General features: G+C 39.0%; 9 protein-coding genes across 19 annotated transcripts in view; 5 read left to right on the top strand and 4 right to left on the bottom strand.

The window, feature by feature from the left end:
* Window positions 1-1,228: 1,228 nt before the first annotated feature.
* cdr2a (cerebellar degeneration-related protein 2a) lies at window positions 1,229-10,516 on the bottom strand. 2 transcript variants are annotated; one of them, XM_077533295.1, is made up of 7 exons: window positions 10,283-10,516; window positions 8,148-8,260; window positions 6,421-6,569; window positions 4,941-5,108; window positions 4,582-4,869; window positions 3,164-3,422; window positions 1,229-2,263 (listed from the first exon to the last, which is right to left on the bottom strand). In XM_077533295.1, exons 1-7 carry the CDS (start codon window positions 10,359-10,361, stop codon window positions 2,006-2,008), a joined length of 1,314 nt encoding a protein of 437 aa, XP_077389421.1. In that variant the 5' UTR covers window positions 10,362-10,516; the 3' UTR covers window positions 1,229-2,005. The 2 variants fall into 2 exon arrangements, with proteins under 2 accessions (XP_077389421.1, XP_077389412.1); XM_077533286.1 differs by having other exon boundaries at window positions 3,164-3,425; window positions 10,283-10,515.
* Window positions 10,517-11,739: 1,223 nt separating this feature from the next.
* mfsd13al (major facilitator superfamily domain containing 13a-like) lies at window positions 11,740-21,177 on the top strand. 2 transcript variants are annotated; one of them, XM_077533331.1, is made up of 7 exons: window positions 11,740-12,177; window positions 12,442-12,756; window positions 13,014-13,430; window positions 13,526-13,680; window positions 13,768-13,851; window positions 16,042-16,185; window positions 17,693-21,177. In XM_077533331.1, exons 1-7 carry the CDS (start codon window positions 11,977-11,979, stop codon window positions 17,832-17,834), a joined length of 1,458 nt encoding a protein of 485 aa, XP_077389457.1. In that variant the 5' UTR covers window positions 11,740-11,976; the 3' UTR covers window positions 17,835-21,177. The 2 variants fall into 2 exon arrangements, with proteins under 2 accessions (XP_077389457.1, XP_077389466.1); XM_077533340.1 differs by having other exon boundaries at window positions 20,751-21,177.
* LOC144026588 (immunoglobulin superfamily member 6-like) lies at window positions 20,012-27,891 on the bottom strand. Of its 8 annotated transcripts, none has more exons than XM_077533391.1 (9): window positions 27,840-27,891; window positions 24,010-24,146; window positions 23,883-23,939; window positions 23,667-23,819; window positions 23,493-23,590; window positions 21,966-22,066; window positions 21,834-21,881; window positions 20,587-20,697; window positions 20,012-20,508 (listed from the first exon to the last, which is right to left on the bottom strand). In XM_077533391.1, exons 2-9 carry the CDS (start codon window positions 24,048-24,050, stop codon window positions 20,458-20,460), a joined length of 660 nt encoding a protein of 219 aa, XP_077389517.1. In that variant the 5' UTR covers window positions 24,051-24,146; window positions 27,840-27,891; the 3' UTR covers window positions 20,012-20,457. The 8 variants fall into 8 exon arrangements, 7 of the variants coding, with proteins under 7 accessions (XP_077389517.1, XP_077389500.1, XP_077389527.1 ...); XM_077533374.1 differs by lacking the exon at window positions 27,840-27,891 and adding an exon at window positions 27,551-27,808 and having other exon boundaries at window positions 23,883-23,946; XM_077533401.1 differs by lacking the exon at window positions 27,840-27,891 and adding an exon at window positions 27,551-27,800.
* An 86-nt stretch (window positions 27,892-27,977) lies between these two features.
* Window positions 27,978-32,901, top strand: LOC144026610 (ER lumen protein-retaining receptor 2). The gene is made up of 5 exons (XM_077533425.1): window positions 27,978-28,246; window positions 29,511-29,611; window positions 29,823-29,981; window positions 30,162-30,414; window positions 32,059-32,901. The coding sequence occupies exons 1-5, from the start codon at window positions 28,156-28,158 to the stop codon at window positions 32,091-32,093; spliced, it is 639 nt and encodes a 212-aa protein (XP_077389551.1). The 5' UTR covers window positions 27,978-28,155; the 3' UTR covers window positions 32,094-32,901.
* A 7,541-nt stretch (window positions 32,902-40,442) lies between these two features.
* Window positions 40,443-44,078, top strand: LOC144026652 (uncharacterized). The gene is made up of 2 exons (XM_077533524.1): window positions 40,443-40,945; window positions 41,642-44,078. The coding sequence occupies exons 1-2, from the start codon at window positions 40,822-40,824 to the stop codon at window positions 43,054-43,056; spliced, it is 1,539 nt and encodes a 512-aa protein (XP_077389650.1). The 5' UTR covers window positions 40,443-40,821; the 3' UTR covers window positions 43,057-44,078.
* A 7,617-nt stretch (window positions 44,079-51,695) lies between these two features.
* On the bottom strand, window positions 51,696-55,795 carry LOC144026661 (uncharacterized). The gene is made up of 2 exons (XM_077533533.1): window positions 55,441-55,795; window positions 51,696-54,049 (listed from the first exon to the last, which is right to left on the bottom strand). The coding sequence occupies exons 1-2, from the start codon at window positions 55,469-55,471 to the stop codon at window positions 52,644-52,646; spliced, it is 1,437 nt and encodes a 478-aa protein (XP_077389659.1). The 5' UTR covers window positions 55,472-55,795; the 3' UTR covers window positions 51,696-52,643.
* A 1,003-nt stretch (window positions 55,796-56,798) lies between these two features.
* Window positions 56,799-59,977, top strand: LOC144026669 (uncharacterized). Of its 2 annotated transcripts, XM_077533570.1 has the most exons (3): window positions 56,799-57,306; window positions 58,387-59,526; window positions 59,613-59,977. In XM_077533570.1, exons 1-3 carry the CDS (start codon window positions 57,183-57,185, stop codon window positions 59,618-59,620), a joined length of 1,272 nt encoding a protein of 423 aa, XP_077389696.1. In that variant the 5' UTR covers window positions 56,799-57,182; the 3' UTR covers window positions 59,621-59,977. The 2 variants fall into 2 exon arrangements, with proteins under 2 accessions (XP_077389696.1, XP_077389686.1); XM_077533560.1 differs by having other exon boundaries at window positions 56,800-57,306; window positions 58,387-59,977.
* Window positions 59,978-63,568: 3,591 nt separating this feature from the next.
* LOC144026689 (metalloproteinase inhibitor 2-like) lies at window positions 63,569-65,216 on the bottom strand. Its single transcript, XM_077533595.1, has 5 exons — window positions 65,006-65,216; window positions 64,313-64,395; window positions 64,142-64,244; window positions 63,926-64,047; window positions 63,569-63,793 (listed from the first exon to the last, which is right to left on the bottom strand). Exons 1-5 carry the CDS (start codon window positions 65,208-65,210, stop codon window positions 63,605-63,607), a joined length of 702 nt encoding a protein of 233 aa, XP_077389721.1. The 5' UTR covers window positions 65,211-65,216; the 3' UTR covers window positions 63,569-63,604.
* Window positions 65,217-65,706: 490 nt separating this feature from the next.
* Window positions 65,707-68,536, top strand: part of LOC144026705 (metalloproteinase inhibitor 2-like) — a 3,432-nt gene continuing 602 nt past the window's right edge. The window contains exons 1-3 of the mRNA XM_077533624.1: window positions 65,707-65,940; window positions 66,658-66,737; window positions 66,838-66,940. Of these exons, the coding sequence (XP_077389750.1) occupies window positions 65,811-65,940; window positions 66,658-66,737; window positions 66,838-66,940 (313 nt within the window). The 5' untranslated portion in view covers window positions 65,707-65,810. The remainder of the gene's footprint in view (window positions 65,941-66,657; window positions 66,738-66,837; window positions 66,941-68,536) is intronic.

Below are 68,536 nucleotides of genomic sequence, written 5' to 3' on the forward strand. Positions count from 1 at the left end.
CTATTGTACTGCCAAAAAAAAAATACAAAATGTTTTGCGTCAGGACGTCAGGCGGTTGGTTCTTTAGACGCCCAACTCCTTGCTGTTCTGTTTTTGTGTCAACTTTCATCATTTAAATGGAGTATTGAGGCACAAAATTAATTAGTTTGTTCAATTGAGATAAACAGGCATTTTTTTTCCATAAGGTTATGTTACCATCCATTTCAAGTTGTGGTACTTCGTCGTGTGGTCTTTCCTGAATACTCGACGTGACACAAAGTTAATTATTAAGCATATAATTTATTAGGCAGCTAGAAGTCATATCTAAATAAATTACAAATGACTGGCGCAACTTTCCTACAAATGCAGCTCATTCAGAACACCGCAGCTCAAGCTCTGACCAAAACAAAGAGATCAGAACATATTACTCCAGTACTTAAGGATTTACACTGGCTCCCAGTCAGCTGAAGAATAGATTTCAAAATTCTGCTACTGGTCTATAAATCACTGAATGGTTTGGGTGCTGAAAATATTTAAGAAATACTTGTGTACAAACCCGGAAGGGCTCTGAGATCTACAGACTTGGGCCAACTAGTGGAACCCAGAGTTCGAAGCAAACATGGTGAAGCTGCATTTAGCTGTTATGCTGCACACAAATGGAATAGGCTACCAACAGAAGCAAAGTCAACCCCGAGTGTAAATGCTTTTAAATCCAAGTTGAAAACTTTGTTTTTTTTCCCCTCATACCTTTAAAGACTTTTAAAGAACTTTAAAAGGACTTTAAAAACAGTTTTAATTGTTTTTCCCTTTTAATTATTATTTTAAACGTTTGCGCTAAATGTTTTTAAAGTTTGCTGTTTATTTTAACATTGTCAATGTATGTTCTTTTAGTAAATTTTGTAACCTACTTTTGTTTTCTCTTCTTTGCTCTGAATGTTAACTATGTGTTTGTTGATACTTACGTGTTCTCTTTCCTTGTGTACATTGAGTTGCCTTGTGTATGAAATGTGCTATACAAATAAACTTGCCTTGCCTATACATTGACTATTGCAAACGGCGCTCCGACTTTCATCATTTACACCCCATCAGCTTTGTGTATTTTTCCTCTCGCCAACATTTTTTAGGTTATTATTTCTGGTAAAAATAAAAAAATAAAAAATAAATGCTAACAAATGTACAAACATGTTTAACACTGCCAGTGCAGTGGTTATGTTAACAAGCTAGACAAAAGTAGTAGTAGTAGGCAATCAATTATTTTTCCATTTATTTATTTACATCCATGATGTTTGCATGTGTTAGCACTTCCGTTCAGTCACTTCTATTAACTGTAGCAACAAAAATATAAATTAAAAAAAATCAGTCCAAATAAATAAATAACGTAAAAGTGCAAAGCGTTCATGGGTCCTTGTTCCAAAGTGTGTCACTCTGTTTAAGAAAAAAAAAAAAAAAAAAAAAGTACATTAAGCTAATCGGCACAATCAGCCTATACAGTTTTTGATCCTATTATAACATTCCAACATTTCTTTGCACGTAAGTCACACATTACAGCTTGAAACTGTCATGGGTCAGCATAATGCTTGCAGATTAGCAGCACTTTTAAAGTTGAAATCAGGTCTGGAGACTTAAAAACAAAATCAAACCCAGGTAGAACTATTATTAAAAAAAACAAAAAAAACAAAAAACAATAACACACACTATAACTTAAACTCTCAGAAATTATATAATACATTTTGGACCACACTTTTTCTCAAATGTATGCTATGTATGGCCTTTGGAGGACTTGATTGCCCCCTGATAGGTTCCCCATCCCTGGTCTAAACAAAAAAAGTTTGTTTTTGTAAAATACTGTCAATATTTCAAGTAATTGAGGGGAACAAGACTTAACAAAAGGATCAGTGCTGACTGACTAAAGCATCGTATAGAAACTTGGTACCACGTTAAATCCGCATGATGCACCGTGCAGGATAGTTTGAAAGCAAAGCGCACAACGTGCACGAACAACATTCCAGGATGAGGACTGATACAATCACATGGCGGACGTGTCCCTGACAAGTCTGTTCTCGTGCAGGTCTTCTTTGGTTTTCTGGATGCAGGTGAAGATCTCCTTGAAGAGGACTTTGTACTCGGGCTCCTCCGACATAGTCGAGGGGTCTTTGGCCGAACCGGAGAGGCGGCGGGGTCTGGGACGAACGCTCACGGACGGACTGCGGGACGTCTGGACGGACTTGTGGGTGAGCCCCTCGGTTGTCTGCCGACACCTCTGGAGCAGCTCGTCATATTTCACCTGAAAAACATGCACATATTCTACTGGCCAATTCTTTAGGCACACCTGCTCAATCTCATCATGTCCAGATGAAGCTACTCAGCTCACTCCAACGTAGTTCGTTGGCACCAAGATGGCAGCAAAGCAGCTTGCTTTAGCCTCAGCAAAAAATAAATAACAGAATATAGATGGTAAACTATATTAAATGTTGTTGGAATTATTTGGATGATTAACTCATTCGCTCCCAGCCATTTTCACAGAAGCAATCCGTTCGCTCCCGGCTGTTTTACTTGATTTTGACTGATTTTGCAAGGCCCACAGAATATTGTGTTCAATTGCTATAAAAGCATGGGATCTATCAAAAGAAAGATTAAAGTCGCTTCTTTCATCAGGAAAAAAAAGTATGTTTCTATCTATTACCGTTTTGCAGCAATTAGCATTAGAAGAGAGCTAAGTTTCATCAGTTTTCACAAATCTATTTAAAATTGTAAGTAATTGAGCTTTTTTTCTACATGGCCCTGGTTGATCTCCTTTGCTCTGCTGCCACCTGCTGGCCGTTTGTGTAATAACTACCATTTCTGCAACCGTTCTTTGCAGTTGAGAGGCTGCATCAAAGCCTTCTGTATGCTCGAGTCTCGCATAAAAAAACAAACAAACGTATAAATACGTCTTTGGGACACTTAGAACATTATAAAAAACCGTATTTACACGTTATTGGGAGCAAATGAGTTAAGATCATTCTCAAGAAGAATTTGAAGGACTTTATCTAGCGCAGGAAATATGACAAATGTCTCACATTCACACTTTTTAGTTGACGATCAAATTTCATATTGAAAATCTTTGCAGTATACAGATGTAAAGGGCCCCATGATTGGGTTTACCTTGGGCCCTCAAATGACCAAACATGACCCGGGCACAAACCTGCAGTACGTTGTACTGCGCGTCCACCTCGTTGAGCAGCAAGATGCCCCTCTGCTTCACCACTTCCGCTCGCCTCACGCACATCTTGTCATGATCATCTGATGCGTTCACAGTGCCGTTGAATGTCTGCCGCTGAAGTTCCCTCTTCTGGTCCTCGGTCGTCTCCTCAGCCGCCTCCTCTGACTCAACTTGGCCCTCTTGGGGTTTATCGTCTGAGGTGAAGAACACCACGTCAGGAAGAAGTAGCTGGTCTGGCTTCCTGCTTTATGTAGGATCAGAAAGGAACATAAAATCAGCATTTCAAGTTCTAACTAGGGCTCCATAAATCGTTTTTTTTTTTTTTTTTGTGGCGGATTCTAATATTTGGCAGAATAAAATTTGAATAATCAATTAATCGACCATTTTATAAAAAAAAAAAAAAAGATATAATAAATAAAATTACTTATTTTTTAGTCTCTTAAACCTGCTGAAAACAGAAAATTCGATTTGGAATCGCTACTGCCACCTGTTGACGAGTAGATGTCATAAATGGTCAAACGAAAAGGCTATTGTAAAGATATTTTTGGACAAATTGTTACGGAGAGCAGCTTTAACACTTAAAATAATAAAGATATTAATTACCAACATGACATTTGAGTGTTTTACATAACATGGTCTTTAAGTAACTATAACAGAGAGAAAAATCGGCCAAAAAAAAAATTCAGAGGGTTGATGTTCGAATGTCATTTATGGAGGACTGAATCCGCCAAAATAAAAATATGAACGGATGAATAAATGAATGAATAAAACTGAAAAATATCATTCAAAAATTAAAAACAAAAAAAAACTAATATAAATGACGATAAAACAACTATGTATAAATACATACAATTAAGAAAAAATAATATATATAAGAAAAACAAGATTTTTAAAGAGGGGGAACAGTCGCAGCAGCATGAAATAAATAAATGTGAGGCAGTGTTTTATTTATTGATCGATATTTAATCCTATGCATATGTATATACATAGTTATTTTTTCCATTTCAACATTTGACATTTTTTTAATCTTTTTTATTTATTACTCAAGTTTTTTAAGTACAAAATTATTGGATTATATATTTTTATAATTTTATATTAATTTTTAATTTCCACTTTTATGAATTTTTTTTCCCACTTTGGTCCTACGTAGTCATTATCTTAGTCTTATGTTGTAATGTGTTAATGTGTCCAAAATAATAAGAACATTAAGAACCAATTTTTAATAGTTTACTTCTGTGCTGTGTGCCTGTTGTTGACACTTGTGCAGTTTGGGCGTCTGTGCATGTTTGTTGTTTCACGTGTTCCGTCACTCTAAACACAGCAGCTGTTCCTTGACGTGTACATGGAAATACACAATCTGAAACAAATGAACTGTTGTTGGTGAAATGGGCATTAAGCACCTGGACATGCAGTCGGCGCGCCACATGAGCCTCAACTGCTCCACTTGGGCCTGCAGCTCCGTCTGCCTGGCCCGGCAGCCGGTTAGCACATCGAGCCGCCGCTGCAGGCCTCGCTTGTCATTGGCCGTCAGCTCGCTCTCGCGCTCCGCCGCCTCCCGACGGCTCTTCTCTGCCGCCAACTGACCCTGAAGAGTGTGGACGGAGCGAAGAAGGATCTCGTGCTCCTCTTCTGAGTCTTGGCGTCTGTCTCGATCGTCCTCTTTTTGTGGCGACTTGTCGAGTACACACCTGTGCCGTGACGAAGGAGAGGTGGGTGGGTGTGGAACGCATCCAATGCCATAAATTAAAGTTCACTGCACCTGTCCTGGTGCAAGTCATAGAGCTCTTTAAGACAGGAAACGCTCTGTGCGCCAAGGCTGTGTCGCTGCGCTTGTTTGTTCCGCTCTGATTGGGCAAACATGAGTGCCTCCAGCTGCTTCTGCAAACCCTCCACGTGTGTTTGAAGCCCATCTATGGACTCGGTCAGACTGCAAAATGACAAGAGAGAATATATTTTTCATTTGACTGTGAATAGAAATCAGCATATTGTGCAGAGGAAAAAGACACTTTGCCTCGCCTTCACCTCCTCGTCTCATTATTAACAGCAGGTGTGTCAAACATACGGCCCATGGGCCAGAACTGGCCCGTCAGGGCATCCAATCTGGTCCGTGAGGACAGAGTACAAGCTGCAGTGTTTCACTAAAATTGACTGTTGTTGCTGATTTTATCAACTGGAGGGTGCACTGTTAACCACTTAGATGACATTCTGAAATGTGGCTCTTCTGCTGCATTCCAGGAAAATGGGAAGTCAGACTTTTCCCGACTTCAAACCAGGAAGTGTGTACGGGAACGCCCCCTTGAACTCGGATACAATAAAAAACAAAGTAAAAATGCGAGAAGGCAGTTTTAGCACCATAATAATAATAATAATAATAATAATATTTTTTTTTAAAAGATCACTAACCGCCATTTTGGTTGTTTACTTTTGCCTTGAATGCTTTCCGGTCGGAACTGGGAAAAATCAACTGGGATAAATCCGACTTCCAACCATCCTCGAATGCAACATTACTCTGGATTTGATGCAAAAAATTGTGCACTCATTTTTGGTGAATTTGAGATTACTCTGCAAAATCAAAATGAGTTTGACACCCCTGATTTACAGCCTCTCCACAATTGGTGACCCCGACGTGATATTGTCAGAACACGACAATTTGGGAAGGCATGACAATATAGTAATTAGTGTTGTTCCTTTTTTTTTTTTTCTTTTTTTTTTTTTTTTCTTTTTTTTTTTATTTAGTAATTAGTGTTGTTCCAATACCGATACTGGCATCGGCAGAGGTGCCGATACTGCATTGAAACAGTGGTATCGGTATCGGTGACTACTCACAAGTAACATGCCGATAACATTAATTCCAACACTAATATAGGATTTTGGAATCTTGTGTCTTGCTTGTGCACGACATTCACTGGTATGTGACATGTTCACTGCATGCCGATCTAAGATATCCTATTGGCCCTTGAATGCTTTGAACCAATAGCAGGACAGGTTTTTCATGTTGGGAAAAAAAAAAACCTTAAGTATCGGTATCGGCCGATACTGCAAAGCTGGGTATCGGTATCGGGGGCCAAAAAACGGTATCGGAACAACACTAATAGTAATTATGAAATGATTGAATGATTCACTCCCTAATCACTTCGTAGGGATTTTTTTTTTTTTTTTACATTGGGATCGAGTGAGCTTTTTAGTCACTTATGATATATAGGCCACTATCTAACTTTATCAGATTGTGTTAGCCTGACCTGTTGATCTTGTTCTGGGCCAGCCGGTCGTCCTGCACCAGTTTCTTGTTGCCCCGCTCCAGATCCCGGGTGGACAGGTCGAGCTGCTCATAAACTCTGGCATGTTGCTCATTCATGTGACGCAACAGCTCCACCTGCTTAGCAAGATACTGATGAACAACACAGGCAAGACCATAATAGTTAGATTCTGTTGAGGTGCCACCTCACGCTCAGAAATTGTCCACAATGCATCTCGTTTCTGATTCTGGCTCTACTCAACAATTTAGCACAGGCTCGGGAAACAGTCTGGCTTCTCACATCACCGTGCTCCGGCGCACCCGTGTTAGTTAAGGATGAGTGTTTGAGAGGTACATAAGCATCATTTACAATATGCTCTTATTCTTTGAGCCGCCACATCCGACAACTTGTATTCATGTCATTTTCTTTAGACTTTGTGGATATGTCACGTTAAAATGTTTGTCTGAATACAGTGGAACCTCCAAACTTGACCACAAGTTGTACAATTTGAAACAGACCAAAATATTGGGGAAAATATTCCTTCAATGTGCCATGACATCAGCATTTTTTGTGAGGGTTGAACCCAGTGGTGGCCAGTCGATAGAAGATGATGACGGTGGCCACATTACTTTGACTGAAGATGGAAAAAATTGTAAAATATGAGCGTACGTCTATTTTCCAATGAGTATGATAAATGCATATAGTTAATGATGAGTGGAGTTGTTTTGTTTATCTATATTTTGTGTCTCTAGTTTTGTGAGATACTTGCAGATCAGAACTTGATGATGATGTTTACATGTTCCAATACATATAATAATTAGGGATGGGCGACTACCGATACCAGGTATCGGTATCGGGCTGATACCAGCCTTTTTTCAAGTACTCGAGTACTCGTGACGCAGACGAGTACAAGCGACCGATGGCAGAGGGGGAAGACGTTAAGCGAGTCCTCCTTGCCTGTAAGTGGCGCTAGCTTGCAGCAGTTTTTCCCCAAAACTTCACCGGTTTGGAAATACTTCAAATTGTGAATCTTAAACTAAAAAAGCATTTAAGTATTTCCATTTCTCTTTCTATTTGGTTATTTTACACGGATTCTGTTACAAGCTTCATAGTAAATAGGAGTACAAAAATGCAATTAACTGTGATTAGTTATGGAAAATTGTTGAAATAGTATATAGAAACTATGTTTTGATAAAAATATAATTTTACCCCTTTCATACACTTTCAGCAATTCAGACTTATTAAAACACTAAACAGATTTGAACACACAAAATAAGGCTAACATACAGAAACAACTGTACATTGGGTGTAGTCGTGCCTGTGTGCATGCATGTGTCTTTAAGTGGCGGGTCCTGGTTTGTTTAAGTGTGACATCACGTCTGTGAGTCAGCGTGCGAGTGTTTGGGTGGGTTTTGTTTCTGGACTTTTAAGAGTCAGTGGGCCTAAAACAGAGAAATTAATGATTAGTTAGCCAAAAGTGTGAGTCAGGAATGTGTTAAATAGGCTGGTAAGCGTCTTCCAGTGCGTAATTAGCCAAACAACTCAGACTACCAGATTAGCTTTTACTCTGCCCTATTACAAAAACAGACACCTCGCTTACAAAGAATATTGCTTGTGCAGCCTCATTCCTAAAATCACATGCAGTTAAACGGAACAAAAACAGCAGTGACGAAAACACGTCAACACCACTGCTGACTTGCTCACCCACTGTGTATGTGCGCATATGTCACCTCGATTTCCAGCAGCTGTTCTTTGTTGGTGGAGTACATCTGCTGCAGCGCCTGCTCCAACTCGCGGTTGCGGTCCAGGAGGGTTTTGCCGAGCTTGGCGGCCAAATGGAGATCTGTCCCAAACACGGGAAAACACACTTGAACAACAACTACAGACAGAAGACGTCTTCACGCATCCTGTTGCCGCACACGGATGAATCAGAGGAATGTGAGGCATGTGAGGCCACTTCCTTTGCAGCTGAGGATGCTTTTCTACATCATCATCTTTGTCTTATCTTTTAGGTCAGGATTGGGCAAACTCAGGGGCCAATTACTTATTTAAACAAATAAAAGAAAAATACGCAAATCGTGCAAGTGAAGTAAGTGAAAACACACTACATCAAGAAGAAATAGCACTTAGTGTGTGCTTACATAGTGGCATGTGGCGGCCATTTTGGGCTAGCAGTATCATGGTGAATGCAAGCAAGGCTGTGTAGTCACGCAAATTAAAGACAGTATGTTAAAAGGTAAGAAAGGGAAAGTGATTTATAGGGAAAAGACTAACACGATCAGCAGCGAGCAGTGGCCGAAGGCGGAAACCAGCAGGATGACTTTTCACTTCTCTCGGTGCGGTTAGCACTCGCTGACTGAGACTCTTTCTTAAGTCTGCTAGCGAGCGACAGCTCCACAAGTTTCTTTGTTGGTGTGTGCCTATTTCAGGTGTTTTTGGGTGTTGAGAAAAGTGCGATAGAAATGTGATTTATAAATACTGTTGTTGTTATGACAATACTACAGATCATAGATTTTGACAAAGCATTCCCACTAGTTATCAATTTTCACTTCTTTTAGAGCCATACTGAGGGCTAATTTAGAGCAATAAAATAAAATCAAAGATGCCAACAGTACAAGTATGTTAGGCAGTGGTATCCAATGATGTTTACATAGAGCAAGAAAAAGCACAACTATGCTTTCTGCCACCATGGCAATACTGTTCATGAACTGAAAATAGTGTGTGTGAACCAAGGTAATTTTTATTTGAAATTTTTGACCAAATTGTTTGCCAATTTGTCATTTATAAACAGAGGTTTTATTATTTATGTGAAATTGTTTATATTGTTAATTTCAGAAAATGTAAATAGGCCTATGTAATTTAATTTGACAATTCATCAAGTATACATAATCAAATTAACACATGATTCTATTATTTACAATAAATCAATTATTTAATATGATAAAAGAATTTTAAAAAATACAGTTCATTCAAAATGGCTAAATCAATGCAACAAGAACCACATGACTCATAATAATGTTAACACTCGGTGGGTTGGATTAAAGGACAGAGTAGCCCATATAACCCTGAGTCACACTTGCCCTGAACCCTGCTCTAGATACAAATGTGCCTGCTTAGTACCTTCAATCTGTACACTGGCCAGGTCACCTAGATATAACTAATGCAATATAATAAATCCTCCATGAGGATTAGAATGTTCAGAATATAGTGTGTGATACAATAAAAATAAGCACCTCTGAAAAGTGCAACATGATATCACAATGAGGATCTACATTATACTACAGTACTTTGTTGCGTCAATCGTTTTAGTTAAATAAGGTAATAAAAATATTCAAAAATAAATAAATAAAAAACCTTCTCACTATGATGCAGGACTAACTATAATCACAATATAAAAAATATATTGTTAAACATAATTACGGAAACCATTTGTTTGTATCCCATATAGAACAATACAGAATGCATGCAAATTAAGTTTTTCAGTTCTTGCAGGTGCACTTGGTAAACAGCTAACAAAAAGCTAACTCTGCGAATGCACCAAAAGTGTCCATAAAAAAATAGTACATAGCCTAACTGTACGAATCCCAAGGAAATCCTGCAGTTTCGTTTTGACCATGGCTGTTACTAAAGGCACTGACAGTGACAAGAGTCAAATTTGGAGGAATTAACTGAAAAGAACCGTCAGCAAAATGGCAAGCTGAATAATTATATTCTCTACTAGATGACATTTCGGTACCGAATTACTTCTGAACTGTACCCGCTTTTTATGACATTTCGTGGTAGTGTGTCGTCATTATTTACCCCCAAAGTGTATAAGTAAATAAATTTAGGTAAACAGCAAGTTCTAGCGTACAGCCGCTCTTACCGTGCTCCAGGTCCCGTTGAGCGCACCACGCGTCTCCATTTTTGTCAAAATCGTCCTCCAGAATCCCTTCAGTTAGCATTTTCGCGAGCGAACGCCGCAGCACCTGACCAGAAACAGAGCCCCCTCAGGTGTTGTTCGTCTCCCACTGTTCCGAAGTTGCCAGCTGCTCTCTCGCTCTCTAGTCGCTCCCCGCCCTGTTGCCACACTACATCCGAACCACATCCGCCTCTTGTGTTGACTACAGCCACGTGGCAAGTCGTGAATACATACCAACAACCGCCAGGTGGCACCCGATAGACAATAATATTTTAACAACATCGCTCTGAGACGGAAACGTTCATTTCCCCTGAGCAAATGCTAAGTTATAATATAAATCTGATAGGTATAAGTTGAGTGTGTGTGTGTGCTTATATTTTAAAAAGTCGTTTTTAATTTGAGTGTTTCAGGCTGAATCAGGGGGTACAACTTACAAGACGGAAATAATAATAAATAATAATAATAATAATAATAATAATAATAATAATAATAATAATAATAATAATAATAATAATAATAATAATAATAACAACAACAACAACAACAACAATGGGCGGACAAGACGCGTTTCAGACAATCAACATGATGCTCAGATCCAGAGTACGTATTTTAATGAAAAACACACTCTTAAACGTTAACACGTTAACTATAAGTTATAAATTTATAAGAGTAGTGTAATTTATATACATTTATATTTTAAAATCAAAGAACTCGTCTGTCACCTCAGGGCCTCTGATAGGCCTACGACGCGTTTTGGCCAATCAACATGGTGCTCAGCTATAAACCTGACCCCTACTGCAAAGATTGCCAGCTGTCATAAAATAAATGTAAAAATTTTATTGAGAACGACGCTCTTTTTTTATTTTCCCAATTCTGAGAGACACGGACCGCTAAGTTATAGAAGTTGTGGTTTTTTTTGTTTTTTTTTCAATTAAAATGTATTTGGTAGTTTCGGTATTCATGATACGACCCACTCGTGACTTGAAGCCAAAGGGCAGCCATCTTGCGTTGCCACTGTGACTGTTCGGTCTTTCGTGAATCATGACTAAGGTGAGGCTTAAATTTCGCAGGGGGGGTTGATTTCATTTCAATTGTTCATGTTTCTGAAAACATGATGCAGGCATAGTTGAGCAGCACTCAGAAAGCACTTTCCCGCAATCTTATTGGTACAACCATATGACACACACACTGTGGCATTTTCGCCGATGAGGCCGTAAATAACGTAAAAAGACGCGAAGAAATAATGATTTAAAAAAAAAAAAAAAAAAAAAAAAAAAAAAGGTTTACAATATCCGAGTTAGGTGCTCTTGTGGCAACGCAAAATGGCCGCCGATGGCTTCACTCCAGCACGGGCATTGTGAGTCCACGTCAGAAATTCACGAGGACCATTCAGGAAGTAACAAACAACGCGTTTCGACCAATCAACACACTAGCCAAGTAAGTACCGCCTTCTTAACGAAACACCGTGTTGTCCAGAAGGCAATGTTGCTTGTTAATAAACTTTACAAGGGCGCTGGCACCATCTGACAACCATTCACGAACGCAAGACACCGTTTCAGTTACTTTTCATCTCTTTGTATCGCTAACAACTGAAACATGCTGAACAAAAGGTGAGACTGGCCGATATTTGACAGTTTGGAGCGCGTTACCTGGCTGTCATGGCCGCGGATGCGAAAGGTGTGCGAGGCATTATGAAGCTACCGCGACATTTGGTCAACCTGGGAGTCAACCCGGCGGCTCTGGCCTATGCCATGACCACGTTGGGTGCTGCCATGATCAACAACATATTCACCTTCTACTACGTGAAGCTTTTCATCAGCAAGTACAAGATATCCGAGGGAGCTTTCCACAAATCACAAGTGAGTGTCACAAGTTATGTTATGCCAATATACACGCCCTGTGTCAATATGTTTATCTTTGTGGCTGTGTGTATTTATGATAACTGCTTTTTAATAAATACACTGTTGTTGATATTTGTCATGGTAGAATAGAATGTTTGTGGAGTTAAGCCAAAGTCACTGAAGTTTTTTTTGTGATTTCCAAGTTGTACACCTTTTAAGTTAAGTATTTTTAACAATCCAATCATCTTGGAGGTGTTCTAAATGGGTTGTGACTTTTCATAGGTAGTTTACATGCTGTGGAACGCTATCAACGATCCTCTCTTTGGTTACCTGCAAGACAACTCTAAGATGGCGTGCTGCTCCCAGCGGCGTCTCTCCATCCTGTATGGCGCCCCGCTCTACTCGTTGGCGTTCCTCATCGCCTGGTTCCCGTGGAGGTCCTACGCCCCCGGCGACTGGCTATGCGGCGTCCACTTGATTGTGGCCTTGTGCGCCTTTGACGGCTTGCTCACGTTTGTGCTGCTGGCTCAGTGCGCCCTATTCGCTGAGATTTCCAGCCACCATCAGAACCGACTCAGACTCATCAAGTACAACCAGGTAAAGTTAGTGGATGGATTATGATATTTTCAAAATATTTTGCTAGTGACAGTATCATGATAGCGATTTTGAGACAATCAATGATGTGGAAGAAGGAAGAACTTGTGGAAACACATTGTAAAAAAAAATATACACTTACAAATGCACATTTCTACGTTTTATTTCTGTATCACTTTTCCTGTACTAATAACCTAAAAAAAATACAGCTCATGGAAAGTTCCAGCTGCTTTGAAACAGTCACGTTTCTGATTTCCCAGGTGGCGTCGCTGCTGGGCTCGTCAAGTGTGCTCTTCTGCGGCATGCTGTCCAAAAACATGGAGGACTTCACAGCCTTCCAGGCGTTCGCCGTGATCGTCGCCATCCTGAGCTGCGGTTGCATGCTCTACACGGGCCTCCGCAGCCAGACGCAGTTCGACGCCGAAGCGTCCAACGATTTCGCTGACCCCGCCTCCTACAGCTTGAAGTCCTCCGCTTCCACGGTGAAAACTCTGACGTGGCAAATCCTCACCAACAGGGACTTCCGGCTCTTTGTGCTCATGAACTTTTTCCAGGTCTTCATGCTGGCTTTCTTTAGTAATTTTACTCTGATATTTACCGAGCACCTGATTCCTCCTCATGTGCTTTCATCACTGGCCAGAAGCGTCATGTACGGCGCCGGATTCATTTGTCCTCAGGTATGGGCTTCAATTTAAGCGCATGGCAAGCACAACACTTTATTTTTTTTCAATCCAAATATTTTAAGTGTAATATTATGTTATTTCAACTGCAGCTGTTGGTGTTGAGCTGTGACAGACTTCTTCACAGCCTTGGCTACTACAGAATTATCCTGTACACCTTTTACTTGGAGGTCTTAATGGGGGCTTTTATGCTTGCGCTTGGTGCCCAGAACTATCGTATCTTGGCATTATTTGTCACCCTGAGCATGTAAGAGATTTAATACATTTTCTAACCATTTTGTTTTTAACCATGAAAATGGATTGCCTGCTTGCTAACTGTTCTCATCCTCTGCAGGGTGATGGTGCAAGCTGCCTTCAGTCTGTTCGGCTTGCCTCTAGCAGATATCATTGACACTGACATGCAGAAGTACAAGCGCAGGTGAGCAAGAGGCTACTATATGCACACCAGCTTTCACTTCTTTTTTCATTTTCTTTATTAAATTTTAATTAATTCTAGTATATTTTTTTTAATGCTTTAAAGCAGTGTTTCCCAACCTGCCTGTGGGACAGAAAGCTTATATGACCCAAATATGGTCAATTTCTTATTATTTCAACATTTCACAAATCAATGCAATTCCTTTGTCCCCACGTTGTTGTTTTTACACACTATTAACCAATTTAAAGTTTTGAAAATAGCTTGAGAACAAATCTATTACTCTTTTCAGTGCCTGAAATGTCTGGTAATTGTTGTAAAGCTCCGCCACTTTTCTTACTCTTCACACACTTTGCAGCATTTTGTCGCCTTTAAAGGTGCATTGTGGAGTTTAAAATATTAATATTAAAGCTTTTTCTACACACAATATTGTACACAATGTACAATATTAAATAATCGTAAGTATAACTTTGATGTCCAGTTTTGTGGATGATTTTGCCTCTAGAGTCAATGAAATTTGACATTTTAGCTCGTTCAGTTGCTCGTTAGCTTTAGTCTATCTCATTATAGCTACTTTACAGGCTCTTACCTTGGAGCGAATGTAAGACTGTTTGTTTAGCTTGGAGACATTTAGCTGCATGTGAGACCATCCTTTAATCCATTGAAGACAACCTGACAAACTCTTGTTCTCATGTCCAATTTACACAATCCATGGGCTCATCACTTCACTATTTTGCTTGTTGGAGGTCCACAGTGTGTTGGAACTTTTTATGGTATAGTGTTATTGAAGCAAAAAAATGTTTTGTGGATCGATTTTACAGTGGAGTTCCATGGCGCTGATACGACCATAGATGTTTGGGGACATGGTCTGGGCGTGGTTTGCAAAAGGTCGCTTGGGATGGACACTGGAAAGAAAAAAAACAAAAAAACAAGAGGCCTGTTTTGAGCACAGCCCAAACTCCAGCACATTTAAGATTGAACTTTTTTTAATTATTTTTTTTTTAAGACAAAAGCAAACAAATATAATTAGATACATTTTGAATTAGCCTATTTTATATAACCAAAAAAAAAAAAAAATCTGTGAAAAGGCCTTTTCATACTGCACTTGCTACTGTGAAAGAGTTGTGATGGTGACATGGAAGATAGCATTGATTTGTTTGACATTAGGAAAAACTCTTCATGGCACACCAATGAACAAAGACATCATTTGTAGTGAAAAAATAAACCTCAGGCCAACTGAATCCAAATGAATTTGGATGGTTTCCTCTGGTACAGTACTGCTTTAAAGGGTCTGGGAGGTCCATCTCTACTGGACTCCCTTCCTGTAATTGTTTACCTTCAAGAATCTTCACCACGTTGATCATTTGCAAAGTTAAAGTCAAAACTCAGGTGAATATGTTGACTTTGGTGGAACTTACTAGTTAATTTATTATTCATGGAATACAATTTTAGTAAAAGTGCTATGCTTTTCATTTCAGTAAGACCTTTGGAGAATAACGATTCGGATTCATTTAAACCTATTTATTTAGAATTTATGTTTGTATGTTTTGTTTTGTTTTTATATAAATTTCCTATGTTTAATACAGCTTATTGTGAATTGTGTTAAATAATATCATTTAAAATAAACCATTTCAGTTTATTTTAGAAGACCTACTATAATATTTACATTTATTTGCTTACCTTACTGGTACTTCTTTAAAAAAAAAAATAAAACATTAAAAAAAGTTATTTTCTATGTACTTAGTTGTAGTACTTTCAAATTTAAATAATGCTGAATGAACAACATATGTAAAGTAAAAAAAAAAAGATACTTTAGAACTAAGTAAAGTATTATTCATATAAATTACAATGTAACATAACATATTTAAATGTATTTTCTCATAACTGCCTAGGTTTTCAGTCAAGTATTTGGCTAGGAAAGTTTATAGCCAAATGAAATATTTTCCTAAAATATATTCTAATGATATATTTTACAAAATGTACTTATTTCACATGTCAATATTATCTTACCATTAGTTTTGCACTTTTCCTATATTTTTAGTATGTTTTAGCTTGGAAAGCAAATCAAATGATTGCAAATTGGTGCACAATATTGTGTGTATGATTGGTGCAAAAGGAAGGAGGTTTTATATGATGGCATGCTCCGAGATGCAGGCTAATATGCTGAGAATGACAGAAGGCATGGTGTGTTTACAGCTCCCCAATATCCTCCATGGTGTTTGGGACCAACGCCCTGTTCACTAAGCCTGCTCAATCTCTGGCTCCAATGTTGGTGATTAACATTCTCAACCAGTTTGGCTACGAGAAACTGAAAGATGCTGGAAAGGACGCAGACCCAAGGTAAATGCAGCCTCTTGGCCTAAAGTTTCAAACAAACACTTGAAGCAAATAAGAACGTTTGTGTATTTTGTGATTCTTCCTTGAGTTCCGTTTGTTGTGTTGTGTATACTATTTCATAACGAATATGCAGTGTTGCTTTTTTGGGAAGGTTGACAGGAATCGCTCAACACTATGACTACTGACTTGAAATATCGTATGCAAGTCGAGCTCAAACATCCTCAAAAACTTTGGATTGTTAGAATTTTACTCAATGTGGTGCTGCTAATTAGCCGACAAATTGCACAATTTAAAGGCCCTTTTACCAGGTGTAAGGCTAGCTCAGTGTCTTCTACAAAAAAAAAAAAAAAGCATTTTGTAGTCAAATGCTGGTACTGGAGTTGCAATTACAGTTAAGTTTGGCAGTCCAATGGCCATAAAAGCAAGTGACTTGAAATTTCAGCTAAATGTCATTGACAAATATTTTGTATGCAGAATTTTGCCACATTGTGGTATTGTTATGTGGCCAGAAAGGTAAAATTTTTAACGACCATGACACTTCTTAAACCCGAATGACTTAAAATTTCACAAATATAATTACATCGCCATATAGTGACACAGATTTTAGCCTAAGTTTGACAATTTACCGAGTACCCACACTCCATAAAAGCAAGTCACTTGAAATTTCTCAAACAAAGTCGTTCTCTACAAACTGCAGAATTTTTCTTGATGAGGACTGTATTATTTATTTCAACATTCAAAGGCAGCGCTCCTCCCACGGTAAGTGATTGACCTCAAATTTTTCACATCCAGTACAAAACAAAGTCAACGGGTTGCAAGCCCGTTTAAAAATTTCATCCAGTTGGCTATAAAACTATCAAGCAACGCTAAGAATTTTTCATTTTTAAATGGCCTCACATGCGCCAGTCTCCCCTTTGAGCACAGAAAATCATACTAGACGATTAAAGGGATAGTTTGGATTTTTTTACATGAATCTCTATTTTATCCTCACCTTCAGTGTGTGCGATCATCACTGAATTACCCCTGACAGCGTTCTGTGACACGAGTTCTGGTCCGGTGTTGGACGAGAGGAAAATAGTCCAGCAAGTTGGCTGGGGTCACCGAAATAAAACGTTTTTCTTCGAAAAGCAATTTGTGTTCAAAAGAGTGATACATTTGCACACTAAACTCCTTTCTGAAAAAAGGGCACTACTTTTCTGATCGTTCGTATCACTGCGCTGCAGACAGCAGATCTGTGCGCCTTCCGCCTTGTGCGCCTTCCGCCTTTGAAAAGACAAACGACTTGAGATTCATGTCAAAAAATCCAAACTATCCCTTTAAATTAGGATTTAAGATCATTCAAAATTTGCTTTTAAACTATTTTAGTATTGGGCAGTAAGTATAATTATGTATATACTGTATTAATGGATCTGAGCGTTTAGATTGAGTGAACGTTTAAACCACAAACGTGTACCAACTAACATTTTTGTCCAATTGAATGCACCTAAAGTCAAGCCTGTCTCCTTTGCAGTGCCTTGGAGAGCCTCCACAGCGTCATGTTTTACTTGGTGTGTGTGCTGCCCATGTGTGTGGCTGCCGTTCAAGTTCTGGCTTGGAGGCCTTTTTCCATACGTAACAGTCACACCGTCGACAGCAAGTACACTGAAAGCTAGAAGCAATGCAGAGGAAGACGGTTGACCTTCCTCAATGTGGACAAATAATTGCTGAGAGATGATGGTACCATGTAAATGGATGTATTTTAAAGATGATCCAGGGTTATAATGGTGGGGTAATTTGTGCAAAAACTGCCATTGATCTTCTTGTGAAGACTCTAAGCAGATACACATCCAACAAAATGTTCAAATGTTTGAGAAGAACACATAATCAAAGAGAACGTCTGTTGACTTTTGCTATAGTTGAACCAGTTGGCTTATTAATGAGCCTTATGAGTCCAGTGCCAAACACTCGTACAGTGGAACACAATCCATTCCGTGGCGCTAGTTCACTTCCAAGTTGTTCTGTGTCCAAAACAGGAGATAATGTAAAGGGAATTCATTCATCTTAAAGATTTTGAGTGTGCAAGCAGCGTTTTAAAGGGGAAGTCACCCAAATTTTGTCAATGTTTTATGCTGCTCCTGCTAGGCTAAATACGGTATGCTGCTGGTTGCGTTAATGGAATATGAGTTGAGCAGCAAAATCCAGCAGTTTTTACCAGTATCAGAAGGCGACCATTTTGCCACTTGCTGTCAAATGAACATGACATCACAGTTGCTCAACCAATCAGAAAAGAGGTGAGCTGTGGATTGGTCATTGCCTGAGCCCTGAGCCACTGTGATGTCATCTTCAGTACCCCCTGAGATGGAAAAAAGTGCTGAATTTTGCTTCATAAGTCATAGTCCACAAATGTATTAATCACAATGTCATGTTTAGACTAGTGGGGAAGCGTAGAACATATTATATATATATATATATATATATATATATATATATATATATATATATATATATATATATATATATATATATATATATATTGGGCTAGGGTTAACATATTATTGTCAAGAAATCATTAAGGTTGACTTCCACCTTAAGTAACATTTTAACATTCCCGACTGTCATAAAGCCCCAAGAAAAATTTGTTACAAAATGATTAAAACAAAAATAAAGAGGCCTGACTCATAATAGGAATAGGAAACAATTTGTTGGCTTCTTTGGCCATTTCTTTAGAATTCATTTGACATTGTGCTTTCAAGCACATGCTATTACATTAGCATATGCTTGTATTACTTGATGCACTTAATTCACTGTGTTGTTCATGTTGTAGCATGCAGCTTCACCCTCTGTAATGGGAAAATAAAACACTTTGGGAGTTAGTTTGTTACATGCTCACTCACCGCAAGTTCCACAACACAAGCTTGATGATGGTTTTGTTGGCCATTTGAGGCAGTTTTGACCAGAAAATGGTACTTCCAATCCTGGTGGGTTGGTATGCTTTAGTGCGTGTGCACGTTTGTGTTTCTGCTATATTATGGGGCCCATATTCCTGGTTTAACTATTGTTGTGGCGGCCAACTTGTCCTTGCGGGGACATTTTGGTGGTCCCCACAAGTTCATAAACTCATTTTAAGGGTCAAGGCTTGGTTTTTGGGTATAGATTTGAATTGGATTTAGGTTGGGTTAGGCAATCCTTAGGGTATGGGGCTAAGAAATGCATTATGTCAGATGTCACCAATATGATACAAAGACAAACATGTCAACCATTTTGAGATTATTTCTTTTAGCTTTATCTCTGTTTGTATATATCGTCATTTCACTGTGTTTTATGTTTTGTTGTTATGAAGATGAACAATATGATATTTGCTGGGTAAAATGTCAAATTCTGTACATGTCAGGCAGTACTGTGCGAAAGGCTAGCCACCATTAGATTTGTTGTTTGAGCATTGGTCTAATGTCCACTGATTCTAATGACAATGACACTCGGTAGCAAGCACACTGCCACTAAGGCAAAGCTCTCAACAACAACAACAAAATCGGAAACTAGTTGCTTATTTTGCAACTTCCTGGTTCCTGGAGGATGTTTGACGTGTATCCATGTACTTTATATGCCAAAATGATGTGACTAAACACTACTGTATTTTGAAGTATGAAATGATTTGAGTTTTATAAGGAATGTAAGCAAATGTAGGTTATTTTCCCATGTCATGGTTTTGGGTAATAAATGTTTCCGAGTGTACCTTGCACACTTAACTTCATTGCTATTGCCCAGTTCCATACTGGATAATCTAACCTAATGTGCCTTGTTTTGACATGTTCAATGATCAACGGACCAAATGACAAGCACAAGTTGGGTTTAGTGTTTTATTAAAAAAAAAATATGTTACTCTTCTGTCATGTTTTTGCTGGTATTTCTCCTTGCAGTGGCACTCATTCATGCTGACATATATACAATAAGGTACACAAGTACGAGGAGTGTAAAAGAAACATTTGTCCTCAGTAATTATTTGCTTAGTAGATGAACATGACACTTATTCTGCGGTTTTATTTGCATGGCAGACTGGCTCAAGTGCTCCATGTTTTGCACCGCTGCTCTACTGGGGTGAGCTCAGGCCATCGAAGAGTCATCGTATGCCGTGTATGAAGGTCAAATAATAAAAAGTGTCTGCCTTCTAACATGCCACATTCACTAATTATCTTAACATCTCACAGTCTCAGAAAGTCGATGTTCAATTTTGGTTTTCTTTCCAGTTCAATAAGATAGAAGTGAAATTACAAGCGAAATGCAGCATTCAACGCCTTCTTACACATTTTGATAAATGTCATCAGGTGTGTTGAACTCGGCAGATGTTACCTGTGAAAGAGATTAGCACGAAAAGTCTCACTAAAGGTAATGTGCATAAGTTGCATACTTGACTCAAAGAAAGTGTACCTCCGCCGGCGCAGGGTCTCTTTTCGCCGTCTGTTTGCTTCTTTTCACGTCCCGTCTGTGGTCCATCTCTTGCAGCACATCGCGGAATATTCTTGTCTTGTTTGTGTTTTGCTGTGAACAACCAAAGTTGAAAATACACAATGAGGTGTCTTTATTGTGCTCAGGAACTTTGCTGAAACTGATGGAATGTCCACCTCTGGTTTGCAGATAACTGGCCATAAGACTAACAAAAAGATGCAGGCAGCGCACGTGATCTCGGGCAGTTAAAGATTAAGAAGTAATGCCTAATATACAACATTTCTGATTAACAGTATCACTTCTTTTAGATTTTTCATTGATTGTCCAGTACACATTCCAAAATGTAAAGTTTGGGAGGGGTGCTTGTGGATGTACTACTCGTTGATTGTAGTGACTGTACACGTGACTATTGTTGACTGTGTAGGAATGCTAAGTATATGACACTGTTTATGTCCTAATTATTGTATTTTATTTTCATATACATGTATATTGTTTTTCTTTTAAGGAATGTTGTACAAAATGTTCTATTGTTGTAAAAAAATAACTCAATAAAATGTAAGTTCAAAATGTAAAGTTTCAAATTGATAGCATTTAGTGTTAAGAGTAATTTGAGCCATGCTAACAATGTAGCAGCTGTGGCTAGCGCTAAGGTTTTGTTGAAGCTGGACAGTGTTCTCTGGTGGGACCGTTTATCACAACTGTATTTTCATAATCGCATTTTCTTATATTTGGCCATTTCTGACACGTAAGAAACTTGGAGCGCCACGGGATTGATTTGTGAAGCAAGGCTATGATCAAATCTAGCTAGTGCTTTTAAAACGGCAAACTGTTATGTAGGTTAATTAAACTTGTGGCTTAGAATTAGAAGCGTTGTAGGTGTTGAGTGTGATATGACACATGCTTCCCGTACCACTACGGCCAACGCGGTTTCTCATCCGCTCTGTGTGACAGCCGTGGCAAAAGACACTTTAAAAATCTCTCGGGCAATCACGACGTCTCGTTTGCTTGCTCCTTCCCCTCCATATTGTCTCACGATCATCCTGTTTTGCCCACCTGAGTGACCGCTGAGAACATGGTGCAAATGTCGCCTTAGTGAAAAGAAGTGAGTAACTGCTGGTAGTATAATGCAAACATTGCTTCCTGTTCTGGTTTTTCTTCGACCTTTACTCTAAATTGTTCACACATGAAGGCTCCACATTACAACCACATAAAAATAGAAAATAACTGACCTTGTTGTTTTTGTGACTTTTTGTACAGTTGCATATATTGAGGCCGTACTGAAATACACACATAGAAACATCAATTTAGGAAAGTGCACATTTGTTCTCTCACAACATAAAAAGCTACTTTGCATAATTTACCTTCTTTTGAATAATAAGCGTCACTATTGCTGAGCTGTAGAGGGCCAAGACGACGAATGTTAACCACAAGAGGACATGACCCACCATGAGTTGTGTCTTTTCTGCAAGCACAAGGAAACTTTTTTTGTTATCACTTCTGCATAAGGGGGAAACCCAACCTTGGGAAAGATGTTTGGTACTGGATGGATCAGTGTTTTAACATCTTAGGAATGTGCCTAAAAGTGATTTGAATTGGAAAATCAGTTTTGGTTGAAAAAATGTGAGTGTATCAATTCAAATTGATCCACTTTAAATCATCCTTGAATTGGATTGAACCCAACGAAATACAAAATGTTATCAACTACCTTCATAGCAGCAGTTATTGTGCTATTTCGCGTTTGGAAATGCCATAAACGAACAAAGTTTTTAAGCTGTTCAGCAACTCATTTTCCAAGGAGTTTTGAGAGAATACAGAGCTTGAATATTGGCCTGTAATTATTGAGGACTTAGGAATAACCTTTTTTTTAATAAAGGAACTCACACCATTGCAGCCTGGTCATCCTGCAGGGGGGATTCCCACATCAGTGGCCCCTTCTGACCGCTTCTTATATTTCCCCAGATGGGTTTTTTTTTTTTTTTTTTTTCCTTGCCCTCCTGTGGGGTTAAGATCAGGGGATGTTGTTAATTTTAGTAAACTTTGGGCGTGTGAAGGCCTTTGATACTTTGTGTGATTACGAGCTATACAAATGAACTTGACTTGAAAGGAAGAACACATGCTGTTCCACACAAAAGGGAAACACATTATTTGAGAGACCGAGGTTAAAAAGCTACATATGTCAGGTGTTCTGTAATTAAATCAACCGATAATTTAAGAAAATCTTATCTTATCAGGCCCCGCAGATTTGCCAGTTTCTGATTGCTTTAGGGCTCTTTGGCTACAGGATTGACGACAAACGGTTCAGACAATGAAACACTAGATGACGAGTGATTATCAATCGGTGATTTTGAATTTGGGTAGAACTACTCAAATAAGCAGCTTGATGGGAGAAACAGTGTGTTGATTAAAGCAATTTAGAATTTCAGATGTACTGTATCTGTAATGCTGAGTGAGTTTTTAACAGTACAAGTTAGAAGGCCAATTCTTTGTTTGCTTCCATAAACTGGTTTTATTGCTTTCCAGACTTTCTTTGGGCCATTTAGATTATTGACAGTTTTAGACAAGTAGGACTCAGATTTTGCCTTTTTAATAAAAGGCGCAACGATTCCTAAGACATCTAAAACACAACCAATCAGCTCTCGCCTAGGCAACATCTCTTTCCGTGAGAAGTTGAGACAGCTCACAGGTTGTGTATTTTATCTTTAATCCATTTCACATTGTTTTATCGTTTTCCCCCCCCTCGTTTTTAATGGCTATAAGCACATCACTTGGTTTTGATGAGTACTCAACAGTTCAGTACTCATACTGGTGTCTGTCTAAACAGTAGTGGTATGGGACATCCCTAATTAAAATAATTGTAGTCCTAAAGGAATGTTTAATTAATACCTTACCTTTTACAACAAGAGTTGTTCCCAACCCGACATGCTGAGCCCCGGGTCTCGGGTCTCCCAAAGATGTGGCAGCACAGTAGTAAATTCCACTGTCGTTGCTGTTTAGGGACATAATATGTAAAGTGGCCCCTTCTAGTCTGTACTTGTGATGGTTGTGGTCCAGGTTAAGAGCACCGTGCGATCTGCGCTCGAAAGCGAACCACTTGTAGAAGAAGCTTTCGGCCGAGCAGTCGGGATGGACGCTGCACCGTATCACGGCATCTTGTCCCGGTCCACGCCAAATGACGCGACTTGGTTGTGACAGGCAGCTCTGAGGTTTGGCCATTCCTGATGGAAGACATTGACACCATGAAACAGATGTGTGTCTGCAAAGATCAAGCAAGCATGTACCTTTTGATGGCAGCCAGGTGAGGGAAAGGAGAGAAAGCCAAAACAATGGCACCATGTCTGCGGACTAACAGTGAATGATCTCATGATAGCGCGCACGAGATGATGGAAATGGGTAAATTCCACTTACTCAACACTGCTGGGTTCCTTCCTCTTTCCTGCAGCCAGCATGCCTTTGCAACATAACTGACATGACGCTGGAACTCATCAGACCACATCTCATGCGCAAACTCATTCACGTGCTCTCGGAGGCATGAAGAAGGGATTCTACAATTAAAACATATAAATATATTTTATTTTCTAATATGTCATGTGAAAAAAATATAACAATATGTATCACAAATGAACCTTCCCCGTTGAAATGACTGGAAATGCTATCAATCCGTTCCAACCTCCCCCCAAAAACACCCAGAAAGATGTTGTAATTTATTGTTCTTTAGAAAAAATGAGAAAAAAAAATACAGAACATTTAATAAAAAAAAAAAAAAATGTAACAAATGAAACAAGTTTGTCCATTAGAATTTTTTGTGACTGTTTGGCTCCTTCTGGTGTGCACACATTGGCCACCTGGGGGCAGTATAATACAGACAGAAACCCACATAGAAGAGTTTCACAACTAAGCTCAGTAAGCTGTGGTACAGTTAGTTGTTTACCCTCAGTCAATGAAGAAAAGATGCCTTTGTGTAGTGATGGCAGTTTGACACCGAAGTTTCAATAAGTGCTTCAAAACACTGCCCTAAATTTCCATAGATGCACCGCTTTGAAGCTTGCTTCAACTCAGGTGACATTTGACGAGTGAAGGAGCAACTGCATCTCAACTCAACTCAACTTTATTTATAAAGCGCCTCCGCTTTGCCCTCGGTACCTCCAATTGAGTCTGGTCGGCTGACCTGAGGCACCGGGCAGGTGTGTAGGGGTGCAAGAGCTCAGCGAGATAAGGTGGGGCAAGACCATTTAGAGATTTGAAAATAAATAGAAGAATCTTGTATCTATGTACTAAGCGGGACATAGATCTGACTGTCATCCGCATAGCAGTGAAAAGAGATCCCATGTTTTCTTAGGATGGAGCCAAGGGCAGTAAATATAGTGAGAACAGTAGGGGCCCCAATACAGAACCTTGTGGAACACCATATGACAGTGGGGCGGTGCGGCACTCGGAGCACCCAAGGCGAACACAGAATGTTCTGTCAGCCAAATAGGATCGAAACCACTCAGGAGCACTACCACCAATGCCCACCTGGTGCTGTAAACGAGCCAACAGAATACTGTGGTCCACTGTATCAAAAGCTGCAGTCGGATCTAGTAGAACGAGACATACATAGTCTGCAGTGTCATTTGCCAGGAGGATATCATTAAAAACTCGTAACAGGGCTGACTCTGTGCTATGCATTTTCTTAAAACCTGACTGGAAAATCTCCAAGATGTTATTGTTGAGCACGTCCGCCTCCCAGTTCTGAGGACTTGGGTTCGAGTCCAGGCTCCGACCTTCCTGGGTGGAGTTTGCATGCTCTCCCCGTACCTGCGTGGGTCCGGGTACTCCGGTCTCCTCCCACATTCCAAAGACATGCATGGCAGGTTAATTGGGCGCTCTGAATTGTCCCGAGGTGTGCTTGTGAGTGTGGATGGTTGTTTGTCTCTGTGTGCCCTGTGATTGGCTGACAACCAGTCCAGGGTGTACCCCACCTACTGCCCATAGCCAGCTGAGATAGGCTCCAGCACCCCCCGCAACCCTTGTGAGGAATAAGCGGTCAAGAAAATGGATGGATGGATGTTATTGTCATCCAAGAAAAGGCTTAGTTCCATGTGTACCACTTTTTCCAAAATTTTTAAGATGAAGGGCAGTTTGGAAATGGGCCTAAAATTTGACAGCTCACATTGGTCTCGACCGGGTTTCTTCAGGAGTGGTTGCACCACAGCATGTTTAAATTGTTTGGGGACTACGCCAGAAGACAGGCTACTGTTGATAATAGCCAGAACAGATTTTCTGATACTCGGGAGAACCTCTTTAAAGAAATGAGGGGCAACAGATGGCTTAATCTGGTGGACAACATCTTCTAGTAATGGGAGGGGCGTTTCCACGAAGCTTGTACCGAGGCGCGCGTCATTTCGGCAAAACCCGGAAATGATGAAGTGTGTTAAGCCTCGCCGGCCGGCTGAATCACATGAACACTTCGGGAGTGGTCCGACGTTTGGCGCGCAATGCAAACACAGTACAGAATGAAAATCCATTAGTGTACTGGGAGACATAAAAATACCTCCCCAAATTTATATAAAATGGCACTCGCATTTATCTGCACCCCAGCTTCATCTGTGCCTTGTGAAAGAATATTTTCTAAAGCTGGTGAAATATTGTCCAAAAAAAGAAACTGTTTAAAGCCAGCCACTGTGGGAAAGCTATTATTTCTAAATAAAAATGAATAACAAATTATCCTTAGCACTTGTTGTATTTTGTTCACATACTCAATTACTAACACAAGCACATTCATATCTTTGTCTTAAGCAAATAGCCATTGAATTCTTAACAATGTTGACCTCTTGGGCTCTTAGACCACTTGATGGCGCCATAGAATAAATGAAGCACCTTGAGGCTTTGCTACATGTGCAAACCAATTGGCTGCAAAGCTTCATTGCTTCATGAGGCTTCATTTGGCGAAAACCTCGATGTAACAGAAGCAGTAGGATGAAAATTCACATCAAAGCAAACAGCCATATGATCACATATCACATTGTCCATTATTTTTAGATTTGACACTGGGAGACCATAAACAAGAAACAGGTCTAACAAATGACTTTTTCATGTGTGGGACCAGACACAAATTACACGTTACGAACATGCCACTTGACTGGTTCACATTCCAATCCGGCGATGATATGAGTGCTTGGAGTGTGGGTTTGTTTTATTGACGTTGATACTCTGCTGCTCTAGTCCAGCATTTCTCTCGTAGCTTTCGGGTCTTAGTTTTGATACCCATTTGGTACTCATGTTCATATTTATCGATATAGGATTAGGATAGCATAATCCATTCATTCATTCTCTGAAACCATTCAAATCCATTTATCTCTCGCACACAGACACACCCAAAAACGACATATTTTACCAGATCTGTCTAATCAATCACTAAAACAATACATAGATTTCTCACTTTATTTTTTTCAAGTCTACTTTATGTGTACTGTAGTTGATATTCAGCTTTAGAGCGTGTGTGTGAGTGTGTGTATTACATTTCAATTTCAGATTTCAAAGCAGTTTAAGTCCACTGCAGTCTTGCTTTTCGCCAGGAGATGTCACTGTAAGTAAAGCTTTATGAACTGAACGAATTTTCAAAACAATTCATCCAAGTGGTTGGTGCTTGTGGGTGTACTTACTGTCTGTTTTGTATTCATATATCACTTGGTTCAAATGTGCTATTCCGTTGCTATTTGTTATCCAGTCTATGGCATTTTACATCAATTGTTAGCATTAAGCTAAGTGGACAGGCAAAGTTATGTGGTTGTTTTAAATACCCAATGTGTAATTCTCATTGTTTTATGTTTAGTTTGCCATTAAATATAAATTGTGTGTAGCCTTAAACAACTGGAAGCCTCTTTTTAGAAGAATTATTCACTATTGGCCAAACTGCTGCTCGTTATGAAGTGTTGTGTTGAGTTCATATCCGAACGATAGATCTTACCTTGAAAAACACATACATCGGGTCACTTGCATCTCAAGGCACCACTGTATATATTTTACTTATCATGTACTTACTACTTGAATGTAATAGATCTGTGCAGAATATTTCACTGTATTAAATGGTAAAATTAATGCATTGAATTAAGTGAAAAGTACGGAGCCCCGAAGGTGACATGGTAAAAAAAACAAAAACTGCGTTCCCTCGCAAAGATTGGAGATTCTACCATGTCACCTTAGGGGCTCCGTAGAAAAGACTATACTGTACTGTAAATAAGTAAAATGTAGTTTACTTTCTTCATGAGTGGTCCATGGTTCCACCCGATCGAAATTGGAGAAAAAGCAGCCATTTTATGGGAGTGGCTTGTTTCGTTGCCAATCAAACTTCATACCCAATCGCAATCCGTTCATGTGTTGTGTTCACGCCCCCTTCCACGTCGACCTGCACACTCGCCATATTTTCAAGCCGTAGAGGACCGCGCGGGTCCGTTTGCTTGATAAGTGAAACCGGACAATTAGATATCCCCAGAGGTCGTTTAAAGGCAGTCGTAGACTTTTTGCAGTAGGAAGTATATCTACGTTGGCGTTTCGGTCTTGTACTTTGCCACCATGAACGTGTTCCGTCTGACAGGAGACCTTTCTCACTTGGCAGCCATCATCATCCTGCTACTGAAGATATGGAAAAGCAGGTCGTGCGCAGGTGAGTTCAGGCCACATTAGCAATGTCTATTATGCCATAAAATTTGGCATGTTGATTGTTTATAGTCGAAAAATGATCGCCTAATTAATTCGCTAGCTGAGTTAGCTGCTAACTAAGCTAGCGACCCCATTCATTCATGGAAGGAACTCTCAAGCTTGCACGACGATCACAAGTGAACATAATATACAATAATATCACAATAAAGAGCCGAAATTAACTTTAATAGATCTTTTGGCGATATTAATGTATATATACTTCAGGTGTATTGATTAATAACGAGCGTTATACTCGCTTGAGTTAACAAACTTGCGAACCCAAGATTACTGTGTGGATATAATTTTAATATTGTTTAAGTTAAATTTATGCAGAACTGCATTAGGTTAGAGGAACGCATTTGCCAATATTGAATGTGGTGTAGCTGTTACAACCCCAATCGCTTTCATCCTCTACGCACGCCTCTCGTATGACGTTCGATATTCCATTTTTTCTGTCTGGCGTCTGACGTGGCGTTCTAGAAAGCGCTACGGAAGTAGTTAGCATGCAAAGACGCCACCTCGCATTTTACGATGTTGGCAATAAACGGACGACCTTCACTGTAAACAATAAGAGTAGCTAACAACGCACTGTGCGTGATAACGTGTTGTTAAAAAAAAAAAGAACAGATTTCTGACCTAAGAATTGCGACGTTTGTGTGAGATTAAAGCTTGTACGAACTAATGCCTTTTTTTTTTCTTTTTTTTTTTTTTTTACTATTTGGGTGGCCATTTTAAAAAGAAAATCAATCGGTTTATTTTAAAGAAGCGTAAGCCAATACATACAGAACCCAATTTAGTTTTTTACCTTTGCCTTTTTCCAAGGCAATTGTCTTGTCAGCATCTCTCTTCAGGTCACCCTGAACATCATCAGTTGGCTTTAGGCCTGGCGGGTCCTTTTAACATGGTTGTTGCCTTTCTATGGACACCAGTTATATAATAGACATGCAACACGTAAAATAGGTTTAGGCACAAAACCTCATCCCACCTCCATTTTCGGCCCTTCTTAAAATCATCAGGTATATAGTGTGTATTTAAGAGCCAAACTCAAAGCTCAGTGGAAGGATGCACCGGGGGTTTTGAATTCTGGTCATTGTTATATTCATGAATCAAAGAGGTGGCGCTGTTCGATAAGTGTTTGAGGAATGATTGGAAATTCCAATCCTGCAGTTAACTCATGTTCACGCCAGTATTAGTTTTGGTAGTCAACATTTCCCTGCATGTTTTCAAAGGTATCTCCGGAAAGAGTCAAATCCTCTTTGCGATTGTGTTCACCACACGCTACTTGGACCTGCTCACCTCCTTCATCTCGCTCTACAACACGTGTATGAAGGTAAGGCACACAAATAGGCAAATAAGTTGTCAAGGTATTTCCGGGTGGCGGAATGTGATTAACTACTTATGAGGTGAACTGTAAACAATGACAAAAACTTGTTTTGCCTCCTGGAAGTCAGTGTGACATCATGGTGAACCGGTCTCCAGCAATCTCAGATAATAGTGTAACAGTGTGCGCCGATGCTAACGCTACGTTTCTACCTCTCTAGGTGATCTACATCGGCTGTGCGTACGCCACCGTTTACCTGATCTATGCCAAGTTCCGGGCCACATACGACGGCAATCACGACAGCTTCAGGGTGGAGTTCCTGGTGGTCCCTGTCGGGGGTCTGGCTGTGCTCATCAACCATGACTATTCCCCTCTTGAGGTGTGTTTTGTTGGGAGGTGAACATAGTTTTACGTTGTTTTTTGTTGTTGTTTTTTTTTGTTTTTAAACAAGCCACCGGCAGAATATAAATAGTGTTTTGTATATTAGACGGGGCCTTGGCCTGAATAAAGGAAGCTCATCACCTCACATCAACCTAGTTTTTCCTGCCTGCCTTTTCAGATCCTGTGGACGTTCTCCATCTACCTGGAGTCGGTGGCCATCCTGCCCCAGCTCTTCATGATCAGCAAGACGGGCGAGGCGGAGACCATCACCACCCACTACTTGTTCTGCCTTGGCCTATATCGAGCGCTTTACCTCTTCAACTGGATCTGGCGCTTCTACTTCGAGGGCTTCTTCGACATGATCGCCATCGTCGCCGGCCTGGTCCAGACCGTCCTCTATTGCGACTTCTTCTACCTTTACGTCACCAAAGGTTGGTTCCCTTTCCTGAGCGCCTCAGGGGGTGGTGGGTGGGGGGATTAGTTCGAGGGCTTGATTGTGTAAATTTATTTAAAAAAAAAAAAAGACAAATTTCTCACACCTTTTAGATCGGGGTGGGGAACATGACAGCCCATCACGGTATTTATTTTTTTTTTTTTTCCTTCTTAATATGGAAAGTCTTATTCTGAAAGGAAGGCTTAAAAATATGTGGCTTGATTGTTATTGTTTGACTCATAAGTCAAGGTACCGCTCAAGAAGTGAATATTTTCCTCACATTACAAGTTAATTATCTTAACCTTTTCAAAATGCTTATTTTCAGTTATTAGTAGGGATGTAACGATAGCCAAACATCACGATACGATATAATAAGAAGGTCACGATACGATAATTATCATGATATTGTGGGGGGGTTGGTGATATTTAAAAAAGATCACAATATTGTAAAAAAAAAAAAGAAAAAAAAGCGCTCATACTAAAAAAAAAAAAAGCACAATATTGTGCTTTTGTACACAACAGCAATGCATATAAACTAGGGATGGGACAAAAAAACGATTCGACCGGTTCATCGTTCGTCAAGGGGAGCTAAACAACTGTATCGGTAGCAGACTCATCAATTGATACAAAATCCGCCGGGAATCCTTAGATACATCGCTTGTAAAGCTGTGGACCGGATATCGCGTGGCTGTGAATCGGTTGCAAGTGAGGCTTTGTGGTTTTCATAATAATAGCAAGAGTTCTGCGCCGTGCTCTACTTGTTTTGTTTACGTTTCAGTAGCAGCACTATTCAAGCTACTTCCGTGTTTACAGAGAGCTAGCAAAGGAGCGTTCAGAGACTCTTCATTCCCCGGATGTTGAAAACATAATGCAAAGACGTGGCGCACCTTTTTGGAGGGGCCGCCCACCGTCAACGCCGGGCTCGCGACACGGCACGGGATAGTGTGCATGCGCGTGCGCGCGCGCCGGGCACAACGAGTGACAAGATGCAACTGAAGACAGTAGCAGAAGTACATCTCGGTATTTCCCATGGCTATCGAGTCCTCTCGGTGTACTTGTATGTCCTGGTGTTGGTACTGCACGCGAGCCAAAAGAATAACTCTTGTGACGATCCAATGCATGGATTCAAACGACACAGGTATGTCCCACAGCCAACACACCAGCTAAGCTAAAAGCATACTGCAAGTATCTAATTTCTCAGTTTGTGGCTCCCTGTCAATGTATACAACTGGCGTGAGCAGCAGATAGGAGAACTGAGACGTGCCCGCAATTACGTCATCAAACTCAAAATGGACGACAGCTAATGCAAGCACACATTGATCGCTTCACAAGCAAATTAGGTTCCCTTTCATCTGATAATTAGCATAATTTCAAACATAGGCCAAAACATCCCAAATGAAAATTAAATTCCACTAATAAACTAGCCACTAGAAGGTGCTAGAACTGCACAAATGGAAATCAACCTGACTTTAAAAAAAAAAAAATTAACAGATGTGTTCCTTTTAAATATTGTGAACGTGACGACGATATTGTGGCAGTTTTAATATCACGATATCACGATATTGCCCTTATCGTGACATCCCTAGTTATTAGCAAGGTAACACAGCCACTAACGCCAACGTACTTTGTGCCTTGCTTTCAGTATTGAAAGGCAAGAAGCTGAGCCTGCCGGCGTAAGGCCGACGCGGAGTCCCGGGCAGCGGACTTGGGCCGCCAGCGCCGAGACAACATCACGGAATGTCGTCACCTTCCAGCGAGCCAGAGAGCTGACTGCAACTAACGGGGGAAAAAAACAAACACACAAAACACTTGAGAGTCTTGTTGATGGATGGTCGACGGCGGCACACGACAACCAACGCCGCAGCTGAACAAAAGTCATTCCAAGTCCACCATCAGATTTCTGTGTTCAGCATTCTTGCCTTAAACTTCTTTTTCATTGCTGTTTCGGTAAGAGAAAAGGCTTCTTTTTTTTTCCACACATGTGAGGGTTCATACACTTTTTTTTTTTTTTTTGCCTTTTTTTTTTTTTTTTTAAACAAAGTCACAAATAGGGCGACTCTCTTAATTTAATGCACAAATGTACAGTCTTATTAAAAACAAAATGTGTATCTGAGTGCCTCATGACAACCATGTCCTACTTCTCACAGTATTTTTTTCTTTTTTTTATTTGTTTTGTACGCATATTATGTCATATGTATCCTCTCTGAGAACAATTTTAAAGACCAACAAATACATTTCCAATTTGTTAAAAACAAAAAAAACAAATATTTTTATGATGACAGTTGATATCGGCCATCTTTTTCTTATCAATTAATGTGTCAAATTGTATTATTACTTTAAACACCTGAGTAGAAATAATTTCAATGTAGAAATATTATCCAAGTAGGGTACTCCTCAAGGGTTGTCATGGTTTTACTTTATTTTTCTAGGGGTTTTTTTTTTTTGCATGATATCACCTCCATTAAAGATTTTATGAGAATCGCCATTGAGTGTTTCAGTGGAGTCATTGATGTCACAATCATACAAATGTGTATTCAGCATTTGGAAATAGAATGTAAATCAATGATTTTATTCAAATTTACTTTACTCCTTCCATAAAAAAAAAAAAATGTAGATTGTAACCTTACAACATTGTAACTCATTTGTTTTAATTTCAGTCGTTAAAAAAATGTATCCTCATGAAAAGGGCCAGAAGCACTAAAAGAGGTTCAGGCACAGACGGTGGTTTATGAGAAAAATTAATCTTAAAAAAATATATATATATATATATATATATATATATATAATGTTACGACTACCAGGTGGACTAAAGTTTGACTGATGTAGTGACTGTGTTATGAAAAATGTAGCACTGTCACTTTAAGAGGAGCGCAGTGTAAAGTCACGCGAGAACATGTAGCGCGAGCTGGACTGCTTGGTCCAGTAGTCCTTATGCAAACCTGGGCACATTCAAGAGAATTCTCTTTTTGGGGGAAAAGGAGGGGAAGAATAAAAAAATTCAAAATGTCTTCTTGGTCTCATCCTTTTTAAAGCCAAGTCTGAAACGAATATCAGCCAAAACTAAAAACCCCAAATTATATCCCGCTCTTCAACAACCCAGAGATAAGAGAGAGAAGAAAAATATATGGTGGGGGATACTAGAAGGGCGAGTGAAAATAATTTACCAGGTGAGGAAGAAAAAAAAAAAAAAAAAGATACTTACAAAAGGTGTTGGAATAGAAACGAAGACATGGCTTAGATTAGGAAAGAACAAAAACAAACAGGTGGGAGAAAAAAAATTGGTCGGGGTTAGGGCATCTATTAAAGAGAATGGAATTGGACTAAAAACCGTTTCAGGTTAAAAATAAATAAATAAATTAAAATAAAAAAAAAACAAGGGAATGCAATATAAAAAGTTCCCACTAGATGGCGGCAGACTACTCTTTTCCTTTTGCAGAGTGACCTTTGCAAGGTACGTGCTTTCCCACCGCAATCCACTAGGGGTCACTACTGACCGGATGTATTTTTATACTGTAGTGTACGGTATGTTTTTATTCTTACTATTTTTTGTCACCAACGTCCCCTACTGTTTTAGCTGCGCTACGTCTAACAATCTTATTTTTGAAAAACGCCTCAACGTCCCACTCCCACAGACTTTTATAAAGGACAACAAAAAAATAAAAATAAAATCCACCTCCTTTCCGCCCTCTGGCCTTCGTCCAACGGGCATTGGTCGCCAATCCAGACTCTAAATTCTACATTTTATTTATTGGTGTTAGCAAAATGTTGCTATATTAGGTCCATTCGATTCACCTTCGGAATTTTATATTTGTGATGTTTTATGTGACGTTTCGATGCATTCCCTGTTATACAGCTTTTGACACATGCACACATTTAATCCTACACACAGTGTTTTAAGTGGGAAAAAAATAAGTGCCGGTACTCTCGAAATTCATACATATATATATATATCAGAAAAAATCTGGGATATTTATATTGCAAATTTCAATATTAAATATTATTTAATACCACTGTATAGGTATAAAAGTAAAAGGGAAAAATATGCAGGACTGACATTAATTAATATAACCAGCACAGTGGTGAGTGAAATGACACAATCACATGCCCACAAATTTTCCAATAAGTTGGAATTTACAGTACAATATGATATTTTCCTGTGTTTTCATAAGTATCAGTCACGTGTAATATTCTGGCCACTCATGCTCAGTAATTAGGTTGCTACTAACAAATTATGTTATTTTTTTCACTGAAAACACTTATCAGTGAGTGTTTTACGCCAGGATCCCTGTATGGGATAATGAGAGCCGAGCAACTTCATTGTTTGCATCAACCATTCAGAGTACTGTATATCATCTCAGTATCGTGAATGGTGACTTGCAGAAGTTAGGTTTATATTTCAGTATGATTTGCTTTCATTTTATTGTTGATGGTTCTGACAACATGATGATGCAGACTTGCTTGGAGTAGCAGTTGTAAAAATATCTTAAGAAAGATATTTATAAAGAAATTTATATTCACATTATTACTGAGGAAATCTGCATTTAGAGTTTCTTCCATACTTATTTTATACTTATTGGTACAACCGTAGCCCACACACTGATATTTTCGTTCGCCGTAGAGGAGAAAGAAAAAAAAAGCTTACCGCCAGCTTCACTTCTTATTTGGCATGAGTGATCCATGTTATTCATTTATTTATTTATTTATTTATTTTTACGTCCGTGCGAATCCACCGCAGAGTCTGGCAATCTTTTTTTTTTTTTTTTTAAGCTTTGAGCCAGGTCAGCACAGTAGCGAATTTCTTAACATTTTCTTAACTCAAGAATTAGGGTTGTACACACACTTTGGGGTCGGCTAGGATCCGGCTCGAGAAGAAGAAGAAGAAGAAGAAGAAGAAGAAGAAGAAGAAGAAGAAGAAGAAGAAGAAGAAGAAGAAGAAAGAAAGAAAGAAAGAAAGAAAGAAAGAAAGAAAGAAAGAAAGAAAGAAAGAAAGAAAGAAAGAAAGAAAGAAAGAAAGAAAAAAAATGCTAGGCTAGCATCACGTTGAATGACGCAAGCACGCTTCTCTCGTACAGCACTGATATATATATCACAACTGGAGTAATCATGCGCTTGGTCATCAGTGCACGGACTTCTATATTATATGTAAGGATTGGCTGGCAACCAGTCCAGGGTGTCCCCCGCCTACTGCCCAGAGCCAGCTGAGATAGGCGCCAGCACCCCCCGCGACCCTTGTGAGGAATAAGCGGTCAAGAAAATGGATGGATGGAATATGTAATGTGAAGCGTACCGGAACGCTGACTGTGACAGTACGTTCTTTGCACATTGACAAGTAGGGTTATAACGATATCCAAACATCAGGATACGATATTATCACGATATTGCGGGGGGTTGGCGATATTTAAGAAAGATCACTATATTGTAAAAAAAAAAAAAAAAAAAAAAAGAGCTCATACTAAAAAAAGCAAAATATCGTACTTTTGTACATAACAGCAATGCATATAAACCACCTACATTCTCTAATAACAATATTGAGGCACTTACTTGCTAATGCAAGCACACATTGATTGCTTCACAAGCAAATTAGGTTCCCCTTCATCTGACAATTAGCATAGATTTTAAACATGGAAGGGCAAAACATCCCTAATGAAAATTAAATTGCAGTAATAAACTAGCCACTAGAGGGTACAAGAACTGCACAAATGGAAATCAAGCTGACTTTTTTTTAACATATGTGTTGCTTTTAAATATTGTGAACATGACAACGACAATATTGTAGCAGTTTTATTAATATCACGACATTGCCCATATCGTTACATCCCTATTGAGAAGTACCAGAACGCTCAAGGGAGATTTTTAGAAGTGCCGGAGCTCCATACGGGTGCGTTCCGTTCCGGCCCACTTGAAACACTGCCTATACACAAAATTCAGTGTTTCCATGTCACTGGCCTGATAGACAGGTCTTGCCCATCCTGTATGGAGATTTGTGATTAATTTCAAATAACAGGTCAATTAAGGTTCCTTTTGCTAATCTCTTATGACTTGCCCTTTTACCATTCCCACCCCCCACCAACACCTCGCCAGGAAACTGTACATCTAAATTTTTGCACTCTGTTATACCGTTTACAGTACAGTACTGGAGTTAGGGGATGCTGCTGGTTATAGCAGTCAATTTGTTAGCTTGTCCCATTATGCCTGGAGGTGTTGTTGGCTGCTTTGTGGTTAAAATGTCCAAATTTGTATAACATTTATTGCTAAACTCATTTAAAATTATTATACTTATGGGCCGTAACCGAAAATAGTCTTCCTCTTCTCAACACCCCTGTTTTAAAATTGAAGAAAAACAAACAAGGAAAGAAAAAGGTTTTGGTCATGGTAAATGCAAAGGTAAATAAGTTTATCTAATGCTATCATTTAAAATGTATTTCTATGGAGGGGAGAGGAGGGGGAAATGTTTTTTTGTAATGTATTATGAAAAATTAATAGTTTTGGAGTTAGAAGAGAGGGTTTGGAAGGGTTGATTAAGGTTAGAAAAGAATGGTTGGAATTAAAAAAAAAAAGGGGTGGAATAAGGCTTGTACAAAAACGGTGGTGGGTAAGAAAATTTATTAGGAGTTGGTAGGGAAAAATAGGATACTTTTAGGAAGAAAAGAAGTGAGGAAATAGAAGAAAGAGAGGTAGAAATTGGAAGAGAAAGGTAGTTTGGATTGGAATAAAGGGAAGGTAACTGTATAAGGAATAAAGGGGGTGGTTGGAGACTTGGGGTTAGGAAAAAGGGAAATACAGTTGACAATAGAATTTAAAAACAGGGAAAGGCGTTCCTGGGCGGAACGGTAGTTGACTGGTTAGCATGTCCGCCTCCCAGTACTGAGGACTCGGGTTCGAGTCCAGGCTCTGGTCTCCCTGGGTGGAGTTTGCATGTTCTCCCCGTGCCTGCGTGGATCTTCTCCGGGTACTCCGGTCTCCTCCCACATTTCAAAAACATGCATGGCAGGTAAATTGGGCGCTCCAAATTGTCCCTAGGTGTGCTTGTGAGTGTGGATGGTTGTTCGTCTCTGTGTGCCCTGCAATTGGCTGGCTCAGCTCAGGGTGTACCCTGCCTACTGCCTGAAGCCAGCTGGGATAGGCTCCAGCACCCCCGTGAGGAGCAAGCGGTTCAGAAAATGGATGGATGGAAAGGCATTACAAGACAATGGAAACGCGATAAAGAAGGACCGACCACTAGATAGCGACAGAGATAGCTTGTCTTTTCTTTCTGGATTATTAGGGCCCGAGCAGCGACCGCTGCGAGGTCCCTATTGTTCCTGAAGGAATTCTTCTTCTTCTTCTTCTTCTTCTTCTTTTTCTTTGTTATTATTCTTTTCCGCAAACAACCACATTTTTGAGGCACTAAACATGAACGAAAACTCACCAAACTTTACACGCAGATCGGGTCTGGCGAAAAATTGGATATTTTAAAGTCGCCATACATGATAACAGAAAAATGGCTCTGTAGCGCCACCTACATAGGTTTAACGGATCCCTGTCCCGCTACGATTGTCCTATGGCTACGAAAATTGTGTGGCACCGGTAGCACATCCAGATGAACAAAAACCTCTTTGATATGTGTACCCTAAAATAGACAGGAAGTGAGGTATGAGTATTTGAATGTCCAATTTTGGCCCATTTTTGCACATTTACAGGGGTCATACTTTTGCCCGCTTCTCCTACACGGTTAACCCGATTGACTTCAAACTTGGGCTGTACCATCTCAACACCTGGGACAACATCATGGTAAAAAATCTAATTTTATTTTATTTAAACAATTGGACGTCCTTCACAGTCTCTTTCAACCAATTGATAATTCCGAACATCCGGGCATTTTTTCTATTTCCACAATACAACACTTCATCACAAAAAAACAACAAAACAAAAACCCTCACAAATTAAATATGATCCAAAGTCCAATGCGTTTCAATGGACAGAGAGGGTCACATTTCATCGAGGACAAACCGGATAAACCGAATGAATGGAAAAATATAATAATAAAAAAAGGTGAACCATTTTAGAGATCCATGCCTCAAATGGGCGGGCACAATCATCTTGGTGGGCGAGCACGGACCCCTATGGCCCACCCATGGTGACGGGTGTCTTTTAAGTAACCCTTCCGAGTAAATCTCTCACCGAAATCTGAGCAAGCAAAAGGTTTTTCCCCAGTGTGTATTCTCAAGTGTTGTTCCAGACCCCACTTAGAAGCAAACGCTTTTCCACACTGAGAACATTTCCAGCGTTTGTCGTCAGTGCAACACGTCATATCTACCTCATACTCTTCATCATCATCATCATCATCATCATCAGTTTCAAGAGCGTGTGACGTTGTGTCATCACTATCTGATAGTAGCGCTAAGAGGCCGCCTGCTTGTGATCCTCCCCGGTGGTTTTCATCTTCTGTTGTCAGGCGTTGACTTGAGCCGCTGCTACTTGGAGGCTCCGCCCCTCCGCTCGCCTCACTTTGAGTTTCATCTTCAATATTCAAACGGACACCAGTCGAAGGTAACGTGACGATATCGTTCTCTTCTTTAACATGGATGGATGGCTCGTGCGCTTCTTCTTTGATATGGGAGGGTTCTGGATTCTCTTCCCTTGTAATGTCAAGCGGCTCTGGGTAATCTTTGTCCTTGACTTCCTCTTTAACGTGAAAGGACTCTGGCTCCTGCTGCTCAGCACAATCATCCTCACTGATACTACAGGACACATGAATATAAACATATATTTGGTTTGGTCAAGTAAATTCTCATGTTGGGAATCTGAGGTTATCAACTAGCCACATGTGTGAACGACTCAATGGGGGGGGGGGGGGGTGAGACAAAAAAATATTTATCAAGAATGGTAAGACAGTGAACCATGCATACTGTACACACAGCTCCACATTTAACAATTAACAACAACAACAAAAAAGAAGATACTTAAGTTTTTGTTTTATATTTCCTATGAGTTTTACAATATCATCATGGTACGCTTTTAGAAAAAAATGGATAGTAACTGTAGGTGGTGTTAAAACATAATGGTGCAACTTGCAAATTTTCTGTTTGTGCTATTGAATAGTGCAATCATAATGGCGGTGTCCCACAATCTGCGCCGATGGCCAGATCCTATCCTTACGTAAAATGTCTATTTTTTAGACGCTTGATATCGGCTCCCAAAGTTCCAAAACCCCACCTGCACTACCTTTAGTCTAAAATGGCCGCGCCACTTAAAATAGAAGCTTATTTTCTAGCTGAAGGTCTGGGTTAATTAAATAAATAAATAAATAAATAAATAAATAAATAAATAAATAAATTAAAATAAAATAAAATAAAATAAAATAAAATAAAATAAAATAAAATAAAATAAAATAAAATAAAATAAAATAAAAGTAATTTGGTTAATACCAGAAAGTGAGTGGTAAAATAAGGTGCGTTTAAGTCGTGAGCAAACCTGCTCTGTGCGGCACATCTTGAGGTTGCTTCTTGCAAACAGCGTCCAGTAGTCGCCGTTGTTGCTCGTTCTCTTTTGAGTCACAAAGTTTCTCCTCGTACTCTGCTGTCCTTTTGTGCACATTTCACACGATAATCACAACACTTTACGCCCACACTTGAGCTCTGCTGAGCGATGTGTGCATCCCAAGTCGTCTTTTTGTTAGCGGTTAGCAAGCTAATCTAAACTAAGATCAGCAAGGCCGAGAAGCTTCAACGTGCACCGAGACGATTTAAAACGGTTTAAAAAAACACGAAGATTAAACGCATGCTGTCAAGTGAATTATTGATGGGCGTGGCGCGTCGAGTTTTCAATATGTTCGATGCTAAATAAATAGTAGTAGCTACAGTATTTTTGAAAAAAAAAAAAAAAAAAAAAAAAAAGACGGGGTAGCGCCGTAGCTAATAACATACGGCAATGCCACTGGGACAAACCTTGTGTCAGGAAGGCGAGGCTCGAGAAGAAGCAAACAAAAAGGGGGGGACATTTAAAATGAGCTCCCGTATATTTACCAACATTTCATTTAACACGTTCAATTAATCTAAAAGCCAACTTGTCTGCCATGACTAATAATTATTTCTTACTGTATGTTTGAACGCCCAACGTGTTAACACAAAAAGTTGTCCAAGTGGAATTGCCGTACATTGTCGGCTACAGACGTACCTCCGCACACCAACCACTACTACTCTACTCCACTATGTTTTCTTGAATTTCTATCGAACGTACTGATTCTTCGATGCAGCAATCCCATTACTACATTACTGGACAAAAACATTATTCATTATTCTTCATAAGTCGTATGTGTTTAAGCTTCTCCGCCCGGTTTAGCTTGCTAGCCGCTAACAAAGAGACGCGTTTGTGATCAACACGTCGCTCAGCTCAGCATCCAATGTGAGATGATTGTCACGTGAGAATGTGTGCAAGAAGGATAGAAGAGTACCAGGAGGAACTTTGTGGAGGAAAAGAGGTCAACGGGTGTGAACGTCAACTACTGGATGCTGTTCGCAAGAAGCATCGAGTTGCTTTACACACAGCAGGTTTGGTCTTTTATTACTCTCACTTATCAAGAGAAAAACTTCCCAATTTTCAACAATGTTCTTGTGATAATTGACCTTACATTAAATATAGCCAAGGGGCCAGTCTCTATTCTGCGACCAATAGAGCCCTGCATTTTTTTTTTAAACCCCTTTAGACCCGATTTTTTTTCTTCTGAGAAAATGTATTTTATTTTATTTTATTTTATTTTATTTTATTTTATTTTATTTTATTTTATTTTATTTTATTTTATTTTATTTTTACTGATTTTGACTCATTTCCCACATAAGAACAACATGGGGAAAAAACTGGGGTTATCTAATGTTCTTATTTGTTACAATGGACACCAGGAGAGTTTTTCCTGTAACATGTTGTATACTTACAAACCTTATATGTAACATTTTTAACATGAACATCATGCAAATCAACTTGCGATTGTGTTTGGTTAGCTAAGAGCCAATCCTGAACCAGAAGTATTGACATCATCCAAATTATGCCTTTTTATTGGTTGAGACACAGTGACACGCTCAGTCATGTACACTGTCTGTCATCATATGTGGGTGCAAAAACAGATTGTCTTTGTGAGAGACTACACTACAGTATGTCCCAGGTTGAATTTGCATTAACATGAAAACAGCATTGAGTACTAAGGAGCTCTAAAAGTAAACAAGTGCGATTTGTTTTCTTGTGTCTTGCAGACGTTTGTGCAGAACTTCATCTCGGACAGCAGGACCCAGACTCTCCATACATTAAAGAACAGGACAATGAACCTCACATCAAAGAAGAGGGGGAAGTGTTTCTACCTGAAGGATCCTCCCACTTTAACGAAGAGGAGTCATGGTACACTTACATAAAAAAAGAGGAGGAAGAGTTCCTACACATTAAAGAGGAAGAGCAAGAGGAAATCATCAAGGTTCGATTGACTGGTGTTCCTTTGAAGAGTGAAGAGGAAGATGACAGTCCAAGTGAGGAGAGCAGAGGGCCGGAGCCTTCAAGCAACAGTGGCTCAAGTAAACACATAACAGAAGATGAAGACCACTTTGGACCAACCCAAGCAGATGGCCTCATAGCTCCACTATCAGATAGTGACGACACAACATCACACTTCCCTGATGATGATGATGATGATGATGATGATGAACATTCTAAATATGGTATGACATGTCACACTGACAACAAACACTGGAAATGTTCTCAATGTGGGAAAAGTTTTGTCTTCAAGTCTCAAATGAAAAGGCATATGAGAGTGCACACTGGAGAGAAACCTTTCATCTGCTCAGTTTGTGGTAAAAGATTTACACAAAAGAAAAGCTTAAGAAACCACACAAGAAAACACACTGGAGAGAAACCTTTTGTCTGCTCCGTTTGTGGTGAAAGGTTCACACAGAAGGGAAGCTTAAGAAATCACACAAGAAAACACACTGGTGAGAAACCTTTTGCCTGCTTGGTTTGTGGTCAAAGATTTTCTGAAAAGAGAAACTTATCAAGTCACACAAGAAAACACACTGGAGAGAAACCTTTCACCTGCTCAGTTTGTGATGAAAAATTCTCTGAAAAGAGAAACTTATCAAGACATACAAGAAAACACACAGGAGAGAGACCCTTTTCCTGCTCAGTTTGTGGTCAAAAATTCTCTGAGAACCAGTGCTTAAAAATACATGCAAGAACACACAATGGCCATAAACCCTTCGCCTGCTCAGTGTGTGGTAAAAGATTCTGTACAAAGGGTCAGCTGACAACACACACAAGAACACACACCGGCGAGAAACCTTTTTGCTGTTCAGTTTGTGGCAAAAGATTCTCTCAGAACGGAACCTTAAAAATACACGAGAGAACACACACTGGTGAGAAACCTTTTGCCTGCTCAGTTTGTGGTCAAGGATTCATTCATAGGAGTCATTTGACCACACACACAAGACGACACACCGGAGAGAAACCTTACTCCTGCACAGTTTGTGGTCAAAGTTTCTCTCAGAAGGGAACCTTAAAAAGTCACAGAAGAACACACACTGGGGAGAAACCATTTTCCTGCTTCGTTTGTAGCAAAACATTCTCTCAGAAGGGAAAGGTTAAGACGCATAAGTGTGGTGGTGAGAATAGCGGTGATCAATGATGGTTTCGCCTGTCATCCATCATGTCATCTTCAAAGACAACCACGACGTTCAGTTGTGATTGATTCAAAGACCTGAGAATGAAAAGGCCTGGATTAATGATATTCTTGAAACTCGTGACTTAATGGCTTCCTGTGGGTGTTGAGAATTAGCATGCATGCTAAAACACAGGCAAGAATTGCTTTGTCCAATGTTTTTGTCATGTGCATATTAAATAGGCAAACAATGTTTCTCAATTCTTTGTACATTTATTTGAACATATAAACAGATGAACAGCAGAAATAAAACAGAAAACAACAACAATCAAAAGAGAAGAAAATCCCAATAAAATAATCATTCAATCAATCATAACTTACATGTTCAAAAGGGAGTAGGAAGAAGTTAAAAACTTATCTAGTCCTACCCCTTTTACTCAATATATTTAAACTTATTTCATTATTAATACAATTTTAATTGACTAATTATTAAAAAAAAAAAAAATAAAAAAAAAATAATAATAATAAATGATATATATAATCCAAGTTATATATATATATATACATATACACATATACATACATACATATACACAAGTGCACTTAACATATTCACATTTACCAAAAACATATATACATAAATTTACTAAACATATACCATAATACCTATCTAGATCATTTACACATACATGTACATTTTTCATATTCTGGTCTGACATAGATAATTTTTTTGAACTTTACTTTTAAACATTTTTTTAAACTCCAGCATTGAGTCACAATTTTTCAGAGCAATTTCCAGATGATTCCACAGATCAACACCTTTTACAGATACACACCTTTGCTTAATATTTGTTCTTATTTTGGGTTTTTTGTACACACTTGTACCCCTTATATCATAAGGACTGTGTCTAATTTCAAATAACTTCTGAGTACTGTGGCAGAGTAAATTGTTATAAACTTTATACATTATTTGTGCTATTTTAAAATCCACCAAGTCATAAAATTTCATTGCATTTAATTTAATAAATAGTGGATGTGTTGGTTCTGTATATTTTGATCCATTAATAATTCTTATAGCTTTCTTTTGCAATTTGAAAACGGTGTTAGTATTTGTTTTATATGCCATTCCCCATAATTCTACACAATAGGTCAAATATGGTAATAATAATGAACTATATAATATATATAATGATTTCATGTTTAAAACATCCTTACTTTTATAGAGTATCCCGATGATTTTTGACATTTTCCTTTTAACATTTTCTATGTGTGGCTTCCAACATAATTTATCATCGATAATAACTCCAAGGAATTTATTTTCATTCACCCTTTCTATTTCAATTGAATTCACCATAATTTTAACTTGATGAGTGATTTGTCTAGTGCCAAAAACTATGAACTTGGTTTTATTTAAATTCAATGATAATTTATTTACATCAAACCATTTTTTTTATTATATTCAATTCATACTCCACAGTAGTCAGAAGCTGCTTCAGGTTTTCTCCTGAACAATAGAAAGTTGTATCATCAGCAAATAAGACACTTTTCAATATTTTTGAGACATAGCAAATATCATTTATGTACAGTATAAATAATTTAGGGCCAAGCACAGACCCTTGGGGAACTCCATGAGTGATCTTCATGTGTTCTGATTGTACATTATTAAACTGCACATACTGATATCTATTTTCCAAATAACTTTTCATCCACTTATAAGCTAAACCTCTTATTCCATATTTATTTAATTTATTCATTAATATAGAATGATCTATAGTATCAAAAGCTTTTTTTAAATCCATAAAAATCCCAACAGTAAATTTTTTATTATCTATTTCGGTAGATATTGCTTCTACAAGCTCCATGACTGCCATTGAGGTGGTCCGTTTTTCTCTAAACCCATATTGGGTTTCACTTAAGAGCTTATGTTTCTCAATAAAATTATCGAGTCTATATGAAAATAATTTTTCTAGAATTTTTGAGAACTGTGGCAACAATGATATTGGTCTGTAGTTATTAAACGTGTGTCTTTCTCCACTTTTATGAACAGGAATGACTTTGGCTATCTTCATTTTTGATGGAAATATACCAGTTTTAAATGATAAATTACAAATATATGTAAAAGGTTGTACAATATATTTCATAATACTTTTAACTAATGTCATATCAATGTTAAGACAGTCAGTAGACTTTTTATTTTTTAATGTTTTCACAACATTTAATACTTCTATATCATTAACATCATTAAGAAACATTGTGGATGAATTATTTACAATGTTCTTATCTATTTCACGTTTGTTTCTTGGCTCTGGGATTTTGTTTGCCAAGTTACTGCCCACGTTAACTAGATATTCATTAAAATTATTAGCTATGTCAGAAATTTCATCAATTACCATATCGTTATCTTTTATAAAATATTGTGGAAAATTTGTTTTTTTAGAACTTTTTTTAATTACATGATTTAGTGTTTTCCATATTTCTTGTGTATTGCTTTTATTCTGTTCTAATAATTCATGGTAATAATCTTTCTTTCTTATTCGAATAATATTTGCTAATTTATTTTTATAGATCTTGTACTTTGTTTCAGCTTCCACAGTTCTCAATTTAATAAATCTTTTATATAAATTATTTTTCTTTTTGCATGCATTCTGTATTCCCTTCGTCATCCATGTCTTATTTGGACCTTTATACTTTCTTGTAATTTTAATTGATGGACAATGTTTATTATATAAAGAAATAATGGTTGACTGAAATTCACTATATGCAATATCAGGATCGTTATTTGAATAAACCTCAGACCAGTTGTGTTTCTCTAAATCCAACTTAAAGGCAGCCATGGAGCGTGTTGTTCTTACTCTAGTTTCAAATGTGTAAGTAGTCGGCTTCATTTTTTTATCAAAATAATCATAAAAAATTGCAAAGATCGGGAGGTGATCACTTATATCGTTAATAAGGAGTCCACTTTCTATTTTAAGGTCAATTTTATTTGTGAATATATTATCAATTAGTGTAGCTGTATCGATTGTTATTCTACTAGGTTTTATAATAACAGGAAATAAACTATTACTATACATCATATTTATAAAATCAGTTGTCTTCTGATGTCCATTAGGATTTAATAAATCAATGTTAAAATCACCACACAATATTCGCAATTTTTTATCATTTGTATAACTAAGGATATCTGTTAACTTATCGTTAAATGTATCAAGACATGATCCTGGTGTCCTATATATACAACTTATAATTACGTTTGATATATTTTTTATGTGAACTTCAATAGTTACACATTCCATTACATTATCCACAGTAGTAGTTAAATGTTCAATTTTACTACATTTGAAAACCTTATCAACATATATTGCAACTCCTCCTCCTCTTCTGTTTTCCCTATTCATTGTAAACAATTCATATCCTTCCATTTCTATATCGCTTATTTTCTCATTATCAAGCCATGTCTCTGATATGGCTATAATTTGGAATTTATTTATTTTACTCAAGCATTTTTTAATTTCTGTAAAGTTTTTATATAGACTTCTACTATTAAAATGTATGATTGAGAATGCACGAAAATCCTTACTTACATTTACATTGAATTGCTCATCAGTGTGGTACTCGCAGGCAAGGTCATAGTTGTTACTACATAAAAATTTATCTGGATCAATGCCATTTTCTGGATCAGATGTCTTATGTTCCGTATAATCAAATATTTGTAATTTTTTTGTGTTTGGGTATAGATTTTCCATTCTAGTATTTGTCAAAAGTCGTCATCAAGTGTACTGTGTCTTCCTTCATTTTATTGATGAGTTGTGTTGGTGCAAGTGTCTGGGTGTGCTTGTACGGGGATGAATTATAAGCTTGTCGTATTTTAGGTAGGCAATATCTCCTCATTCCCGTGCTGCTTTCATTTTTAATTCCGGTCCTCAGGCCCCCCTAGCAAGCCTGTTTTCCATGTCTCCCAATTCCCAATGCAGCTGATTCTAATGACAGCTAATCAGCCAGCTCAGGAGAAGCCTGATAACGATCCTCACCTGCGTTGCAATTAGGAGTCGTGGAAAACAGGCTGGCTTGGGGGGCCTGAGGACCGGAATGGAGAAACACTGCTGTAGTGCAAGATGGAAACTAGCATATGTGATCCTGGGGAAAAAAATGGACGTTTTGTAATGTAACCACATAATTTGCACTGTACCGTGTCTTGTCAGTGCAGTTAAATTTTCCTTTGCATTGTTTTAATCTGCTGTCATCGCAAATGATAATCTGTTCTCAGTTGCCTTAACTAAATCTCTCTCTCTCTCTCTCTCTCTCTCTCTCTCTCTCTCTCTCTCTCTCTCTCTCTCTCTCTCTCTCTCTCTCTCTCTCTCTCTCTCTCTCTCTCTCTCTCTCTCTCTCTCTCTCTCTCTCTCTCTCTCTCTCTCTCTCTCTCTCTCTCTCGTTTTATATTTATTGCTGGCTTCGGGGCAAAACTTTGTACCTTCAAAATCATCACTTTTCAGTAGACTCAAAAAAACGGCATGTTTGTTCAACCATTGCATCTTCAAAGGGAGTGGGCTACACTTTTGATTTGGTCAATAATTTGTTTTAAAACAAAACGTTACACGAGTGGACTGACCAATAATATAGATTTTTTTTTTTTTTTTTTTTTTTTATTTATTTATTTATTTATTTATTATTATTATAAAGGTAAATGTGCCCATAAATGTGAATGATTGGTATTGGTCGGAGGGGCCGGGCCGTAGGCGCACACTGGCGACCAAGCTTCGGTCAACCTACCCCAGTGCAGCTGTGGCTAATTATGTAGTTTACCGCCACCAGAGTGCGAATGTGTGTGTGTGTGTTCATGAATAATCTATCCATTGTAATGTGTCTTTGAGTGTCCAGAAAAAAAGCGCTATAGAAATCTGATGCATTATTATTATTATTATTACAAATTGTGATTTAGGAAGTTTCGGTTTATACCAGCCACCAGATATGAATATATTCTTTATCTGTTATTCTCAAGGTCGACATTATGCCGCCAATTATCGCCAACATCCATTTGTGTGCTCGTGTTATTCTTCAACAAGAACACATAAAAAATAAAAGACTCACATAGGCTTTGGGCATTTTGTTTATTTTTATGTTCCAAAGTTCATTAATTGTACAGTTTACAGGATTCTGGGCTATCATCTTCCTCCTGGCGGCTGCCTGCCTTTTTTTTGTATTCAAGAGGTGTGCTCAAGTTGATTTGTTGCTGAGGAGGAGATGACTTTCTCCCACATCATCCACACCAGTCAGGGTTGAGCGAGCCAATGGGAGGACTCGCTTCTCACTCAACCATTAGATGGAACATTCTATAGTTTGACCATCCTCTGTCCTCGATCCTCGAAATCAAATCACGTTTGTACAAGCGTGGACCCTTGCCAGACGTACTGCACGGACAAGCGGCCAAAGTCTACCTTGTACAAACTATATGAGTTTTTATGATGTTTCCAGAAACGATGATTTGGTTGCTTGCGCCTTCACATTTTCCTAGTGATGACATTTGTTCCTGGTGACACTTCTGCAGGTCCATGTTGGGAGCAGCAGGTTGGAATGAGCTCGCTGAGGTTACAGTTTTAATTTTTCACGACTTGATACATTAATTAAACATGCGTTCTGTTAGAGCTGTCAAACGTTTAATTTTTTTTTAAATCAGATGAATCACATTTTAGAATTTTGATTAATCACGATTAATCACTTCATTAAAAAGGCTCTTTTTATCAACATTTTTTGCCTGCCAAATTTAAAGAGCACTTGGTATGTGTTATTTTATTATTTTCTTACATTTACGTGTTGTCATGTATTTACTGAGAAACGTGTTTTGCTTTTCTGGTTTGTGATGCTTCATTGCTCTCCAACACTGCTCACTCATAATAAGGATGATACTGGACATACTGTTTTATATCATCTAATGTGATTGCAGCTCAGCCAATTTATGAGATGATGGAAAGTGATGTTGAGTGGGCTTCATCTTTACGTCGAGGGCACGCTGAAATCAATCCAATGGACAGTGCATGGTCTGAAAGACAGTGTAAACGTGTGCAGCAAAGGAAGTTTGTTCGTATGCAGCAGGAATCTGAGACTGCAGCCAAGCAGTTGGAGGCCATTATACAGAGTGATTAAAAAAAAATATGCCCAAATCATCATGCAGTATTTCATAAACGAAAAACTCTAGTTTGGACACAACATACCTTCAAGTTTGTTATTTCATGTTTTAAAAGTGCTCAATGTCAACACCAAGCCAAATTTCTCTCATTCCCTTATTTCTCCCTTATCGGCTTGATGTCTGTGTTGCCGGTAGTGGCCACATTGAGCACTTGTAAAACATGAAATAAAAACTTGAAGAAATGTACAACACGTGTCCAGGCTAGAGTTTTTCATTTTAGAAATATCATGTGATGATCTTGGCGCATGTTTTGAATCACTCTGTATTCTCAATGAGGCTAAGCTGTCAGCCGATGTTGCTGTTTAAGACCAGACTGGTAAAGCACAGCATGCTGAACAGGGTAACGCAATCCCTGAATGTGACGTGCACTTTCAAGAGTGCTGAAATAAATGGACTTTTTCTTTTAAATAGACTTCTAACTTGTTCTTCCATAAAATGTTATTTTTGACAGTTGACTGATCAATTCAAAGTAACCTTTAACCAAAACATTACATATGTTATTGGTGCAGAATGAACAAAACCACGATTCTTCTTGAGTAGATTTGAGCTGGAGACCCACACAGTTTAAATGGCATAGTAGCAACATGTGTACATGATTCTCCTATACAGGTGCAATGAGCATATAGCTCCAGATGACTGATTGGCCAGGGTTTGAGAGGAGCTTCTCACAGGTGTTGGGAGTGCATCACCTTGGGTCAAAATGACAACAAATGTGCTATAGTATGTATAAAACATGTGAAGTCAAAACACAGCATTTTAAAAGTATGGATCTTCTTCATAAATCAGGCTTTGGTTGACACACATTTACTACAGTACAATGTTATACACTTGATTACAGCCTTGAGGTGCAGACTTGAGCCTACACATTGTCTAATTAGCATGCTCATCTTACCTTTGCTGCGAAAACTGTTTGTGTGTATTATGAAGGTAAATATGGTGCAAAAGTAACTTAAAAAAAAAACCCATAGAAATTGTACCTGCCGAAAAAAGCATAAATTCGTATCTGTAAAAGTTATGATTTGTACCTGTAAAAAATAAAAAAAAATAAAAAAGTACCTGTAAAAAAAAAAAAAATGCACCTGTAGAATGTTTTTTTTTTTACCTGTAGAAAAAAATTGTGTAACTGTAGAAAAAACGTCTAAATTTGTATCTGTAAAGTGATTTGTACCAGTAGTAGAAATGACAACTTGTAGTCAAAGAAGTCTCCACTAGGAGTCACAAGTGTTTTTTTCTGCTGCTGTCCCAGGCATGAAAAATTTTCAGACAGATTTTAAAATAAAAACTGCAAAAATATAATCATGAACTAACATCTTATGAAAGGGTGTCGTGTTTAATATATCTTAGTTTAAGTATACAGGTAGTTTTTGAAAACATTAAGTAGGGGAAGTGCCGGGACAAGTTATTGTACACTGTTTCAGCTATGACAAGACAATGGCCCAAAGGAAATATACATTCTGGAGAGAAAGTCACAGTCCAAAGGTGTAGGCTTCAAATCTTGAAATAGAAGTCGTGTCTTCAATGTGTTCAGTTTTCGTGACATTTAGCAACACAAGATGAGCTAGCTAGCACCGGATTGCGAGCTATGGTTGTACAATAAATCTTACCTTCATACTAAAACTGCTTTCTTTTTGCCCACTTTGAGGTCTCTACATGTCAACCAACATTTAAGCTGTTCCACACTGTGTTTTGATATTGAACCGTTGAAATGTTCACACCTGGAACGTATTTTGGAAGAGGATTCTTCCAGGGGCGGCACGGTGGAGGGGTTGTTAGCACGTCTGCCTCCCAGTTCTGAGGACTCAGGTTCGAGTCCAGGCTCGGACCTTCCTGGGTGGAGTTTGCATGTTCTCCCCGTGCCTGCATCGGTCTTCTCCGGTCTCCTCCCACATTCCAAAGACATGTATGGCAGGTTAATTGGGCACTCCGAATTGTCCTGAGGTGTGCTAAGTTGTGAGTGTGGATGGTTGTTTGTTTCTGTGTGCCTTGCGATTGGCTAGCAACCAGTTCAGGGTGTCCCCCGCCTACTGCCCAGAGCCAGCTGAGATAGGCGCCAGCACCCCCCGCGACCCTTGTGAGGAATAAGTGGTCAAGAAAATGGATGGGTGAAGGATTCTTCCAAAAATAACGCGTCGGCTGATGTCGCTACTCTGTCTGGAATTACAGACGGTGAGCATATTACAGTTTTTTTGCATTAAGTCTACCTGTGAGCAATGTTTTTCGTATGAGCGTTGGACTGAGCATTTGTTTGCCATCTTTTGCACTGGTAAAGTCATAAAGTCATTTAGAAAACTCAAAAGTACTGCACTGAGAGCAAACTACGTAAAAAAAAAAAAAAAAAAAAAAAGTACTTCAAAAAGTAAGGAGCGCTATCTTACGTTTCTTCTGTTACGGCCAACTTCAATGCAATTTTCACGAAAAACATGAGTGATTTAAGCCATGATCTCAGTCAGAAGTAATGAGAGCCTCTCGAAAGAATACATTTCACTGTGAGCATCAGTCATTCTGAGTTTATTAGACAACAAAGAGGTTATATTTACAGATGACATAGTTAAACATACAAGGAACACAGGGTAGGACGAGATAACTGTTTCACGTCTTCCTTCTTCCTATTCCCTTTTGTAAATTGAATCCGTCAGATGCATCGTGGAGTTTAAAATGTTAATATCAAAGCTTTTTCTACATCATGCATGCTCTACCAATGTTCAGATGCGTACCGAGCCCTGACTTTTCAACTGTGATTGCGCCTATCAGCTTGCATCTTCCTTAGTGTGGTTCAAAATAAACACCAAAAAAATTGCCATTTGTCATTGCCCTCCAATTTCTGCATTTTTTTTTTGACTGATTCAAACAATTCCAAATTTAAACTGTTTATCTGATCCTTAATTACTTTTTTTTTTTTTTACATATTCACCTCAATTCCAATTTAAACATATTGAGCTCATTCTATGTCATTCAATCTATGTCATTCCACAATTTTCCATTGAGCCTCCTCGCCTTCACATGCAATTTTTCCAGAAATGTTATTCTCTATTTCAAAGGCAAGTTAATTATTTTTTGTGTTGTGCTTGCCACGACACCACAACAGCCACCAGCATGCCCCGGCCACAAATGAGGGCTGAGACTAACTCATTGGGAAAGTGCCACCCAAGACGATTACATTTGGATTCAAGGATGATCATTTGAATGAAACCAGGTCAAAGACAATTCAAACTGGAAGAAGATAGGCGACAGATCAACGATGTTTACTTTTATCCGTCAGATGCAGCTACGCTAGCTGAGTAAACCGTGAAGCTAAACTAGCTAATCTTCAACACTTGGCCACAACAGGCTTTTAGAAAACACAAAAAGTACAACATCAAATAAAAGATGAGACATAGAATCATACTTTTTTTTTTTTTTTTGTTAATAATTATCTTAGTAAATATTTGAGGGATCAAACCTTTACATTTTCATTTAAACCTTCTTCATTACTACGTTCTTCACCAGCACACTTGTGTCTCTTGACATTATACTTCTGGGAAAATCTTTGCCTACAAACTGAACAGTCAAAAGGTTTCTCACCAGTGTGTGTTCTTGTGTGTCTTAATAAAATGCTCTTGTCAGAGAATCGTTGGCCACAAACTAAGCAGACAAAAGGTTTCTCACCAGTGTGGGTTCTTGTGTGATAATTTAAGCTTCCTTTCCAAGAGAATCTGTCACCACAAACTGAACAGGCAAAAGGTTTCTCACCAGTGTGGGTTCTTGTGTGAGTCCTTAAGTGTCCCTTCCGAGAGAATCTTTGGCCACAATCGGTGCAGGTAAAAGGTTTCTCGCCAGTGTGGGTTCTTGTGTGTTTTGTTAAGCTTCCCTTCTCAGAGAATCTTTGGCCACAATCTGTGCAGGTAAATGGTTTTTCACCAGTGTGGGTTCTTGTGTGCCTTGTTAAGCTACCCTTCTCATAGAATTTTTGGTCACAATATGAACAGACAAAAGGTTTTTCACCAGTGTGGGTTCTTGTATGATTAATTAAGTTTCCCTTCTGAGAGAATCTTTGGTCACAGACTGAACAAGCAAAAGGTTTGTCACCAGTGTGAATTATTGTGTGCTTCCTTAAGCTTCCCTTCTGAGAGAATCGTTGATCACAAACTGAACAGGCAAAAGGTTTCTCACCAGTGTGGGTTCTTGTGTGCCTTCTTAAGCTTCCCTTTCGAGAGAATCTTTGGCTACAATCCGTGCAGGCAAAAGGTTTCTCACCAGTGTGTGTTCTCGTGTGTTTTGTTAAGCTCCCCTTTTCTAAGAATCTTTTGCCACAAACTGAGCAGACAAAAGGATTCTCGCTAGTGTGTATTCTCATGTGTTGTCTGAAACAACTCTTATAAACATAAGCTTTCCCACAGTGAGAACATTTCCAGCGTTTGTCGGTGTGAGATGTCATATCACGTTCAGACTCCTCCTCCTTATCACCATGTGACAATGTGTCGTCACTATCTGACAGTGGAGCCAAGAGGTCGTCTGCTTGTGATCCTCCCTGGTGGTCTCCATCACCTGTCGTCATGGCTTGATATGAGCTGCGACTTGGAAGCTCCACCCCTCTGCTCGCCTCATTTGAACAGTCATCGTCACTATTCAAATGGACACAAGTTGATGGCAACTCCTCCTCCTCCTCTTTGATATAAGGGTGCTTGTCTCCTTTCTCCTCCATGTTGGGGTGCTCTGGCTCCACCTCCACTTCTTTTTTGATGTAAGGAGACTGCTCCTCCTCTTCCTCTTTAAAGTGGGTGACCTCTTCGTCCTCTTCTTCCTCTTTAATGTGAAAGGGCTCCGAGTCCTGCCACTCAGGACAAACATCTTCACTGATGTCTGCATGACACAAGAAAACAAATACATATGGTATTATTAGGGCTGGGTATCGATTCAGATTTCCAGGATCAATTCGATTTGATTGACAAGGGCCCGATTCGATTCGATTCGCAACGATTTTCGATTCATTGGAGGAATTCATGCAGCACCTGTTTTAGTCAAAAGTACCAGTGCTGCAAATAGTAGAAACTTCTTTCTGTAATTTAATGTATTAGTAAAAATAGGAGTATTTACATTAAAAAATTACATACATTGCAGTTACTTTAATACTCTGTTTTATTTAAAATGGCCTTATAAAAACAATAACTAATTATTTAAATCAATTACAACCACAGTACAGGCTGTGTAAAAAAAGTGACAAAAAACACTGACACTCACGACATTCACATTGTTGTTTTTGTGCAAATGTTCCCGTGGTGGTTAAGGGGAGGGGCTGGGTGGGGAGATGATTGATACTGGCTTCCTCCGTGTAAGTGACATGAGCTCGGAAGCATTTGTTTGTGTGTGTTGGATGTGTCGTGTGTGCGTGTGTGTGTGTTGGGGGTGGGGTCGATATATCAATACATGGTTTTATGTATCGATATTGGGATATGAAAAGGCATATCGATACGATATCGATATATCGATATTTTGAACCTAGCCCTAGGTATTATGTAGGGCTGCACGATATTGGAAAAAACTGACATTGCGATTTTTTTATTGTCTGCGATATATATTGCGATATTAAAAACATAATTATTTTCACCAGATGACTTGAATAGCTCTGTTTGCGAATAATTTGGTTAAAGCTAGTTTAAACACCGCTATTACCAACACTGGTCAAATGTTATTTTTAGTTTGTGCTGTGAGCTGCTAAAAACGAATGGCCGTAATTAGGACACCCCAAAAGTTTCAAATTAAATGATGCGCAACGCTATATTGTTCTCCGCAGTATGTGAATGCAAACTAAATATGCCACACATAGCTTTTAATACCAGGAACTCCTGGTACCAGGAATTCAAACTTCTTTGGCTTGTTGGTGTAAAAGGAGTAGTTGAATGAAGTTAAATCAGCGTTAATTAATTAAAGTAACGTGTAGTTTCACAGGGATTAATTGTCACAATTTGTCAGCGCCACGCTATTTATTTTGTATATTTATCAAAATTACTCGTGTGTACTTTTTGCCGATACCTGACATTTCCTCACATCCAGGCATTTCTGATAATTCCGCAGTACGTTGAAAACAAACGGTGTATTGTCAAACGGCATTTCATCACATTTTCAAATCAAAATAATCCTCACAAATCGAATTACAACGATCCAAAGTCCAATGCTTTTCAATAAGAGGAGACAGACAGACGGCATAATGTAATTAAAGTATATCCTCAACAAGTGATAGTAAGTGACCCAACCTGCTCTGTGAACCACAAATCTTGGCTTCATCTTGCAAATGACGCACACTAGTTGTCGTTGTCCTCTTTTGCTCCACAGTTCCTCTTCGTACTTGTGGCGTGTTGATCACAGACGCGTCTCGTTGTTAGCATCTTAGCAGGCTAAGCTAAGACATGCTAGGCCCAAAATACTTTAAGTGGACACGAAATTCAACAAATTATGTTTTAGTCCAGTGCATCAAAGTGGACTTCCCAAGTCGAGGTTTAGCACGATAACTAGAATACAAATCACAATGAAATTTGGCGAAGCGCGATGCGTATTTGCCCCTCGTCGTAGTCGTTTCTTGCTCCTGTGACTGTATAGTAGTTGTCGTACCCTTCTTCTTCTTGTAATTTCTTTGGCCGTTAGCAAACAACGTAATGATGCATTTCCGCCACCTCCTGTTTAGGAGTGTGGTGTGGATTGTACCCTCTCTATCAGCTTTGCTTGTCTGAGATATAGAAAGAAAATCATATTCCTAACACTTATTTCCTGGCTTCTTTTGTAGAATACAATGTTTAAAAACACATTTTCTCTAACAAGTTTAGCTAGCTTTTTTTCTGTCTCATATTTCATATTCTCGACAAGGGCATTCACTATAAACATCAGAAAATTGGTTAATAATAATATTTTATGTTTGGATTAGTGACAGTAGCCATAGTAACCTACTCTTCTTTTTCCTGTGATTTTGTCGGAATATGCCAATACGCCGATTTGGGGATGATGCTAAAATTCTCGGTGATATTTGCGTTTTAAATTCCAACCGGGTTTGATGTCGTCCTTGTTATGAACATGTACATTTGTAGTTAAAGAATGTCACTCCCAATCTTCTAGTAAGACCAAACTAAAGTGCTTTATTTATTTATTTATTTATTTATTTATTTATGTATTTATTTATTTTTTTTCATAAAGATTACCTTATCACCCCACGGCATTGTTGCATTATAGTCTAGTTTTGTGGACGATAGTTTGATAGAGATAATCTATCTGTACGTTGGTTTTGATTGTTATTTATTTTATTTTTACTTAAAATAACAGCTTTCTGCTTATGTTGAGTATGTTTTGTACACAATGTATTTTTTAATGTAATTTTGTATCCCCCTAGCGTTGTTTTCTGTTCATAAATGGAATGTGTGATTTTTTTATTTTATTTTTTGTCGCTGTGAATTGAACTTCTTAAATAAAGTTATATAAAAAAACAACAACAACAAAAAAACGAGTGGCTGGGGATGATATTCTTACTGCAACGCCGCGAGGACAAACGTTGATCACAAGCAATCGCGCGACAGACTAAACCGAGTAGCGAAACGTAATCTTGTACTAGGTAAACAAATCCCATGAACGCGTTCAGTTATATACATCTTATTTGAAGTGGATATTCTCACACAGTTTCCGTTTTGGATTTTCACAGTTTGTCCAAGTGAAGTTGCCGTACATCGTAGCCTGCGGAGCTACCTCCGCACATCAACCACAGGCGTTTCTTTCTGCATGAGTTTGCACCGAACGTACAAGTACACGCACGAATCATCGATTTAGTACTTCCTACGTCAACCACTACTTTACTGGACAAAACCAGTATTAAATTAAATCGGTTTAAGTTGTCGCGGTGCGAGTGGAAGCTTCTCGGCCTGTAGCTTAGCTTTACGCAGACGCGTTTGTGATCAACACAATACCCAGCGGAGATCAAGTGTGAGCGTGGAAGTGTTGTGATTGTCTTGTGAAGATGTGTGCAAGGAGGACAGCGGATTACGAGAAGGGACCTTATTATGGAGCGAAAGAGGACAACGAGCGACAACGTCAACCACTGAATGCGGATTGCAAGAAGTCCCGAGTGTTACCCACAGCAAGTTTGTACACCCCCCCCCCCCCTTTTACTTATTCAAACAAACACGCGCACATGTACATGTATTACATATATATATATATATATATATATATATATATATATATATATATATATATATATATATATATATATATATATATATATATATATATATATATATATATATATATATGTTTACAGCAGAGCTCAAAACCTTCATTTTCCATGACGGAACGAATCCTTGGCAATAAATGATGCAAGGGCCGTCATAATTTGCTTTGCCTTTAATATATTAAATATAGTCTGTTGTATCTCTGTCTTCAGTATATTTCTGCATACAGTATCCAAGTCTGTTCACAATCAAGATACCATCAATCAAAACCTCACTCCTCCATCTTTGAGAGCTTAAGCATACCAGATCGTTCAGCAGTTCACAGGACTCGGGCGACTCCGGGCTTCGTATCTCATGCGCCTCATGATCTCGAAGCAGGAAGAGATGACAGCCTGTGCAGAATTTATAGTCCAAATGGCATCTCTAATGTTGCTCTCCTCCTCTTTGCACAAGTGTAAACTGGTTGCAGTACAGCGCAGTTCTCACGGGTAATTCATTCATTGATGCGTCTGCTCACTTTGTTGCATTGTGAGCTATATACTGACATTACATTTTGGTCTGATTCACCAAGGAACACCTGAGGTGGTTGCTTGGTGCACTTTTTTATTTATTTATTTTTTTTACCCAAATCCACTGACTTGTGTGGATGAATACACCAGCCCGACGTTGGCCAGTGTGACCAACGTTCAATCGTCTGTCGCATTTGTCTCGCCTCATTTCTACCACTACAGCTTGCAATTAGCTATCAAGTTATGCTTACAGCTCGTAACAATATATATCCTCTCTTCTCTGAGGTGTTCTGTGTTTTGCGATAGTTGAAGTACATTTCTATAATTGTGTTTGTCTCTTTGCTCTGAGCACGTCTCATCTCGTCACCTCGAAGGGCTCTCTGGTGGGAGGCACTGATGTAAATAAAATGGAGGACTAAGCAGGCTGCATTGAGACAAATGAGATTTAGCTCATGTGTCTTTGTCTTCTTGTGCCTTGCAGGTTTCAGTAAAGTGCTTCATACTGAGCAGCCAGAGCCTCCATACATTAAAGAGGAAGAAGACAAAAAGTCCCATCACAACAAAGAGGAGAAGTATGACTTAGAACACATCCAAGAGGAAGAGCAGTGTGGAGAGTCCTCCCACATTAATAAGGAAGAGGAACCACACTCCTTTTGCGTAGAAAAAGATGAGGAAGGGTTCATACAAATGAAAGTGGAAGAGGACAAAAAGTCCCACCACATTAAAGAGGAGAAAGATAAGGTACCACACATCAAAGAGGAAGAACAATATGGAGGGTCCATGGACATTAAAAATGAAGGGGAACCGCACTCTCCTTGCATTAAAAAAGAGGAGGAAGAATTCCTGAAAATTAAAGTGGAAGAGGAGGAGGAAATCATCAAGGTTCCATTGACTGGTGACCTTCTGACAAGCGAAGATGAAAATGACGTTCTAAGTGAGGAGAGCAGTGGGGCGGAACCTCCAAGCAGTTGCAGCTCAAATCAACACATAACGGGTGGTGGAGGATCAAAAGCAGACGGCCTCATACCTCCACTGGCCGATAGTGCTGACCCAACATCATACTCTCCTAACAGTGATACTGATGATGATGAACAAGCTGAAGGTGATATGACGGGTCACACTGACAGCAAACGCTGGAAATGTTCTCACTGTTGCAAAACTTTTCTCTACAATTCTCATCTGAAAAGGCACATGTTGAGTCACACCGGAGAGAAACCTTTTCCCTGCTCAATTTGTGATGAAAGATTCAGTCAGAAGGGAAGCTTAAGAAGGCACTTAAGAAAACACACAGAAGAGAAACCTTATACCTGCTCAGTTTGCGGTAAACAATTTGCTTGTGTAAGTTATTTGACAACACACACAAAAACGCACACTGGAGAGAAACCTTTCTCCTGCTCAGTATGTGGTCAACGATTTGCTCAGAAGAGATACTTAATAAGTCACTCAAGAAAACACACTGGAGAGAAACCCTTTTCCTGCACTGTTTGTGGTCAAAGATTCTCTCAGAAGGGACACTTATTAACTCACACAAGAACCCACACTGGTGAGAAACCTTTTGCCTGCTCAGTCTGTAGCCAACGATTCTCTTGGAGGGATACTGCTAAGAGACACAAGTGTGTTGGTGAGAATGGCAGTGATCGATGAATATCTCGCCCGCCGTCCGAGGAGCATGCTTGTACTCAACCTTGCTGGTCATTTCATTCTCAGTGCATTGAATGGCTTGCTACTGGACTGCTATGTAGAAGACCGTGACGCTTTGGCTCTCAATCAGGTAGGCTTCAATGATGCCATCATGGTTGATATGAAAGATGGCCCTCTCTCACTCCTCTTAAACCACCTGTCCTCTCTCAAGAATGTTCCTTTTTATCCTCAAAAGAGTGCTCCTTCTCTTCCATTGAGTGTTCCTCAGTTCATTCACTATGGCAGTAGACAGGAGGCCAGGACAGCACAAGCCCAAGGCATTTGCAACAGCTGTGTGATTGATCGTGATTGATTCAATGCCCTGAGAATGAAAATGATCTAGATGAATAAGAAGTCATAATGTTTAATTGCAAAACTAATGACTATGACTTGTATTTCATGCACTTTTTTATAAAAAAAAAAGCTTCCTGTGAACAAGTTTTAGCACTTGTACTAAAACACTTGTTGAAATACCTTTGCTTTGTCTGATGTTTTTTTTTGATGTGCATGTCAAATAATATGAAATACCTAGCACGATTCTAAAAAATTCTAGAAAAATGTCTCATTTGCAGATGATACCACGCTTTACTGTGCTGGCAAAAATCTTAAACAGCTTCTGAATACTGTTGAAAGTCACAAAATGTAAACACAACATAAACAAATGTGTCATGGACCTGTAAATTCAAAACATCCTCTTCGTTATCCCTGTACCTAGCAGGGCGCCTGACTGCACAACCACTGCGTATAACAGGTTGGTGTTTTGTCCATTGTAGATGGAGGATCAATAGATGGGAGCACTTGTGCTGGTTCCACTTGATCATCTCAGTCAGACTGTTCAGCAACTGAAGTATCTTTGAACAAACTGGGGTGTGTCTTCCTCAGATGCCTCCGGTTCCTCCTAAGCATCATTCCTGCTGGAGTCTGCACGGTGTCGGAGCGAAGTTCCTCTGTCTTTTGAACGACAACTGCTGGCTGCCAGCCGCGTTGTGTTTGCATTTGCACCGTGTTACCTGGAGTCAACACTGGGAGTGGCTTTGCACGCTCGTCAAAGTGTTGTTTCTGGCAAAACTGCATGGCTTTATCTTGTTGGAGATGTTTGCTGGAGTAGATTGTTTGAGTATAGCACTAAAACATGGCAGCGTGCTGCGAACTCTTCCCATCAACATTTGTGCCGGTGATATGTTTAGTCCTGTAAGTGGAGTATTTTTCAGAGGCAGTAGCACTAAATGTGGTCTGTGCCAGTCTGTATTGCTTTTTTCAATGCATGTTTACAGTTTTTATAGCTTGCTCAGCCATTACATTAGAAGAGGGAAAACCTGGACTCAAGAATGTGAGTTGATTTCCCATGACATTGCAAATGATTTCATCTTGTAGCTGGTGAATGGGACATGATCACTCACTATCTATTTGGGAATCCCATGTCTTGCGAAGACGGATTTCATCTTTTGAATCACAGTGTATGCTGTTTTATCCGCAAGATTTAGCACTTCAGGGTACTACTACTTTGTGAGGTAGTCAACCAAAAGAAGATATGACTCACCATGTAGCTCAAAAATGTTTGCTCCTATTTTCATCCATGGTAACCCTGGGACTGGATGCGGGAAAAGTGTCTCTGCCAGCTGTCTTGGTTGCATTTGTTGGCACTGTGCACATCTCTCAATCAAAATCTCTATGTCATGTGACATCCCAGGCCAGTACAGAACTTTTCGTGCCTTGGCTTTTGTTCGCTCTACTCCCTGATGATGACCAAGATGAAGTTTTTCCAAAATAACCTTCCGAAAGTTTTGCAGTATCACAATCTTGTCGCCGACCATGACATTGTCGTTTGAATGCTAATGTCGCATTGGCCAGTAACTATGCAGAGCTCTTTCCAGACTTTTGCTTCTTGTAGGCCAACCTTTCATCTGCTTGTCACGTACAGCTTGTAACACACTATCTGTTGTGGTTGCTGCTTTAAGTTGGCGGAGTGTGTCCTCACTCAAGGCGTCTGTAGCTTCAAGAGTGTACACAACAATCTCATCATTTGGAGTCACATCAGCATTTTCCGTTTCGCTGTCTGCCGTGGCTCTAGAAAGTGCATCAGCTTTGCGCATTTGTTTGCCAGGTGTCTATGTGACAACGAGATCATACCTCTGTCGCTGGAGAAGCATTCTTTGTAGTCTTGCTGGTGCTTTGCAGTAGGGGTGGGACAAAAAACCGATTCGACCGAACCATCGGTCGTCAAGGGGAGCTAAACGGCCGTATCGGTAGCAGACTTGTCAACCGATACAAAATCCGCCGGGAATCCTTAGATACATTGCTTGTAAAGCTGTGGACCGGATATCGCGTGGCTGTGAATCGGTTGCGAGTGAGGCTTTATGGTTTTCATAACAATAGCAAGAGTTCTGCGCCGTGCTCTACTTGTTTTGTTTACGTTTCAGTAGCAGCACTATTCAAGCTACTTCCGTGTTTACAGAGAGCTAGCAAAGTAGCGTTCAGAGACTCTTCATTCCCCGGATGTTGAAAACATAATGCAAAGACGTTGCGCACCTTTTTGGAGGGGCCGCCCACCGTCAATGCCGGGCTCGCGACACGGCACGTCAACGAGTGACAACATACAAATGGAGACAGTTAGCAGAAGCCGGTGCCGTACATCTCGGTATTTCCCATGGCTATCGAGTCCTCTCGGTGCACTTGTATGTCCCAGGCCGGCGTTGGTACTGCGCGCGAGCCAAAAAGAATAACTCCCGTGACGATCCAATGCATGGATTCAAACGACACAGGTATGTCCCACAGCCAACACACCAGCTAAGCTAAAAGCACACTGCAAGTATCTCATTTCTCAGTTTGTGGCTCCCTGTCAATGTCTACAACTAGCATGAGCAGCAGATAGGAGAACTGAGACGTGCCCGCGATTACGACAGCCCAAAAAACAAAATATAAACAGTAGTGATTCTGTGGTCATCATCGTGTCTCAGATTAAAAAAAACAAAAAAAGATGTCATACATTAACCAAAAATGAAAGTGATGACAAAAGAAAAAAAAATTGTTAAATACAAAAATTGTTGATTAAAAAGGGAAATGAACTTTTGGAAATATTTTTGCATATATTAAGTGGTTAAAATGTGTTTGATAGATTTATTGTTCCATAAGGTGGCTTCATATTTCTTTTGGCTGGACGGTAGGTTTATTTCATGTCTTAAATTTATGTTTCTGAAATACTTCACAATGTGCAAATATTCTGTTTAATTGTGTTGGTGTCTGTCTAAAGGTTAAATATTTATATTTAACATTAAATTATCAACCTTTTGTTTTCCTGATCCTTATTTTGAAGAGAAAAAACAAACCAAAAAACAATTATAACTCAATAACTACTAATAAATATTTAAACTGATACATGTGTACACACTGGAATAGTGGAACAAACAGAGGAATTTAGGGGATTTTCATTTTCAACCTGGATAGATTTATTTTATAAAAAGTATTTACGTTACAAGTCAAGAGAGACTGCCTATTTTGTTTGCATTAAAAAAAAACAACCTTTATTTTCATGTTAAAAATGCACTTTCAATAAAGTATTTGGAACTCCGTTTCTACTGCATTATTTTTATGTTGAGATGGTGTTATCGGCAGCTGCTGAAAGTAACTAAAAAAGTAACTTTTAATCTAACTTAGTTACTTTTAAAATCAAGTAATCAGTAACGCAATTTAGTTACTTTTAAAACCAAGTAATCAGTAAAGTAACTAAGTTACTTTTTCAAGGTAACTGTGGCAACACTGGCCATCAGTGCAATATTTGAAATGCACGCTATAAATTTGCAATATCTAAGAGTAGTTATTACACTACCTTTAAATTTTAATGCTAGTCACAAAATGAAGACCAAAGTTGACATTACAGGCAATATCTGAAATGCCCCTAACATTCAATACTGTACAACTTTATAATTCACACTAAACCATTCAATTTGAACCTTAAGGATATAAAAGAAGTCCCAAATCACAACAACGCTGCATAGATTCATTTATTTTGAGTTAGCCTTTTAATGCCAGATATTTTTTCCAGACCCGACAGTCCCCCTGTACCATTCACAACATCCATTGCTGCTCTTGACACAAGCAAAGTTTTGGGCCTGCAGGACACCACTGCTCAACTTGCCCGGCAGGAAGTCCGTCCACAAGCATTCTGTCAGGCTGGTCATGCAGCACGGGTATGCGAAGCAGGACTTGATCTGTGGGTGACCAACAAAAGGGATTTCAGCAACATGCACTACTAGGTTGCTAATGGATAAAGTTGTTGCTTGCACTGAATTAGACATCTTCTGTTAAGTGGCTGCTACAGAGCAGTACAAATCAATTCCTACCGTGCAGGAACAGCCCTCTCCGTAGCGGGCCAACACATTCTTCCGCGCCTCGCTCAAGGCATCCCATGGCTGATAGAGGTCACACACGGAGACATGCAGCGTGCCGTCAAACTGCAGCCTGCCTGCATTTGCGGAAGAGGAAAGGTGCATGCATTCACAACAGCCACAATAAAATAAAAGACATAATACACCTGTCGGCAAAAACTAGTGTCATACCCATGAACAGATATTCAACACCCTTGGTCAGAGTGATTCCACATGCTGCAGAGTTGGGTCCAGTGTAGATGGCAGCAAAAAGCTTTTCAACACCCTTGAAAGTCTGAAAAAGAAATATTCATCTCCAACATGCACACTGTACATGACATTGCATTTACACACGTTTCTCACCGTCAAGTGTTGGATGTCATACTTTGTGGGTCCAATTTTACCCTGTGTGCCAGGCATCACGTCAAGAACCTTGGCTTTGATGACTAGAAAGGTGTTTTCAAAAGATTAATTAAAACCCAAAGGGGCATCCAGATTGGAGGATTTTAGGGACAAGACAGCAGCACAAAGCCAAACAAATGTTAAAAAATAAATCCATCACTTCCATATTACAATTTAGACATTTGTGCGAAATGGCATAACCAAATGCTCAGTGCTTATGCTGAAGTTGGGGGGGAAATCAACCTGAATAACACCTATGTTTTTACCACTTAGCCAAGTGAAATATTTTAGAATTATAATTAACATTAGATGAAAATAAGTGTCCCAACTTAAACTAGAAACGTTAGGGAACACCTGCTTCGCTACTTGCCAAGTCAAAACAAAGCAAGTCTTCTCAGTGTTTAAAAAGCAAATTAAGTTAATTCAACCATTTTGTGACTAGAGTACAAGATGTCCTACAATTGGAATGTGGTAGTAAACTGTCTTAATGCCATTAACACACCTGGCTAGGTTTCAAGTCTGGTAGGCCTGTTCAGCCATTTTGTTACAAAAGTAACACGGCCACAGAATTGAGGAGCAGTGGGAAGGATGGGAAAGAAAGGAGGAAAAAGAAAAAACAAAACACAACTATAAAAGGACTGTTGGTCAACTTACCAACAACATCGGTTTGGCAATACAACTGCTGTGGATGCAATGGTAAACAGGTGCAGGCTTGTGCGCCTTCCTCCTGCAGCCCCCACAAGCAAAGGAGCACAAGTTGCAACACGAAGTTCTTCCAGCTCATCCTGAAACTGTCAATGAACCAATCAACCACCACAGATTCCACACACAACAAGAAAGTCACTCTGCTTAAGTTCATGTGGACGAGAGCCTTTTTCTTATAGCTGCAGACTCCGCCCACAATTAGGCGAACACGTCACGTGCACACACTGATTGATGACTGCTTTCACCTGTTACTTGCGTCACCGACGCAATTAAAAACATTTAATCTGAAATGATACGTACATTTTGTACATCATTTATACCAGAAATTTGGATCTATGATCTACTGTAAAATATGGTGGTTGTACCAATTCACACATTCTTCCTTAGTAAGGAGAAGCGTGGATACATATGGTTGAATGAATGTAAACTATTTACACCACAAATGTTTGTGTATGAACAAGATTAGAACAAATGGCCAGGTTTCTTTACCTTAATTCTACAGGTAGAAACAGGTTAGAGTAGATCAAATCTTTGCGTATTTGCATTTTTTTTTTTTTAAAGTCTCAGGTGAAAACAGTCATCAATCAGTGTGTGCAATTGTTGTTACGTAATTGTGGGCGGAGTCTATAGATATCAAAAAGCCCTCCAGCGCAAACTTGTGACGAATACAACACGCTACCTCTGGAACAGCAATCTGTCTGTGCACCCACAACCTTCTTTTTTGTTTTGACTACGTTACATTGAAGGTTTTAGGATGAGCTGGAAGAAGTTTGTGCTTCCCCTGGTGCTGCTGTGCTTGTGGGGACTGCAGGAGGAAGGAGCGCAAGCGTGTAGTTGTTTCCCGAGTCATCCGCAACAGGTGTACTGTCAAGCAGATGTTGTCGGTAAGTAGAACAGGATTCCACTTTCCGTTATTAGTTCCAATTTTTCTTTTTTAAAAGTGGTTGAATGCTACAAAATACATTTGGGTAAGTGTTTTAGTGTACTGTATGTTTATTGTATAAGAGGACTTCCCAAGTGAAGGTGAATTATGTTGCCATGGTCCCCATGGGAAAGTCTTAGCATTGCCACGTCTGTTATGTTTTGTGTTTGGGATTTATTTATTTATTTTTATTTTATTCACAAATAAATACCCAACTATAATTAAACCTTAAGCCAGGTGTTGCTAATGACATTTGGGCAGTCCATTTTGTCATTGGACCGGTCACAAATTGGCTGATAAAACAACTTAAGCATTAAAGGGACTGCATTTTTAGTTTTTGTTGGGTAAGTAGCGAAAGCAGGTGTTATTAATGGGTGTTTTACCTATTTTTGTGACATTCTATCCCATTTTATGATCATTTCTTGCCACAATAAGATTAGAGACCTTTTTAGAATAACTTTGTTTTTAAATTATTTTCTTCTCTCATTTTTGAGCGGGTCTGTAGGCATTTCTTTTAGAGCACTATGAGAGGTGTCAAAGCCAGCAAGTTGAACCTTGCCACTGATTGGAAAATGTTTGGGGATAACACTTCATTTGTCACTGTCTTGTAGTACTGTAAATAAATGACTTCCTTTTAACATGACAACCAAGTCTTTGCTTTTGATTTTTGTCTTTCTAGTAATCAAGGCAAAGGTTGTCGGTGTGATGCCGGGCGTACAAGGTGTTCGACCCACAAAGTATATCATCAAACACATTACGGTGAGATGTGGTATTTTCATGTATAGTGTTTTTTGTTTGTTTGTTTTTTAAATAAAAGTGAACAATGCAAATTGGATATAAATCTAGCTTGTTTTTCCAGACTTTCAAGGGTGGTGAAAAGCTTTTTCGTGCCATTTACACTGGAGCCAACTCTGCATTATGTGGAGTCACTCTGACCAAGGGAACAGAATATCTACTCATGGGTATGTTTTTTTTTAATTTAAATAAATATATAGTTTTATTCCCACTCCCATAGGAGAACGATCGCTCACATGGTCTGTCTTATGCTGCATTTGAGGATGGTCGGAAGTTCAATATATCAGCATTGGTTTTTCCCAGTTCAAGGTGAAAGTGAACAACCAAAATAGTGGATAGTGATAAATTCTTTTATTTTCCAGTCCTCAACTCATTTTGACCTTCAGAAACCTTACCATTTTGCGTCATTTTTTTTAAATCATTCCATTCAGTTAAGTAGTTGACTGTATAAGTTCATGCAGGGAGATGGCGGCAATACTGTTGTGTTGCGTGGCGTTATAGCCAATATTTATGAATGAAGAAAACTATTTAGTTTTATACTTGAGTAAATTGTTTTGCCATTCACATTGTAGTCCGCCGGTGAAGTCGGGGTCTTTCCCACCTCCTTCCGACTTCGCACGTTCCCGTGCACACTTCCTGATTTGAACTCTGAAAAGTCTGACTTCCGCCCATCCTCGAATGCGGCATTCGGGCTGGGCAATTTATGGCCCAAAATTCCTAACTGTATAAACTGCCTCCTTTACAGTAACTATATCATGGTATAGAATTTGGTGTATGCATAGATGAATAACTTGTTTACGTAGTTCTTTTTATAGAAGTTAAATGGATAAAAACAATTAGAAATTTACTTTGGATAACACTTAACGTGCGAATCAAAATTAAGTCCGCACTCTGCTGCTAAATGGTGCCAACAAAAATATTGCTGAGATTTCAAATAAACTGTACAACTAACTTAGCAAGTATTCACTGGAAGATTACAAGTGGCCGCTGTAAATGGCACAAGTCTGTTTTATATAACGGACTGAAATGGTGTGGGGGGGGGGGGAGATTAAGCTTCACACAACACTTCTGATTTTTATTTTTTTTGTTACTCAAAGGTCCACTTGGTTTTAAAGAAAGGCCTAGCACAATTGAAATTGATTACATTTCCATTACTTTCTTTAAACAAAGAATACCCTCTAGAGCAGTGGTGTGAAACATGCGGGCCGGATCAGGCCCGCAAAGGGGTTTAATCCGACCCGCCAGAGGATTTTGTGAAGTTAAAAAAAAATAAATAAATAAATAAAATTGTAATGTCTGACTAATCAGCCGACCACAATCAAAATGTATACAAATTGTAATTTTACAAGCAGGCCACAGGTGAGCAATGCAACTTGTACGGGGAAAATTGTCCTGGATGTCATTATACACACGACTTAATTTATTATCATTTTAAGTCAAAGACAGACAAACGTGTTAAATACGACACAAATTCAAGTACTGGTAACACAAGTTATAACATCAGTAACTGCGCCACCCAATGCATTCTGGGAACAATATATGCAAAACCATTCGATTTAACAACATATACCGGCAAAGTGTTGCCGCGTTTCATTTGCACTTATTTTTCAGAATATGATTACAGTTGAGCTCCGTAATTTAGGGCTGGTTCACAAATCTGTGTATAAATGACGGTAATTGTTTTTAAGTTATATACCGTTATTTTACTGATGCGGCCCCTGAGCTAACTTGAGTTTGACACCCCTGATCTAGAGTAATAAATC

The sequence above is a fragment of the Festucalex cinctus genome, chromosome 1, assembly GCF_051991245.1.
Source record: "Festucalex cinctus isolate MCC-2025b chromosome 1, RoL_Fcin_1.0, whole genome shotgun sequence".
Lineage (NCBI taxonomy): Eukaryota > Metazoa > Chordata > Actinopteri > Syngnathiformes > Syngnathidae > Festucalex > Festucalex cinctus.

What these genes read in the sequence shown, in the direction of transcription:
- cdr2a (XM_077533286.1), bottom strand. Translation starts at nt 10,361, where the DNA reads ATGCTAACTGAAGGGATTCTGGAGGACGATTTTGACAAAAATGGAGAC. An exon ending in TCAACGGGACCTGGAGCACG is followed by an intron (nt 8,261 to 10,282) that starts GTAAGAGCGGCT and finishes TGTTTGGGACAG; the next exon opens with ATCTCCATTTGGCCGCCAAG. An exon ending in TATGACTTGCACCAGGACAG is followed by an intron (nt 4,870 to 4,940) that starts GTGCAGTGAACT and finishes GTCACGGCACAG; the next exon opens with GTGTGTACTCGACAAGTCGC.
- mfsd13al (XM_077533331.1), top strand. Translation starts at nt 11,977, where the DNA reads ATGGCCGCGGATGCGAAAGGTGTGCGAGGCATTATGAAGCTACCGCGA. An exon ending in TTATTTGTCACCCTGAGCAT is followed by an intron (nt 13,681 to 13,767) that starts GTAAGAGATTTA and finishes CATCCTCTGCAG; the next exon opens with GGTGATGGTGCAAGCTGCCT. An exon ending in GGAAAGGACGCAGACCCAAG is followed by an intron (nt 16,186 to 17,692) that starts GTAAATGCAGCC and finishes TCTCCTTTGCAG; the next exon opens with TGCCTTGGAGAGCCTCCACA.
- LOC144026588 (XM_077533355.1), bottom strand. Translation starts at nt 27,582, where the DNA reads ATGCAAGTGACCCGATGTATGTGTTTTTCAAG. An exon ending in CACCTGGCTGCCATCAAAAG is followed by an intron (nt 23,820 to 23,882) that starts GTACATGCTTGC and finishes GTCTTCCATCAG; the next exon opens with GAATGGCCAAACCTCAGAGC. An exon ending in AAAGTCACAAAAACAACAAG is followed by an intron (nt 20,698 to 21,833) that starts GTCAGTTATTTT and finishes GGTTGTTCACAG; the next exon opens with CAAAACACAAACAAGACAAG.
- LOC144026610 (XM_077533425.1), top strand. Translation starts at nt 28,156, where the DNA reads ATGAACGTGTTCCGTCTGACAGGAGACCTTTCTCACTTGGCAGCCATC. An exon ending in GAAAAGCAGGTCGTGCGCAG is followed by an intron (nt 28,247 to 29,510) that starts GTGAGTTCAGGC and finishes ATGTTTTCAAAG; the next exon opens with GTATCTCCGGAAAGAGTCAA. An exon ending in TCTACAACACGTGTATGAAG is followed by an intron (nt 29,612 to 29,822) that starts GTAAGGCACACA and finishes CTACCTCTCTAG; the next exon opens with GTGATCTACATCGGCTGTGC.
- LOC144026652 (XM_077533524.1), top strand. Translation starts at nt 40,822, where the DNA reads ATGTGTGCAAGAAGGATAGAAGAGTACCAGGAGGAACTTTGTGGAGGA. An exon ending in AGTTGCTTTACACACAGCAG is followed by an intron (nt 40,946 to 41,641) that starts GTTTGGTCTTTT and finishes TGTGTCTTGCAG; the next exon opens with ACGTTTGTGCAGAACTTCAT.
- LOC144026661 (XM_077533533.1), bottom strand. Translation starts at nt 55,471, where the DNA reads ATGAAGCCAAGATTTGTGGTTCACAGAGCAG. An exon ending in ATTTGTGGTTCACAGAGCAG is followed by an intron (nt 54,050 to 55,440) that starts GTTGGGTCACTT and finishes TGTGTCATGCAG; the next exon opens with ACATCAGTGAAGATGTTTGT.
- LOC144026669 (XM_077533560.1), top strand. Translation starts at nt 57,183, where the DNA reads ATGTGTGCAAGGAGGACAGCGGATTACGAGAAGGGACCTTATTATGGA. An exon ending in CCGAGTGTTACCCACAGCAA is followed by an intron (nt 57,307 to 58,386) that starts GTTTGTACACCC and finishes TGTGCCTTGCAG; the next exon opens with GTTTCAGTAAAGTGCTTCAT.
- LOC144026689 (XM_077533595.1), bottom strand. Translation starts at nt 65,210, where the DNA reads ATGAACTTAAGCAGAGTGACTTTCTTGTTGTGTGTGGAATCTGTGGTG. An exon ending in ATGACATCCAACACTTGACG is followed by an intron (nt 64,245 to 64,312) that starts GTGAGAAACGTG and finishes TTTCTTTTTCAG; the next exon opens with ACTTTCAAGGGTGTTGAAAA. An exon ending in GAGAGGGCTGTTCCTGCACG is followed by an intron (nt 63,794 to 63,925) that starts GTAGGAATTGAT and finishes GGTCACCCACAG; the next exon opens with ATCAAGTCCTGCTTCGCATA.